The sequence below is a fragment of the Mesoplodon mirus genome (genome assembly GCF_964341445.2).
Source record: "Mesoplodon mirus genome assembly, chromosome: 3".
NCBI lineage: Eukaryota > Metazoa > Chordata > Mammalia > Artiodactyla > Ziphiidae > Mesoplodon > Mesoplodon mirus.
The window spans coordinates 18,111,088-18,181,451 of NC_138978.1; the positions used below are offsets into that span (position 1 = coordinate 18,111,088).

Genomic DNA, 70,364 nt, shown 5'->3' on the forward strand with positions numbered 1-70,364 from the left:
CTAAGGAGAAGAGTCAGAAGAGGATAATTAGGAAAGACTGGTGTCCTGGGAGTCAAATGAATAAACAGAAGGCGGAGACAAGGAGGATCAGGAAAGAGAGAGCAGTTTTGTCCAATGCTGTACAGAGATCAAAAAGCGTCCACTTTATTTGGCAATAGGTTACTTTTCTTTTTTTAAATATTTATTTACTTATTTAGGCTGCGCCGGGTCTTAGTTGCTGCACGCGGGATCTTCCTTGCTGCATGAGGGATCTTTCCTTTTTAGTTGTTGCAGGAGGACTCTTAGTTGCGGCATGCACGTGGGATCTATTTCCCCGGCCAGGGATCGAACCCCGCCCCCTGCAATGGAAGCGCGTCGTCTTACTCACTGGACCACCAGGGAAGTCCCCGCAATAGATGACGTTTGCCAGAGCAATTTCTGTGTTAGTGGTGAAGGCGGGAGTTCCACTGCAATAAATGAGTGAATGAGGGAGGAGAAAAAGCCAAGATGAGTAAATGAATGAATAAATTCAGCGCTGTGCCCTCACTTGCCCTGGGAATTTCCAAGGCCAACGTCGGGAGTTGGGTGTTGTGGAAGGACCTTCCAGACAGGGCTCTGGGTGCCGCCCAGGAAACCTGTCCGCCTCGCAACCCTTAGGTAGGCGCGGCTCCAAGGTCAGGGTCACCTCTGGCCTCCTGGCAACCCGTCACCTTGACGACCAACTGAAAAAAACCGGAAAGTACGGAAGCTGTCAGATCATCTCGCGATATCTGGCGGGCCGTCGTCGGCCTTCCGGGCCTGGGAACGGAGGCGGCTCTCGCGAGACTTGCCTGGGGTTTGAGCGCGGGGCCCGACGGTCCGGAAAGCTGGAACTGCGGGTGGGAACATGTCGGATTCAGAGCTCGGCAGGAAGTGGGACCGGTGCTTGGCAGATGCCGTCGTGAAGATAGGTAAGGGGTTCCTCGTCTCCGGCAGGCCCCACCCGGAGCCGATAAGTTGGCTCAAGGCTCCGCTGACCCGGAGGGCGGAGGAGAAGTCCCGTGAGAGGTCTGGCCGTTCGGCCTGTTCCAGCCCCTCAGGCCAGGGAGAGCTGCCCGGGCCCGGGCGGGAGGTCACTACGGCGGCTGGGGACGCGGGCTCCAGGAGCCTGGGCGGCTGCCCGAGGTGGGAGGGGTGGAGATGCAGCCCCGAGGAGGTGGGGGTCGTGTTGGCAGGTGGCAGGAGAGTTGGGGAGCTCTGCGAGTTGAAGCAGTATGCAGGGCGCAACCTTGGGCTGGAGGCTGGAAATTCTCCTCCCTCGTGTCACATCTCTCGCACGGGGCGTGCAGCTTGGCCTGGAGGCCACATTCCTCCTGTGCTGAATCAAAAGTGCCCTCTAAGAAGGTCATCGGGAGCATTTTATAGATACTGTCAGGCTTTAACGTGAGTTGTTGTCATTCGCGACTTGTAACCTGGTTTATAGGCATCAGAGTAGTCTGGGGTCTGAAATCTGAGACATAGTGATGGTGATCTGGAATAAGAATTGCCTTGGAAAGTAAGATAGTGATTGGTAACTTTTCAGCCCTTAGTGTAACTCGGTGTAGCCTTTTAACATGTGCTCAGGGACGACACAAAAATTATGAAGTCACTGCTTGGAGGGGAGAGGGAAAGAGGGAAACTCACTAAGTGCCAGACTCTGTGCTTGGTGTGCAACTTAATACATTATTTAATACAAGTCATGAAATTGAGAGTCAAGTGAAGGGATTTGCCCAGGGCCTAATCAATGGCAAAGTTAGGAATTTAACCCAGGTTTTCTGGCTTCAAGTACCATACTTTTCTTTGGTACTACTTTTTATTATCTAATTTTGATATTTTTGTATGGAAATCTTAACAAAGTATTTAAGAGGATTTAGGATTGTGCCCTTGAATGAAAATATTGGAAAAGAAATAAAATTATAAGGTCCTTGAGAGCAGGGATGTTTTCTGGTTCATTCACTGCTGTATCCTCAGCTCCCAGAAGAGTGCTTAATAAAAAACGTTGAGAATGAATCAGTAAATGAAGTAATTTATCACAGCTACCCCTTCATCCTCGAATTCACCACTTATCGGCTGTGTGATTTCGGGCAAGTTATCTAACCTCTCTGTGCCTGCTTACTCATTTGTAAATTGGCAATAATATTGCTATCTCACAGAGTTGTTTTGAGGATTAAATGAGTGAGTTTATATAGAGGCTTCCTTAACTATGAAATGGTGATAAAGAGATAGATTTACCTAAAAGGATTATGAAGACTGAAGGACAGAAAAGTACACAAGATACTTGCACAATGCCTGGCACTTACTATATATTCAGTAAATGGTGGTAGTAATAATTGTTGATATTGATACTGTGCCACTGCTGATCACCTGAGGCAGCAAGTAGTGTGTGTCATTCATGAGTGGGACATTGGTGGGGCATACACAGGTGGAATAATTAAATGAAGCATGGTGATATATGATTACAGATAAAAACCAAAATAAGTTATTCAGACTTTCTGCTGTAGAGCTATTATTATAAATCAAGTAAATGGAGTGGTGGGTTGGGGGAAATGGGCCTTTCGTAGAGCTTTGGATAATGACTTGGACTTGGATAGTCAGGGAGAGTGGAAGAACTTGAGCAGAGGCTGGTTGAACTTTTATGGTGGAGGAATTGAAGCACGGAGAGGTTAAGTGGCTAGAAGTGGAGGAGCTGGGGTTAGAACCCAGGCATTCTAATTTCAGCACGCCCCTACTCCCTAAACAAGGCTGGTTTGGGTGGAGTCAGAATTGTGAATTACCTTGGAGAGATTCTACTTTATCTTGAAGGCTTTTGAGTTGGCTTTGTCTTTTTCACATGCATTCTGCATATTCAGCACCTCTGTCTTAAAAATCTATTACTTTCTGCTCCCAGGACTCAGTACGTTGAGGCTAGTAGGGAATCATGAGTTGGTTTTAAGTAACAAATATGTACTGAGCTATGGGCCAGTCAGTGGGCAGATAGTGAAAGAGAAGGCATTTCAGTGCCCTCAACAGGGAACTTATGTGATGTAAATGGAATTTTGGTATGATTGTCCTGGTGGTGGTTTTTTTGTTGTTTTTTTGGTTTTTTTGCGGTACGCGGGCCTCTCACTGTTGTGGCCTCTCCCGCTGCGGAGCACAGGCTCTGGACGCGCATGCTCAGCGGCCATGGCTCACGGGACCAGCCGCTCCGCGGCACGTGGGATCTTCCTGGATCGGGGCACGAACCCGTGTCCCCTGCATCGGCAGGCAGACTCTCAACCACTGCGCCACCAGGGAAGCCCCTGGCAGTGTTTTATATAGAACAAATCAGGAATAGAGGAGGCTGACAGCACTGTGAATGTGAAGTGATCAAAGTCTGAACTGTTAGACCAGAAGGGAATGGGTCTACTTGAGAAACTTCAAACTTTTTCCCTCATTTATAAAAAGGAGATAATAATACCCACCTCCTGGGCCAGCACAGTGCCAAGTACGTAGTAGGAACTCAGTAAATGCTGTTTTCTTTATCTTCTTTCCAACTGGGTTAACTTTGCCTCGTTTCATTTCTTATAAAGATGACTCCAAGGTTAGAACTTGGTTAAGTGGTGATGTCATTGATCAGAATTTGGAAGTAAAGCAGGAGGGGTGCATGTACACCTCATTATACTAAGTCACATAGTAACTGATCATGTGAGATGGCAGGAGAGAGACTGTAGTGAGAAAAAAGCTCATAATTTTGATTGTTTTTCTGCTTACATGGTTGAATTTGTTTGAGAATGATAATGAGGTTGAGAAGAAGTTTTTAATTTTGAGGGAGAAGCTGAGTTCAGATTTTTTTTTTTTTTGCGGCACGCGGGCCTCTCACTGTTGTCGCCTCTCCCGCTGCGGAGCACAGGCTCCGGACGCGCAGGCTCAGCGGCCATGGCTCACGGGCCCAGCCGCTCCGCGGCATGTGGGATCCTCCTGAACCGGGGCACGAACCCTCGTCCCCTGCATCGGCAGGCGGACTCTCAACGACTGCGCCACCAGGGAAGCACTGAGTTCAGATTTTGAGGGGGTTGTCCCTGAAGTAATGGACGTAGAGAAAGGGCATATGAGAAATGAAGCATAGGAGTGTAATTTTGGGGGACTTTCGTCTAAGAGGCATTTGAGACTATGGAATGAACACTTTTTTTTTTGGCTGCCTTAGGTCTTAGTTGCGGCATGCAGGATCTTTCATTGTAGCACGCGGGCTTCTATCTAGTTGTGGCGCATGGGCTCTAGAGTCTGCAGGCTTAGTTGCCCCGTGGCATGTGGGATCTTAGTTACCCGACCAGGGATTGAACCTGCATCCCTTGCATTGGAAGGCAGATTCTAAACCACTGGATCACCAGGGAAGTCCCTGGAATGAACAGTCTTCTGTAGTGAGTGTGTTAGTTCCTATTCCTATAGGCAGTGAGGTTATAGAACTGTTTAGAAGTTATAGAACTCTTCAGAAGTTATAGAGGTTATAGAACTCTTTAGAAGCAAGCTTCTTTGGCTGCTTGCTTTTCTAGTACTTCAAAATGGAGATGGAGACTCAGGAACGGCAGCCTGCCATAATAAGATAGAGGTTTTGTAGAAGATGTAGGCAGGGAAGAAGGGCCAAGGCAAGCTTTCAGCTGCATGTTGATAATTTTTTTGTTGTTGTTGTTCTTCAACCTACTAGATAATTTCATATTCTCTGGCTTCAGAGAGACTGAAGGGAGGTCAAGGTGAATGGACAGCTCCCTTGGTGAGCACTTCTCTGTTTGGCACCTTATAACTAAGTGTTTTCATTCTTTTCCCACCGATTTGCTGAAAAATGACTATTTTAATCGTTCGTGTTTAGTCTAGATGTTGTACAGCTGAGTTAAAGAGCCCTCATAAGCATGTACTTTAGGCACAAGTTGTTTTCAAAATTGTTCTTCAAGGATTTACTCTGAAGCTTGAGTAATGTTCTCGTATGATTTTGTCCTATAGGAAGAGCTACATTTATTTATAAATACCACCCCTCCTTTCCTATCATAGGGAAAGCAGTTTTATTTCCCCCATATTCTGGTTTTAAAATATCTATTTATTTGTGTATAATAGGAGTATGTGGGATAGAAGATTTCTAGTATGGTTTGACCTGGTGCATTGAGCTCATTGACTCAAAGAAACAAAACAAAACACACGCCTCTCTGTAATAGGCACAACAGGCCATTGTTTGTTAAACATGTTTCTCTCTTCTTTCACTTCTTGTTCCTTTCTTTTCCTTTCTTCCCCTCAGATTTTTCCTTTCTCCCTAGTTCATCCATAAGGTTTGAGACTGTCTTTAAAAAATAATAACATTGTTAGCATTTAAGAAGTTCCTAGGTGTCCTATTTATTCTCCATCACGTCACTAAATTTTTTAAAAGCTTTTTTAAAAAATTAATTTATTTTATTTTATTTTTGGCTGTGTTGGGTCTTCTTTGCTGTGCGCCGTCTTTCTCTAGTTGCAGCGAGCGGGGGCTACTCTTCGTTGCTGTGCCTGGGCTTCTTGTTGCGGTGGCTTCTCTTTGCGGTGGCTTCTCTTGTTGCGGAGCACAGGCTCTAGGCGTGCGGGCTTCAGTAGTTGTGGCATGCGGGTTCAGTAGTTGTGGCTCGCGGCCTCTAGAGCTCAGGCTCAGTAGTTGTGGCGTATGGGCTTAGCTGTTCCGCGGCATGTGGAATCTTCCCGGACCAGGGCTTGAACCTGTGTCCCCTGCACTGGTAGGCGTTTTTTTGTTTTTGTTTTTTAACACCTTTATTGGAGTATAATTGCTTTACAATGGTGTGTTAGTTCCTGCTGTATCACAAAGTGAATCAGCTATACATATACATATACATACATCCCCATATCTCCTCCCTCTTGCGTCTCTCTCCCACCCTCCCTATCCCACCCCTCTAGGTGGTCACAGAGCACCAAGCTGATCTCCCTGTGCTATGTGGCTGCTTCCCACTAGCTATCTGTTTTACATTTGGTAGTGTATATATGTCCATGCCACTCTCTCACTTCGTCCCAGCTTACCCTTCCCCCTCCCTGTGTCCTCAAGTCCATTCTCTACATCTGCGTCTTTATTCCTATCCTGCCCCTAGGTTCTTCAGAACCTTTTTTTTTTTTTTTTTAGATTCCATATATATGTGTTAGCATACGGTATTTGTTTTTCTCTTTCTGACTTACTTCACTCTGTGTGACAGTCTCTAGGTCCATTCACCTCACTACAAATAACTCAATTTTGTTTCTTTTTATGGCTGAGTAATATTCCATTGTATATATGTGCCACATCTTCTTTATCATTCATCTGTCAATGGACACTTGGTTGCTTCCATGTCCTGGCTATTGTAAATAGTGCTGCAATGAACATTGTGGTACATGACTCTTTTTTTTTTTTTTTTTTTTTTTTTGCGGTACGCGGGCCTCTCACTGTTGTGGCCTCTCCCGTTGCGGAGCACAGGCTCTGGACGCACAGGCTCCGGGGCCATGGTTCACGGGCCCAGCCACTCCGCGGCATGTGGGATCTTCCCGGACCGGGGCACGAACCCGTGTTCCCTGCATCGGCAGGTGGACTCTCAACCACTGCGCCACCAGGGAAGCCCCCATGGCTCTTTGAATTATGGTTTTCTCAGGGTAGATGGCAGGCAGATTTTGAACCACCGTGCCACCAGGGAAGCCCCACTAATTTTTCTTAATAGCTCCTATATCACCATCTGGAATTTGCAGTTTGTTTCTTTACTTGATTGTCCCTCCCTAGAATGTAAACTTCGTGAGAACCAGAGACTGTTTTGTTCACTGTTGACCCCCAGCCCCTGGGATAGAGGATACATACAGTAACTCTTGTTAAATGAATGATATGTGTTGCTGAGAATTTTGTAGACTGTTCTCAGCCTGTATCTGCTACTCAGTGTCTTTGTTAACTGAATGAATTAACATTTAAATTTTAAAAGTCCAAGTAGGGTACATTTCATGTGAATTTCTGCCAGTTCACACTTTGATCATGTGTCCTTGTACTCTTGGAACTTTTACCAACTTTTAATTTCATCTGGGCATGTAAATTATTGTCAGTAATCTTAATAATAAAGTAGTATTAGAAATATTTGGGAGTAGTCAACCAAGAAACATAAACCAGAGAGCACTTTTTTATTTAAACAAGTAGAGCATGATGTTGGTTTAAGTGGTACTGCCAAAGCCTTATTGCAGGAAATTAAAAAGGAGCGAAGAATATTATGTTTTATGAATAGCATGTTCCATTAGTTTATGTGAATGCGTCATTAATGGTTTTTGCTAATTTTATGAATTTATTTTTGTTTTATCAGATTTATTGAATGCTCTGGTTTTCTTTCCCACTCTGCTCAAGGGCTGTGCCATTTATTGATATTTTTCCTTGTACACACTGAGTAGTTAGTCTTGTGTGTACCCACATGAATAAGACACACATTCTTGCTAATGAGAATAGGAGGCATAGTATTGCGCTAACACAGGGGTCTTAATAGTTCTGGGACAGAGCTGATGCGCTCACCTTTGCTTGTCACTCGGACTGGATGGGAGGTTTTATCTATTTTCTGTTTCCCAGGGGAAATAAGATCCTAAGAGATGAGAAAATCAGAGTTTATGAGACTTATGGAGGTCCTTCCCTGCAATTTGAGACTATCTAAGCCCTGCGAGTGTAGGTCATAGAAGCATTGTCATTGCCCTTAGAGTGCTGTTACAACTCACTCTCGAACGCAGAAGGCCTGTGCTGGCAGGCTGTGACCTCATGACCAAGTTGATGTCTGTGTGGCAGAGGCTATGGCCCCAGATTTGCTGGAGGAAGCTTTGAGGAGACTCTCGTTCCAGTACTTTGTGGATTCATTTGGAGGCCTTGGGAATCCTTAATGTGAAAAAACTGTGAAATTGGCTATGTCCCTTCTCCCCCACATTTCACTTCCACTTTGAGACCAGAGTAAGGAATATCTAGTCTTTTTAAAAAATTTTAATTAATTTATTTATTTTTGTCTGTGTTGGGTCTTAGTTGATGTGTGTGGGCTTTAGTTGCGGCGAGTGGGGGCTACTCTTCGTTGTGGTGCACGGTATTCTCATTGCGGTGGCTTCTCTTGTTACAGAGCATGGGCTCCAGGTACACGGGCTTCAGTAGTTGCAGCAGGTGGTCTCAGTATTTGTGGCTTGCGGGCTCTAGAGCGCAGGCTCAGTAGTTATGGCACACGGGCTTAGTTGTTCCGCGGCATGTGGGGTCTTCCTGGACCAGGGCTCGAACCCGTGTCCCCTGCGTTGGCAGGTGGATTCTTAACCACTGCGCCACCAGGGAAGTCCCAGGAATATCTAGTCTTAATAATCCATGTATTGGCCAGAAAATCTAAAAGAGGGGAAAGAGATGTCACGGTTGGGAGAGGGATTGACCAATGCCATGATACTTTCCTGAAAAAGGCTGTCCTTGCAAGCCAGGTGTATTAAGCATAAGGAAAAATGCAAGCCATGGATATTTATAAGCAGCCCCTAGAATGTATTCCATTTAATGGACTGCGGTAGCATTCACATGCCTTTCCTTTTCTTTTGCCTGATTTTTTGCGTTAGAAGTAAATGTACCAATAATTACTTCTCTGTGCCTCAGTTTCCTCAACTATAAAATGGTAGTTGTTTACAAGTGATGATAAAATGAGATAATCTCTGTACAGTGGTTAGTACATTACCTGTACTTGGTAAATACTAGCTGCAGGCATGTGAATGAAGGATAGCAATCATAAGTTAAAATAACACATTTGCTCCTATCACGGCTATTGTAGGTGGTATGGAAGTCCGACAATTGGTAGTCCCGTTTTATATACATAGTAGTAATAATTAATGTATACTTCTCTAAGCAATTTAATACCAGGCATTGTGGAAATCTCGGGGGAGGGGTGCACAGATGAATAGGCACTGGGCCTGCCCTTGAGGGGCTTACCTTTTTGAGGAATGTGAAAAGGAGGTGGAGACTTCAGAATTCCATCTTAGAGAATTCCATCTTAGGTGCTTAGTAGGTGGACCGGGTGGAGGTCTGCATTTCAGGTCTCAGAAACTGTCCAGGCATCATCCCAGAGACTTTGGCTCCTTCAGGGAGTGATGATAATGGCTACCATTTATTGAGCACTTACTATGTGCCAGACACTGTGCTAAGCATGTTACATTATCTCATTTAACCCTCATAGTCTTGAGGGGTATTTTCCCTCAGTATATATATTTTTAATTGTGATAAAATACAAATAACAAAATTTACCATTTTATGGGGGGGATAAGTTAGGAGTTTGAGATTAACATATACACACTACTATATATAAAATAGATGAACAACAAGGACCTACTGTTCAGCACTGGGAACTATATTCAATATCTTGTAATAACCTATAATGGAGAAGAACCTGAAAAAGTTATATATATATATATATATACACACACACACATATACATATATACATAAAACTGAATCACTTTGCTGTATACCCAAAACTCACAGAACACTGTAAATCAACTATATTTCAATAAAACTTTTAAAATTTTAATTTAAATTAAAACGTTTTTAACTTGACCGTCTTACCCGTCTTCAGTTGTACCACTAAGTGGTATTAAATATGTTCAGAGTGCTGTACACTCAGTACCATCGTCTGTCTCCATAACTCTTCACCTTGTAAAACTGAAACTCTGTACCCACTTAACAATAACTCTCTACTCCTGCCCATACCTCCCAGCCCCTGACAACCACCACTCTACTTTCTGTCTCTGTGATTTTGACTACTCTTAAGTACCTCATGTAAGGAGAATCATACAGTATTTGTCTTTTTGAGATTGGCTTATTTCACTTTGTATAATGTCTTCAAGGTTTACTCTATTTATTTATTTAGGCTGTGTTGGGTCTTCCTTGCTGAGCGCGGGCTTTCTCTTGTTGCGGCTGGTGGAGGCTACTCTTTGTTGCGGTGCGCGGGCTTCTCATTGCAGTGGCTTCTCTTGTTGTGGAGCACGGGCCCTAGGCCTGCGGGCTTCAGTAGTTGTGGCTCGCGGGCTCAGTAGTTGTGGCTCGCAGCCTCTAGAGCGCAGGCTCAGTAGTTGTGGCACATGGGCTTAGTTGCTCTGCGGCATGTGGGACCTTCCCGGACCAGGGCTTGAACCCGTGTCCCCTGCACTGGCACGCGGACTCGTAACCACTGTGCCACAAGGGAAGTCCCATCTCTATATATTCTTGATATTAATCCTTTATCAGATCTGTGATCTGCAAATATTTTCTCCCATGTATGTGGGATACCTTTTTGCTCTGCTGGTATTATCTTTTTTTTTTTTTTTTTTTTTTTTTTGCGGTATGTGGGCCTCTCACTGTTGTGGCCTCTACCATTGCGGAGCACAGGCTCCAGACGCACAGGCTCATCAGCCATGGCTCACGGACCCAGCCGGTCTGCGGCACATGGGATCCTCCCGGACCGGGGCACGAACCCGTGTCCCCTGCATCGGCAGGCGGACTCTCAACCACTGCGCCACCACAGAAGCCCCTACTGGTATTATCTTTTGGTGCACAAAATTAAAAAATTTTTCTGAAGTCTAGTTTGTCAATTTCTTCTTTTGTTGACTGTGCTTTTGGTGTCTGAGCAGCAAAAATCTCGTTTCTCATCTACTCTCATACTGACAGTACTTCTGATGGCAGGTGTGTGGGTTTTCCACACCAAGATATTCTCTGACACCAGCTGGGTGCTCCATTACACAATTCAATTCTGACAGTAACAGGATAGCACAGACCCTATGAGTTAAGGGCTTAGTCCCCTAAGACTCTCACTTCAGATGCCAATCAGAAATCCAGATTGTTACCTGCGCTTCTGACTGACTGGCTATGAATCAGGTTCCCATGATTCCCTCTTAGGGTTCAGTAATTTGTTAGAATGGCTCACAGAGCTCAGGAAAACAGTTTATTTAGTAGATTACCAGTTTATTACCAAGGATACTAAAGAATATGAATGAACAGCCAGATGAAGAGATACATTTGGTGAGGTCCTGAAGGGTCCCAAGCGCAGGAGCTTCTGTTTCTGTGGAGGTGGGGTGCACCTCCCTCCTGGCATGTAGCCCTCTTGGCATGTAGAAGTGTTCACCATCCTGGAAGCTCTCAGAACCCCATACTTTAGGGATTTTTCGAAAGCTTCATCATGAAGGCATGATGAATCATTAACTCAGTCTCCAGCCCCTCTCCCCTTTTTGGAGGATGGCGGATGAGGCTAAAAATTCCAAGCGTGACTTGGTCTTTCTGGTGATCAGCCCTCATCCTGAAGCTATGCAGGAGCCCATCAAGAGTCACCTCATTAGAGTAAAAGTCACGCCTATCACCTAGGAAGTTCTAAGGGATTTAGGAGCTCTCTGCCAGGAACTGGAGGCAGAGACCAATATATGTATTTGTATGATTTCGTATCCAAGAAATCATTGCCAAATCCAATGTGGTGATGTTTTTGCCCTGTGTTTCCTCTTAGAGTCTTATAGTCTTACAGGTTTTTGAGCTGTATTCAGTTAATTTTTTTTTTTTCGGTACGCAGGCCTCTCACTGTTGTGGCCTTTCCTGTTGCAGAGCACAGGCTCCGGACGCGCAGGCTCAGCGGCCATGGCTCATGGGCCCAGCCGCTCCGCGGCATGCGGGACCCTCCCGGCCCGGGGCACGAACCTGCGTCCCCTGCATCGGCAGGCAGACTCTCAACCACTGGGCCACCAGGGAAGCCTTACTCAGTTAATTTTTGTATATGGTGCCAGATAAGGAGAGTCTGATTTCATTTTTTTTGCATGTGGATATCCAGTTTTCCCAGAACCATTTGTTGAAAAGACAGGCCTTTCCCCACTGAATGGTCTTGGCACCCTTGTCAAAAACCATTTGACCATATATGCAAGGGTTTTTTTCTGGGCTGTCTATTCCATTGGTCTATCTGTCTGTCTTTATGCCAGTACTACACTGTTTTTTTTTTGACCGTGCTGTGCGGTTTGAGAGATCTTAGTTCCCTGACCAGGGGTTGAACCCGGACCCACGGCAGTGCAAGCTCTGAGTTCTAACCACTGGACCACCAGGGAATTCCCAGTACTACATTGTTTTGATAACTGTAGCTTTGTAGTAAGTTTTGAAATCAGGAAATGTGTCTCTTGGTTTGTTCTTTTTCAAGATTATTTTGGCTATTCAGGGTCCCTTGAGATTCCATATGAACTTTAGGATGGGTTTTCTATTTCTGCAGAAAATATCATAGGATTTTGATAGGGATTGCATCGAATCTGTGGATCACTTTGGATAGTATTGACATCTGGTAGCAAATAATATTCTGTGGTATGGATATACCACATTTGGTTTATCCATTTATCAGTTGATGGACATTTAGGTTGTTTACACTTTTTCGCTATTATGAATAATGCTGCTGTGACCAAGTATACCAGTTTTTATACGGACATATGTTTTCATTTCTCTTGGGTATGTTCCTAGGAGTGGGATTACTAGATTGTATGGCTCTTTGTGTAGCATTGAGAAAAACCATTAAATGTTAAGCTGAAGAGTGACGTGGTTGAATGTCTGATTTCAGAAAGGTCCCTGAAGTATTATGAGAATGAATTGGAAAGGGCCAGAATGAGGGCAAGGGGTGTATTAGTATATTATTGCAAAGTCATGTCATAAGTGAAATGATCAGGTTAGAGGAACCCAGAACTAAGATGGGGGCAGAAGGAGTGGAATGGAGATGGATGTAATGGTGACAGTACAGCAGTTATGTTTACAGAACTTGAAATGTAGGCTCATGAGCAGGAGTTGTCAGGGTGATGTCAAACCTACATAAATGGAGAGCGGAATTACGGTTGACAAGTAGGAGAGGCAGGAGGGGAGCCCAAGTAACATTTTGCAGTTTATTAATTTCTGATATGTCTTGAGATTTGTCACTGGTTATATGCAGCTCTATCAATAGAGATGAAAGTTAATGCTTTGCCATACATTCATCTTCATGAAAAGAAAGGGTTTGGCCTTGTTCCTTCCTTGATAAGAAAGTAGGACAGTAAATGATTTAGCAGCTGACCTACCTTAGAATTAACCAGCAGGTTTTGTGTATTCATCTGCTGATCAATTGCGTATAGCTAAATTGATTGTTTAAGACCATTTTAATGTTAAAAAAATACTATACTGGTCAACTAATCTATAACAAAGGAGGCAAGGATATACAATGGAGAAAAGACAGTCTCTTCAATAAGTGGTCCTGGGAAAACTGGACAGCTACATGTTAAAGAATGAAATTAGAACACTCTAACACCATACACAAAAATAAACTCAAAATGGATTAGAGACCTAAATGTAAAACAGGACACTATAAAACCCTTAGAGAAAAACATAGGAGGAACACTCTTTGACATAAATCACAGCAAGATCTTTTTTGATCCACCTCCTATAGTAATGGAAATAAAAATAAACACAAATGGGACCTAATGAAACTTAAAAGCTTTTGCAAAGCAAAGGAAACTACAAGCAAGGCGAAAAGGCAACCCTCAGAATGGGAGAAAATATTTGCAAACAAATCAACAGACAAAGGGTTAATCTCCAAAATATATAAACAGCTCAAGCAGCTCAATATTAAAAAACAAACAACCCAATCAAAAAATGGGCAGAAGACCTAAATAGACATTTCTCAAAGAAGACATACAGATGGCCAAGAAGCACATGAAAAGCTGCTCAACTGCTCAACATCACTAATTATTAGAGAAATGCAAATAAAAACTACAGTGAGGTATCACCTCACACCAGTTAGAATGGTCATCATCAGAAAATCTACAAACAGCAAATGATGGAGAGGGTGTGGAGAAAAGGGAATCCTCTTGTACTGTTGGTGGGAATGTAAATTGATACAGCCACTATGGAGAACAGTATGGAGGTTCCTTAAAAAACTAAAAATAGAATTACCATATGACCCGGCAATCCCACTACTGGACATATACCCAGAGAAAACCATAATTCAAAAGGACACATGCGGGACTTCCATGGTGGCGCAGTGGTTAAGAATCCGCCTGCCAATGCAGGGGACATAGGTTCGATCCCTGGTCTGGGAAGATCCCACATGCCACGGAACAACTAAGCCCGTGCACCACAACTACTGAGCCCACGTGCCACAACTACTGAAGCCCGTGCACCTAGAGCCCGTGCTCCGCAACAAGAGAAACCACTGCAATGAGAAGCCTGCGCACCGCAACCAAGAGTAGCCCCTGCTCACTGCAACTAGAGAAAGCCCACGTGCAGCAACGAACACCCAATGCAGCCAAAAATAAAAAAACAAAACAAACAAAAAGACACATGTACCCCAATGTTCATTGCAGCACTATTTACAATAGCCAGGTCATGGAAGCAACCTAAATGCCCATCGACAGATGAATGGATAAAGATGTGGTACATATATACAATGGAATGTTACTCAACCCTAAAGAGGAATGAAATTGGGTCATTTGTAGAGGTGTGGATGGATCTAGAGACTGTCATACAGAGTGAAGTAAGTCAGAAAGAGAAAAACAGATATCGTATATTAACGCATATATGTGGAACCTAGAAAAATGGTACAGATGAACCGATTTGCAGGACAGAAATAGAGACACAGATGTAGAGAACAAACGTATGGACACCATGTGGGGAAAGTGGTGGAGGTATGGTGGTGGTGGTGGTATGAATTGGGAGATTGGGATTGACATGTATACACTAATATGTATAAAATAGATAACTAGTAAGAACCTGCTGTATAAAAAATAAAGTAAAATACAAAAATTCAAAAAAATAAACTATACTGAAAGAGGCCATTGAATAGTCATGGAAAAAGAAAGCAAATTACTGTTTTTCTTTAAGTATCAGTTCATCTCATAAATGTGGGTTACCGCAAAGTATTGGTGGCTTACCAAAAAGTGCCTTTTGGTAGCCTGTGTTTGCAAACTGATACCTCTCCATTTCATGGAGTGATATCAATTAGGCTAAACTAAAATACTTCAAAGGTTTTTGGTTGTTTATAGGTTTGGGTTTCAAATTAGTACATGTTAATTGTTGAATTAGTAGCCGTATTTTGTTTGTTATATGTATTTATAAACAATGTTTGGGAGCAGAAATCCTTTTTCCATTTGTGGCAGCAATATGACTAATGGAACATTGTGATCTTCCTAGAGGAGAATTTTCTGTTAGTATTGTAGAATAATGTAATTAGGTACTATGTGGAACTTGAAAACATAGTTAAATTTCTGTTTTGGCTGTGGTTTTATGCTTTCCTAAAATGTGGCCTGAAACAGTTTATTAGTAAATATGCTGAATTACTTTTTCTGGCAAGTGCATTTCAGTGTTGAATCCAAGGGAAAATACAAATATTTACTTATAAAAGTCGTTTGGTGTGGTAATATTTTTACCACGGCCATTGACCCACTAGTGAAATGTTAGGGCATTGCTAGATTGGATCCTGTTTATTTAAAGGCCAAGAGAGGGAAAGAGAGAGGAAGTTAACATTAATTGAATACCTGTTATGTGCCACCGTATTTGGCACACTAATATATTATCCCTTTTCTACTCTCCGAGCAATTCAGTGAGGAAGTTTATATTATCTCCTTTTCAGCAAGAAAAACAATGCTCAAAGATACTTGTAGAAACTGAGAAGTTCACTTAAAAATCCACATGAAAATGTAAACAATCCAGAACAAAGTGATTTTTTTTTTTTTTGGCTGTGCCCTGAGGCATGCAGGATCTTAGTTCCCCAACCAGGGATCAAACCCTTGCCCCCTGCAGTGGAAGCGCAGAGTCTTAACCACTGAACTGCCAGGGAAGTCCCCAAAGCGATTTTTTAAAAGAAAAACAAAGATGGAAGACTAACATTACCTGATTTCAAGACTTACTGTAAAGCTTCAGTAAACAAGACAGTGTGGTGTTGGAGAAGGGTACCACGTATAAATCGGTGAGATTGGCTAGTGTCTAGAAATAAACCCATAAATATATTGTCAATTCATTTTTGACAAAGATGCCAAAGCAATTTAATGGGGAAAGGAAAATCTTTTCAAGAAATTGTGCTAGAATAACTGGGTATCCATAGAAAAAAAATGAACCTCATTATCATACATAAAAATTAACTTGAAGAATCACAGACATGTAAAAGCTAAAACTAAATATTTCTAAAAGAAAGCATAGGATAAATCTTTGTGACCTTGAGTTCAAAAAGATTCCTTAAAAAAAAAAGATTTCTTAGGTCACAGAAAACAAAATCACAAAGAAAAAAATTGATATGCTGGATTTGATCAAAATTTAAAACTTGCTCTTTGAAAGACACCATTAAGAGAACAAAAAAAGGCAAGCCACAGAATGGGAGAGAGTATTTGCAATACATATATCTGATAAAGGACTTGTTTCCAGAATAAAGAATTTTAAAATTTCATCATAAGAAGACAGTCCATCTAAGAAAATTGGTAAAGTGTTTGAAAAGATTCTTTGCAAAAGAAGTTATACTAATGGCAAATAAGAACATGAAAAGATGTTAACATCAATGGGCGTTGGGGAAATGCAAATTAAAATCATAATGAGATCCCCCTATACACCCATTAAAATAGCTTAAAAGACTGACAACATTAAAGGTTTTCTAGGATGTGGAGCAACTGGAATTCTTGTACACTGTTGTTGGGAAAATATAATGGCACAATCATTTTGTAAAACTGGTACTTTCTTATAAAGTTAAACATACCATCTATTCATTCTACTCCTGGGTATTTATTTACTCAGGAGAAATGAAAACATGTTCACAGAAAGTCTTATATATATGTCCTTGAAAGGTGTCCTTGATAATCATAAAGTGAGAAAAGCAAATTTTAGAACATCATGTGTGATAAACGATCCTACTTATATAAATGGAATGATAAACAATAAACTTTATCCAAATTACTTCTTGGAATGATCATGATGATTGGTGGGGAGGATCATTCACTTTGCTCTTTTTATGATGTGAGGAAATAAATGTGAGAACAATTTCTGTTCAAAAGATTATTTACTGAGTTCATTTGTTTCCTACAGTTGAGGACTATGAATAATCTTTAAATAAATATGTTAAGTCTAGTTTTGTTATTTAATAGGTTAGTTTAAATAAGCTTTTCACTAACTTTGAAATTACACTGGTACCTATAAATGAAGTTTCTCATTGATTGACAGGTTAATGGGATTTGCTCTTGGTGTGGACGTGATGTCCCATTGTTGCTTTCCTTGTTTGGCCCCAGTTGAATAACTTCCATGAATACATAGACTTACAGAATGATAGATTATTAGAGCTGGAAGGAACCTTAGGGATTCATTTGGTCTAGTGGTTTTTAAATGTCTTCCAAAGTACCCTAGTGGTTGCCACTGGCGGAGGGGGGCTAGGTACAGAGCAGAAAGGGAAGGCTGAGCAAGTGGATTTCTAGTCAGGCTTTCAGCCCAGTCCCCTCCCCCTGCCCGAACAGAGCAACTCTACTTTGATCTGTTGTATTTATATATTTTCTGCATAAGATTTTATTTGGAAAAATAATTTGAATGCTTTTGGGGGAAAAAAGGCTGATAACAGTGATTTCAACCCTTTCATTTAACAGATTGGAAAAATGATGTCTGGAGAATTTGAGATGTGTTTCCCAGAGTCTGTTCATATAGAGTGATTTGTTTGGAACCTGTTTCTTTCTGTTCTGGATATTGGACAGATTTGTCCACGAGACTGCTGCTTTACAACTCCTCCTGGATTTACCCGGTCACTGGGGTCCCACACACTTGGGGCGCGCACACACACACACACACTCTCTCTCTCTCTCTCTCTCTCTCTCTCTCTCTCTCTCTCTCTCTCTCTCTCCATTCTCCTACCACTGACCAGTCAGTAACGTAGTTTGGATCTCGGTTTAAGATAACATTTCTATTGCATGTGTTTGCTTCCTATTTCAGCTAGAGACCATTTCTAACTGAGAAATGGCTATCTAGAATAATATAACTTATATGTTACAACAGACAGGGGAGTTTATTTATCATGTTTTCAAAATGTGGTCTATAGAGCCCTAGAGTTTGTGGGGCCCGTCTGGGGACAAGTACAGGGTTCAGGAGGGTAGGACCTGGATGCTACTTGGACTCCTCAAATAGCAGCTTAGTTTTATCTTTTGAATGTACTGGGCTTTCACAGAAGATTTCTCTGGAAGAAAGGCTTTCTGCTTTGAAAGAAAGAAGAGGAAGAAGGAAGGGAATTGTGTCCAGCCTCTCACTGTAAGGGTGAGGAAACTGAGGGCCTGCAGTGTTAATCTCCTTCAGCTGGAAAAGCAGTGTGTGGGACATGGAAAGAAGAGTCGGCTGTGGGAATTCCCTGGTGGTCTAGTGGTTGGGACTCGGCGCTTTCACTCCTGTGGCCCGGGTTCATTCCCTGGTCGTGTACCATTTGGCACGGTGCAGCCAAAAAAGAAAGAGTGGGCCTTGAGCCGAGTGAGCTTGGGACAGTCTTTGGCTTCTTTGAGCCTCAGTTTCCTCTTCTGTAAATTTGGGATGCTAATCCCTACATGGTTTTTTTTTTTTTTTTTTTTTCTTCTTCGGTATGCGGGCCTCTCACTGTTGTGGCCTCTTCCGTTGCAGAGCACAGGCTCCGGAAGTGCAGGCTCAGCGGCCACGGCTCACGGGCCCAGCCACTCTGCGGCATGTGGGATCTTCCCGGACTGGGGCACGAACCCCTGTCCCCTGCATCGGCAGGCAGACTTTCAACCACTGTGCCACCGGGGAAGCCCCCTATGTGGTTTTGATGAAGCCCAGGATTAGATAATAACCTAATGGTTGTGAAAGTATTTTATAAACTGTAAACCCCTAGACTGGGGGGGTGAAGTACCCCCTCACCCCCAGGGACATTTGGCAATGTTTGGTGCCATGTATGGTTGCCATACTGGGGGATGGGGGAGTGGGGGTACTGACATCTGGTGGGTCGTGGACAGGGATGCCGCTAAAACGACAGCACCCACGACAAAGGAGTACCAGCCCCAAATGTCAGCAGTCAAGGTTGAGAAATCCTGCCCATGACAAATGTAACTTCTCTAGACTTCTCATTCTTTACGACTCCCCTGCCACAGCCCTGCCAGACTACACTCACCCAACACAGGGTCGAATATTCATACATATAGTACATCTGTACACACAGACTCTTTCAGCAACAAACATAATGGGAAATGAAGTGGAGAAAAAAAGAAAAAGGAACAAACAGGATAATTAGAATGACTTTAAAAAAAAAAAAATTTGGCCACACCACATGGCTTCTGGGATCCTAGTCCCTGACCAGAGATTGAACCTGCACCCTCAGCAGTGAAATCGCAGAGTCCTAACCACTGGACCTCCAGGGAAGTCCCTAGAATGACTTTAAAGAAAGCATAGCTTATAATTTTTAGGTCTTTTTTTTTTTTTGACTAAATACATACTTGTAAAAAAAAAAAAGAACTGTATTACTTAAAGTGAAAGTCCATTGGAATCTAGATAATGATTATTAACAACTTAACTTGTCATTTTAAAAAGAAGTGGAGAAAGTGAATTTGAAATGCTTTTTATTTATTTATTTTTAATTAATTAATTAATTTATTTATGGCTGCATTGGGTCTTAGTTGGGGCACTTGGGATCTTTCATTGTGGCGTGAGGGCTTCTCTCTAGTTTTGTGGCACGGGCTCCAGAGCATGTGGGCTCTGTAGTTGCGGCACGTGGGCTCTCTAGTTGTGGCACATAGGCTCTCTAGTTGTGGCGTGTGAGCTTAGTTGCCCTGCGGCATGTGGGATCTTAGTTTCCTGAGCAGGGATTGAACCCGCGTCCCCTGCATTGGAAGGCGGATTCTTAACCACTGGACCACCAGGGAAGTCCCTGAAATGCTTTTTAGAAAGCATGATAGGAACAAGAAATAAAGGATAAAGAGGTGTGCTCACTTCTGCAGCACATATGCTAAAAAAAAATTGGAAAGTTACAGAGAAGGTTAGCATGGCCCCCGAGCAAGGATGACACAAATTCGTGAAGCATTCCATATTTAAAAAAAGGGGGGGGGTTTAGAATAACATTTTGGAAGAATATGGGATATGAAAATATGGTCAATATTAATGGAGGATGGGGAGCCGTTTACAAAAATGGTACAAGTGAGATGTGTCTGGGAGAGAGGGCAGATGGGGGGGCAGATCGCAGTGTGGCCCAGGTGCTTGTTTAAACTAATGGAGACCCACGACCAAGTTGCTTCAGTTGTGTATATCTTCAGGTAGAATTTGATTAATAGTTAACAGTGTATATGGGAGGAATTGAAATCCATTGCTTTTACTTCCGTTTTCTTTATCCAACCTAAACCTGCATTAGAATGCTTAGGATAATTTGTAATTATTATAACACTCTGACATAATTGTTGACGGATTTGTAGACCTACTTTATTTTGACAAATGTTAGAAACAAATGTTTCTGATTGTTTGTCAGAACCTGTACATATAAACTACTCAGAATTCCTTTTTCATAGATTTTAAATGATTAACTGAAGCAAATGATTTGAGCAACATAATTCACTTTTTACTAGGAAGGTAGTCCTAAGAAAGCTGCTAGTGTCTTGGCATCATTTCAGATGACTACATTGAAGTCCATGAGTTGTAGGAATTATTTTTTTAACCATTTCAGCATAAGCCTGTATGTGAGCTTATAATATCCCCCTCTGATTAGAAGCAAAAATACAGTATATTACTGCTCTAATCTTATGTTGTCTTGACATTAGTATAAATGCTACTAATCTTGTGTTTTCCCAGAAGAGATTGGCTGTGACCATTGAAAAAATCACTTATTTCCCCTTGTTCCAACTGCAACTTGAAGTTCATTTTATTTCAGCGCATAGCTTATCTTTTGGAAGACTTTTTTTTTCTTAACTCAGTGTATGAAAACTAAATTTTTGGTTTCTCAATGTATGCAAGTCCAGTGATTTGGAGAGGTTTATTTATGGGGCTTTGTAGAGCACTTATGCCTTTAAGAAAGACTGTAGGCTTCCCTGGTGGCACAGTGATTAAGAATCCGCCTGCCAGTGCAGGGGACATGGGTTTGAGTCCTGGTCCAGGAAGATCCCACATGCCACGGAGCAACTAAGCCCGTGAGCCACAACTACTGAGCCTGCGCTCTAGAGCCCGTGCTCTAGAGCCCGCGAGCCACAGCTACTGAAGCCCACACGCTTAGAGCCTGTGCTCCACAACAAGAGAAGCCACTGCAATGAGAAGCCTGCTCACTGCAACGAAGAGTAGCCCCTGCTCGCTGCAACTAGAGAAAGCCCGCGCACAGCAATAAATAAGTGAATGAATGAATGAATGAATGAATGAATAAATAAATAAATAATTTTAAACAAAAGAAGAAAGAATGACTGTAGAATACTACTGTAGTAGAAAGTCAGCTGGGTGCTGTTTCCTAAACCTCATAGTCTTGGGCACCTTATGAGAGCCAGATTTTTAAGAAGACATTTAAATTAAATTAATTAATTAAAAATTTTTATTTATTTTATTTAATTTTGGCTGTGCTGGGTCTTTGTTGCTGCGTGCAGGCTTTCTCTAGTTGTAGCGAGCGGGGGCTACTCTTCGTTGCGGTGCATGGGCTTCTCATTGCGGTGGCTTCTCTGGTTGCGGAGCACGGGCTCCCGGTGCGTGGGCTTCAATAGTTGTGGCTCTCAGGCTCAGTAGTTGTAGCTCACGGGCTCTAGAGTGCAGGCTCTTTAGTTGTGGTGCACAGGCTTAGTTGTTGTGCGGCATGTGGGATCTTCCTGGACCGTGGCTTGAACCCGTTTCCCCTCCATTGGCAGGTGGATTCTTAACCACGGCACCACCAAGGAAGCCTGAGAGCCAGATTTGAACAGCAAAGAAAAAGTTGCTTGCTCACGGAGGTCCCCGAAATTCAGGCAAGCCATTCCCACACTTTTGTGAATGCTGGTCTGGGATAGTCACCATTTGCACCAACACTACCTTAATTGCAAAACCATTGGTATATTTTTAAAATATTGGACCCCCTTTTCCATCTCTGCATCTCTGTCCATGACTATATCTTTACCTAAGCATCCCTTATCTAAGAATCATCATAAAGTGTGGTCACTCCCACTCCTCAGAAATTCCTAATCCCTGGTCAGAGTTGTGCTTTAACCTGTCCTGCTTACCTTTAGTACCGTCTCTCATTTCTGCTAGGCATGGAGTACACAAAGGCGGGGGGTGGGGGGAGTGTGGTGTTGAGGAGAGACCAAAGTATTTAGGGTCACATTTTTCAGTCAGATAGCAGAGAAGGGAGAATCAGAAGTCTGGACCTAGCTCCCACCTGGCCTACTGCAATGGCTTTCTCCTAACTGGTGTCTCCATCTTGGATGGAGCCTTCTTCAAATCTGTCCGCACTGCTGTGAGTCGGCTGTTGTAAAGTACACATCTGATATGTTGTTTCCCTGCTTAATTTCTGCCACTGCTTCCCTACTGCTTGTAATAGAGGCCAAGATCCTTAGTTTGCCATAGGAGACTGTCTGGCTTTATCTCCCACCGCACACTCAGTAATTTAGTGACCGGGAGCTCCTCGAAGTGCGGTTCTTTCGTCCCCTTCTCTCCTGCCGCCTTCTCTAACCCTCCAAGATGGTTGGCGTGCCCTTCTCAGTGCCTCTAGCACATCCTGTTTCTGTCATTGTTCCTTGTACTTCGAGTTTCTAATTATCAGTAGGCTCTCACACTAAATAATGAACTCACTGAGTGCAGGACCTTATTTCCTGGGGCCTAGCATAGTGCTGGGCACACAGTGGGTGCTCAGTTTGTGTAATGAAGGAAATGCCCACACATAGTGTTGGCTAGGATGAATTTTGGAAGGTATTTAGTTTCCTTTGGTAAGTCAGGTTGATTATAATAACTTTGTATATCTGTGAGGAGGCCACACTGGTGGCAGGGTTAACATGGTGACCAAAGACGAGGCCTCTGGAGTCAGACTGCCTGGGTTCAAATCCCAGACATGTGACCTGAGGCAAGCTACTTAACCGTTCTGTGTCTCAGTTTCTTGGTCTATAAAATGGGGCTAATAAGAGAAGTTTATTGTGAAGATGTAATGAGGTAATTTAATCCTGAAGCAATTAGTGCTTAGCAAATGCTCTTCACTTTATGTGATGTTATTTGGTGTTCATGAAAACATTGTAGATGTTGCATTTTTATAAATCAAGTTATAGTTTAGATTTGTTAAGGGAATTTGGTATTAAAAGGTTATTTGATGACTTTTAAATAGCACCAATGTTTGTTTGTTTATTTATTTATTTATTTATGGCTGCGTTGGGTCTTTGTTGCTGCGTGAGGGCTTTCTCTAGTTGTGGCAAGCGGGGGCTGCTCTTCGTTGTGGTGCGCAGGCTTCTCATTGCAGTGGCCTCTCTTGTTGCGGAGCACGGGCCCTAGGTGTGTGGGCTCAGTAGTTGTGGCTCGCAGGCTCTAGAGCGCAGGCTCAGTAGTTGTTGCACACGGGCTTAGTTGCTCTGCGGCATTGGGGTCTTCCCAGACCAGGGCTCGAACCTGTGTCCCCTGCATTGGGAGGCGGATTCTTAACCACTGTGCCACCAGGGAAGCCCCAGCACCAATGTTTTTATAATTATCCAGGTAGAAGTTCTCAGCATTTTCTTCCCCACTGCACGCCCCCCAAAACCCCAGATACACATACACACACTTAATCAGTTCTTAAGTCCTGTAAATTCTGCCAGCAAAATGTCTCTTCTTTTCCAAGTAATCCTACACACCTTAGTCAGATGAATCTTCCTAAAGCACAGCTTCAGTCATGTTATGCCTTTGTAAAAACTCTTCAGGGAAGCCTCTGCCTCCTGAATTAAGTGCTATGCAGACTGCTTGGTCCAGCTACTGGTACCTTCAGAGGCCCCCCGTCCCTTTCTAGCCTTGTCTCCTGCTCTCAGAGACACGCCTAGACTGCCCCCGCTCCCATTTCCCTGCACAAGCCCTGCTTCACTGTGGCCGCTGGGTGGGGCACGCCACCCCCCTCCCCAACTCTGGCTGTTAAAAGTCTACCATTTAAGACAACTCAAATGCCACTTCTTTCTTGAAGATTAAAAACAAAAACAAAAACAAAAACTCTGCTAAATATGTGTTCCTACCTTCCTGTCGACCAGCAGAACACTGTCCCTCTTCCGGCACCAAGGATCTGCTTTTGTTCAGTTTTCTGGATACCTGACTTGTTATTCCTTCTTGATCCCAAGCTCCCCAGGGAAGAGACTGTCTTATTTATTTCTGACCCTTGTTGAACCCAGTACTCTTGTCCTTCAGTGCTCAGTAAATATTTGTTCTTGAAATGCTTTTTGTGGCAAAAGAAGGCAATTACAATTACTGTGTGCAATGCACTGTTTTTCCAAGCTTTTTACACATTTTATATTGTTTCATCCTTGCTTTTCCCCAGTCAGGGATAGACAATATTAGTATTCCTATTTTTCTATACGAAGAAACTGACGCCTAGGGGAGGTATATAATTTGTCCAGGGACTGAGACATACCACTAGTAAGTACCTAATCAGTATTCTCAATCACGTTTAACCTATGTTACCCCCAAGTCCACATAACCCTATAACTGAAGTGTAACCACTGGGTAACATTTCCCACTTTTTGAAGAATAAACACTACATACTCAAGTGATGTGCTCCAAGAGGAAAGATATTTATCCCCAGTGCCTTCTACTTAATAACTGCTAATAAATATAGATCAAGTAAATGTATAAGGAAAAGAAACCGTTGGTTCTTGTTTCTCCATTGGTTTTTCATTTGAATCAGGAATAGGCAACAACGTAATAGCTATAATGATGTATACATAGGGTATAATGAATCCCTGATTCTTATATTTACTTTCACAAAGATGAAAATCCAGTTACTGATATTGATGAGGAGGGGCTGGAGGTATTGAGGGGGAAGGGACTTGCTGGAAAATACCAGTTGAATACTGTTCAACTGTCCCTTTTGAACAGTTTGAATTCATTTTATCTCCAGCCAGTGCACAGAGGGAAGTACATCTCAGCTTGACTTGTTGACTGTTTCTCATTGATTCTAAGTCATTTCAGGGTTTTGTTATCACTCTTGATAAGTCAAACATCTGTGGTTTCTGTTTTTTTCTTGAGGGATTGAAGAGTCACATAGTCATAAATTACCCATGCAGAGCGCTACAGTCCAGAAAATCCAGAAGAACACTTTGTGTCATGTAACAATAGACTAGTCTCCCTGCTGCTCTCCTGACCTCTCCCTGAGGGTTTATCTCTGCGGATAGGGAAGAGCCATGATTTTGGAGTCAGACAGCTTGGGTTTGAATTCCCCTTTTTAGTTGTGTGTACTTGGGTAAGTCACTTAACCCCTTTACATTGTTTCCTCTTCTGTAAGACAAGATCATAGTACACCTCATAGGTGGTTCTGTAGATCAAATGAAACAATATATAGAAATGTTAGTACAGTGCCTGCCACTTTATAAATGTTAGTACCTCCAAATCGCCCTCCCCCCCATAAATGTAACACATGGCATCTTTTATTGTGTTTATTGGAACTTAATAATTCTGCATTTTTCAATGTCCCTTTAATAATTAATCTTCAGAGCGTCTTCACATTTTCCTACATACTCTGCCCACATGTGAATTAACTAACTATATTTTAGTAAAATGTGTACAGCCATGTTTCTTTTTTGCATTCTTGGAAAGTTGTACGACTGTCAGAATTCTGAAAGCTAGATTATGTGCTATATGCACTCATTTAAAAGGACCCTTTTTGTGAGTTTGGCTTTTCTTCAAGCAGAGCACACCAGTAATGACTTCCACATTTACCTTCCCTATCTTTACTGCTTTCTGCTGACTGCTTTACTTGTTCTGATCAGAATCCTGGTATTTGATGTCCACCCTAGAAATTCCTACAGATGTTTCAGCCTCTGTCTAGTCCGATAGGCAACAGGAAGGTTAAGGTCTTGTAAAATAGCCACCTTCTTAGTCTATTTCCTACATACCCTGCAGCAATGTTGACTTGTGAGAAGCTGATTAACACAGACCACATTTACCATCTCTGGGCCTTTGGTCTGGCACACTTTCTTGGTTAATTCACATGACTTGGCATTTACACATGGACACCTGGGACAATCTGTCTTTGCCTCAGAGGATTAAGTAACACAGTTTGGAATTGAGTTAAAACTATTTTTTTTCCCCTCATAAATTGGGCCCTGAGCATCTTTCATAAATCAGGAATGTTTCTTGGAAATGTAATTCTCACCAAACTCAGTCCCCAGGGTACTTTTCTATAAAAGCACGTTCTTGTTTGTCTGTCACAACAAATGCATTTGATGATTGTAATAGTGTTGATAGAGACATGATTGAACAGGAAAGCACACCCATTCTAAATAGGCCAGTTTGATACTAATCCATGTTCAAAGCGTAATTATAGCTTTATTAAACACAAGACAACTCTAGGAAAATCTTTATTATATTTTAAAGCAAAATGTTCTAGTTCAGCAGTGAGTCTGAAGGAATCCCCTATTTTTAAAAAAACATGTAGCAAAACCTGTTGTATTTCTATAAACAGTTGCTAATGCCTATGAAATAAAGTCAACTATGCAAAGAATGGGAAGAATAGATTCTGATTTTCAGCTGTGGTTCACCCACAGTGATCCTCCACAAGCCAGGGAGTTGTGTTTTAATAGAGGATTTAACTATTACCTTACAGTTTTGAGGTCTTTTGAGTCTTTTGAGAAAGGTAGCAGAACTTACGACTATTTATTGAAGTCTGTGTCAGACACTGCAGATACCTTTACATGTTCCTAATACAGCAACCCTAGGAGATGGTTTTCACTCTACAGATGAGCACGTTGAGGGCGGGCGAGGTTAAAGCACTGACCTAAGGTCAGAGGGCTGGCTGGTGAGGACGGCCCAGTGGTCTGAACTGGGCCTGTCTCGTGACAGCATCAGTGCTCTTGCCGTCCCACTCAGTGGGAGAGTGGATCTCTCATATTTTGGAAGCTGTATCTTTTCTTTCAGACATTTAAGAATAAAGTTGTTTGGCCCATGGCTCCTAGGATCTTGAAAACTTGCTTGTAATTCCTGTAGTTTCTCATATTCATAAACTGCCAGTTGAATATGCTAGTTAAGTTCTTGCTCATACATCTTGTTACATTATAAAATTAAAATGGAGTTGCTTTGCAATTTTAATTTTTAGATGCAGATGAAAATTTAGCATTGATAGCTACACATTAGACTTATGAATTTAGGAGCTTTGTTTAAAATGTTAACTATAAGCTGGAGTGAGATCTTAATTATATAATCAATTATTGATAAATAAAGTGGGTCTATGGTCTTCTTTCCCCTGTGATCAATCTTTCATAGAAATGTTTTCTAAGTGACTTTCTAAGGATTTTTTTTATGCCTCTCCCAACAGTGCGTTATTCTTCCTCAGTTGAAAGTCCATTGGCAATTGCAACTTCTACAAAGTTGATTCCACAGGAACCTTTATTGCTCCAACTTGTTCTGCTTAGGGACTGATATCCAAAGTACACTTCTGGGACTTTGCTGGCAGTCCAATGGTTAAGACTCTGCGCTTCCACTGCAGGGGGCCCGGGTTTGATCCCCGGTCGGGGAACTAAGATCCTGCATGCCATCCAGTGCGGCGCCCCCCCAAAATTCAAAGTACATTTCTACCCCAGGACTGCAGTCAGATTATGTAGCCTGCTTCTTAATTCTTGCTGATTATGTTTGCTTTCTCAATAATTTCAGTGAAGTCAAGCTTTATGATATATGGCATGGTAAGAGCAAAGACTTTTCTAAAAGTTGCATTGATTAACTAGAAATGGTCCATATGTCACAGTGATGGCCATCAGGATAGTTCTGCCCACCCCCACACAAAGTGTGGCTTAGGGTATACACTGGTATCCTGCTGTTGGTTGTTATTCTTTTAAATTTGTTATAAAATCCACTTGGGGATGTGATGAGGCAGTATTTTTTTATGTAGTTAGTGGAGAAAGTTCTCTGTTGTTTTGTTACTAAAATAGTATCAGATGAATTGTTAAGGAATTGCTTCTTTCTAAAAATGTGTGTTTATCTACTAGCTGGTTTTATGATGTCCTTTTGGGCATGAAGCATGCCCTAAAATGCAGGGTTAGATTGATTCAGAGTAATTTCTTTTTGAAAGAATTTGTGCCAATTCTTTTTCCTCTCCAGAAGAAATGGTTTCAGAGCATGGGCTTCCTGCCTAATGTCAATTCCATAAGGCTTCTCTGTTATGGGGTGGGTTTTTTTTTTGTTGTTTTTTTGGCTTCTTTACCTTGCTCCCCACCCGCCTTGGTGGACTTTGCCATTAGGAAGATGTGTACCTACAATCAGGCATTTCTTTACTTTAGGGTTATTTGTCATTCCAGACATCATGGGCCAAAAGAACAGGCTTAAAAGGGGAGGCAGAGTTATATAAATTTTATTCATAGTTAAATATTTGCTTCCAGGGAAGGTGAAAAATGCTTTGTACTTTTTCCTTTGGCTTTTTCTTCTAAGAGAACTTGTCATGCAACAACAAAAAAAAAGTGGCCAAAGGCAGAGAAAACCCTTCTCTTTTCCATGTTGGTTTGTTTTCATTGTAAGACAAACCTTTCATGTTTTATTGTTACGAAGTTTAAACCTGGCCTAGAAGTGCCAATCTTTAGTGGAAACAGCTGCAGAGTTGGTGTCCCCTAATCAGGTGGGACTTTCTTTGAAGCAACATGTTGCCTTTTAAAAGAAAATTGAGCATGTGAGAACTTGAACCTGTAAAACTCATCAGCAGTTCCACCACTGTTTATCTCTTAAATAACCGAGGTAGCTAACTTAAAGTAACACGTTGGCATTTAAACATCATTTTCCATATTATTTTTTCTGAAGAGAACAGACTTGATATTTTATGTCCTAAAAATATAGAAATGGAGAAGAAAAGTCTCATAGGAATTGAAGATGTAGCAGCCCAATTTAACTAAGACTGTAGAGTACACTCCGTCTTTGGGCTAGTCTGAACTGTAATTTTGATCTCATATTTATACTTGCAGGTAAATGCCTTCAATCGGAGCAAAACTGGGCAGTCAGGCATATACCTGAACTTAAATGAAGTCTAGAGAGGGAAGATTTTCTGCTCTGTACTGGTTGATGTTGAAGCGTTTCTTCTCTTTGTGGTTGAGTGATACTGGTAGCAGTGGGTTTAGCATCGTTCTTGGTCTACTGTTAGGAAAAGTTGAGCATCAGAGAGCTTTCTTTCCTTGGGGGAAAATAGGAGAGACAGGCATGGAATCAGAGGGACAAGAAAAATGCTGAAATATTTTCCTTTTGGGCTTTTGATTTGTTTGCCAAAAAATTGCCTTCCAGATGGAGAAGGCCAAAAGCTCTGATTGTAAGCCATTATGTTTTTACTGGCCTAACTCCCCATCCCATTGCCTGGTTTGAAATCTGTAGGCCAGTCCAAATTCTTTACCTCATTCTCTAGTACCAATTTACTGTCTTACTCATCTTCCAGCTGCAAGGGGGTGAGGCAAGTTGCTTTGAAACCGAACCCTGTGCCATTTTATAAACCAAGCAACAGCAGATTCTTGCTGAGGACTATCGATCGTGATAGTTGCCATTTCCCCGAAGTTCTTGAATCACACCTACCAGGTAGACTTGTGTCTGTGACATGTGCTGTAGGATTAGTCTGGGAATGAATCGGAACAAGCCCATCTGGCCTTGTGCAGACTTGCTACTACCCTGGTTGCCTAGCGTTCTGGGCTGTTGCATAGGAAGCACAATTTGGTTTTTGGCTGTATCCTACTTGATTGGCAGTAGAAACCTTGACGCTCCAATTTCCCTTGGAGGTAGTGATTGTTTAGGGGTTGAAGTTGTAGGGGAATCCAGTGTCAGGACATAGTGGGCATAGTGGCTTTGGAGTCTGACAGACGTGGGCCCAGTTCATTGCTCTTCCACTAACTGAGCATGTCCTTGAGCAAGTTATTTTCTGCATCTGGAAACTGGGGGGTAATACCATATCAGGGTGTTGTTTGGTTTAAAAGATAATTTTTTTTTTTTGGTAGAGTAGGGAGGGAATGTTGGGTACTCATGGGAAATACTGATGTTTGTTCCTTTTCCTTCTCTTTGTATCAGCCTTGAATAGGTTAACTATTGTGGTCTGTAAACTGATGAGTTTTCCATCATTTTGTTAAATTACATAGAAATTGGGATGACATGAGTGATCTTCAAATGTTGCATTTTAAAGTTGGGCACCAGTACCTAATGCAGGGTCTATTGGACAGTACAAAGTAATGATTTTTAATTAAAATTCATATTTGTATAGGATATAGTCATAGGAAGAAAACACACACCATGGCCACCTATAGACAGTAAGAGAAAATTACCAGAAATCATTCTGGATAATAGCATAAACACTTACTTCAGGCCAGCATCAGCTGGATTGTTGCATAGGTGAAGCAAAAAAGGTGTGGATTAGCTTGTTTGCTCAAGACGAAGTTCTCTGTGTTTGGAGCAGAAAGGTCAGGTTTGCTGACTGAGGAGTGCTTTGAATGTTCACACTACAGTAGCCTAAATTCATGGTTAGACAGGAAAGAAACTCTTGGAATTTCAACAGTGCGTATTTGAAAACCATTAAGACAAGTGAGAATTGGACTTTTATGTGGTGCTTAATTGTAAAGAGGTTGGTCAGGGTCTCTGTTGGACCATGGAGCAGACACTTAGTAAAGAGCATCAGAATACTCTGAAAAGTCTGAAAACAATTAATCTGTCAAGTCTGGGGAAAAAAAAAATCAGATCTTAGCTGTCTTCCTTGGCATGTATAACTTACTTTTTTGATAATGGAAAAATAAGTTTATCTCAAAGTTTGTGACATGTATCTCTACAGTATGTGAGATGACTTTTTTTCCTAAAGTAGTACCACAGGTAAATGTTTTTATTTTAATGGTTCTACATTCATTTTAACACACCTTATGAAAAAAATATAGCTAGCACTCAAATCTATGACTATACCAATATTATTTAAGTTGAGGTTGAATTTATATAATTAAATACATACATTGGTGGTTTTTTAAAAAAAAATAAGTGTGCAGATGAAGTACGCATTAGCAAAAATTATGACTGTAGCAGTGACCAAGGTTTGAGAAATATTGGTCAAAATGAGAATTTAACCTTTTTTTGTTTTTTTTTTAACCCCAAGCTTACGTTCCTATGAAGTTTGATTTAAAATCAGGTATTAAAAATTTTTTTTCTACCAGATCATTAAAACAGGCTTGCATTTGTTCTTTTATTTTGAAAGATAGTGGTTAAAAATGCCCTATGAGTAAAATGAGGAGAGGGGATTAATCTTCACATTTGAGGAGGTGCTTTCCCTCTGTCTGGACACTCTGACTTGTGTTTGACTTGTGACAACCTTTGGCAACTGTTCTGGATCACTCCTTTCCATCTTCCTCAAAAAGTAACCATCATTCAAAGTGCTGAAATGACAAGGGGAGCTTCCTGCTGACATTGTTTACCTGATGTGCTGGCTGTGGCACCCCTGCGGAAGGTGGGTGGGAGAGCCCAAGGTGCTGGCCGCTATTCGCAAGCAGTGCAGAGAGCCTCTACTCGGGAACTGTCTCCTGGTTTGTTCCCGCACCCCTAAGACTTGTTTAGACAGAATGGTGAAGAAAGTTCTTATCCCCTGTAGGGGCAAAGGGACCAAAGGCATAGATAAAGCCTCTGACAACAAGAAGGAAGGTTAGAAATGAGAAAATCATCTCTCTACCAAACTAAAAAATCTGTTTTTTATAGGTGTTCACATTTATGAAATGTTCGTTTTGTTTCTGTCATTACTATTAAGATATTTAACATGTTTTTCCTCCCTCTTTGTAGGTACTGGTTTTGGATTAGGACTTGTTTTCTCACTTACCTTCTTTAAAAGTAAGTGCGACTCTTCCTACCTTTACAACATAATGTCCTGGTGTATAGGTGCACATGGCAGGGACACTTCTGGAAGGCATGGCTACATGGCTGCCAGTCCATCCATTTATGGGTTTAGGTAGGCCTTTGTAAAATGAGCTAGACAAAGACTGTGGACTCAAAAGAGGTCAGAAAGGGTCGGGCATCTCCAGAATTCCCCCTGGGCATTGAGTCAGGGCGCCTGATATCTTCATTAAAAAAAGCCTGTACTTTATGCCAGTGAGTCGTTTGGCCAAATCTACACTCTCAGATAATTCTAATTAATTATAATTTTTTCTAAAGGAACTTGAAAACGAGGGTCCTGCTGGTAGTAAAACAGTAGACCAGAAATACCCATGCTTTTTGGCCAAAAATTCTCCTGAGCAAAGGGCAGGAAATGTCCCTTTCATTTTGTGGAAGAACTTCTGCAGTTTGGATATTGAATAGAAGCCAAAGGGGTCACTTTGACCTCTTTCCATGAAGAACTGGTGGGGAATACACAACTAGAGAATCATAATTAACACATAGTGCTGATGTGAAATAATCATGGCATTGGCTTAAGAAAACCTCATGACTTACTAGAATCAAAATATGTAAATATTGGTGAAATTCTGTTTTTAAAAAAATAAATTTATTTACTTTATTTATATTTATTTTTGGCTGCATTGGGTCCTCGTTGCTGTGCGTGGGCTTTCTCTAGTTGCAGCGGGGGCAGCAGTCTGCTCTTCATTGCGGTGCGTGGGCTTCTCATTGCGGTGGCTTCTCTTGTTGCGGAGCACGGGCTCTAGGTGCGCGGGCTCCAGTAGTTGCAGCACGTGGGCTCTGTAGTAGTGGCGCACGGGCTTAGTTGCTCCGAGGCATGTGGGATCTTCCCGGACCAGGGCTCGAACCCATGTCCCCTGCATTGGCAGGCAGATTCTTAACCACTGCGCCACCAGGGAAGTTCCAGAAATTCTTACATATTTTAAAAATTCAAAGACCTTACTGAAAGGTGGTTTTATTTCTAAGTTTAAGAGTTAGTTAAAATGAGCAAATGGTTAGAACTGATGTAGAAAAGTTAAGAGGTTCAACTGAGTCTACTGTTTTCATATTGTACCACTTATTAGTACCTCAAATCTAGCAGCATGGGTACTTAATAGAGCCCCCTTTCCCATTTTTTGGCTGGTGATTAAACGTTGAGAGAAGTGTATGGCATATTATAGTCAACAGTATGATGCATGTTGAGTATTTATTGAACCCTAAGCAAATGTATTTAAGCTGGAGAAAAGCTTTATTTTCTCTTAATGGTTCCCTTTTGGGATTTTCCTTTTCTGCTCACCAGGAAGAATGTGGCCATTAGCCTTTGGTTCTGGAATGGGGTTGGGAATGGCCTACTCCAACTGTCAGCATGATTTCCAGGCTCCATATCTTCTACATGGAAAATATGTCAAAGTATGTACAGAACTGATATTTCTCTTTCTTTCTCCTGAGTCCCCGAAGAATTCTTCAGAGTGCATATAATTGATAAATACACTGTCATGTCACTGTGGCACCACTGAGATCCTAAGTGCTCAGGAGTCTGCCTCAGCGTTTATCATTAGGGTAAGGTAGATCCGTATTAAATATCTGATACCTGTAGGTAGCACTTTTGTTCGAGATCTCAGAGTGCCCTGTAAACATCTCACACACATTCAAGCTACACCTAAAGACTTCTGAACTCAGCCATTATTCTGCTTTCTCCTGAAGAGGGCAGGTTCTTGACTGTGAGTCCCACATGATTCTGCCGAAGTCCTTGTCTACAGATGGGTTTTTAATGATGCAGACAGGATGAAAAAGTGTAACACATGCCTCCAGAGGAAGGAGGTAGCACGGTTCCTAAGGTTTTTGTGTGTAGCAGCCTTTGGACAGAGGTGGTATTTATTTTTGTATCCCCAGGGCCTGGAACAAAGTAGGTGCTCAAATAAATGTAAAATAAATGAATGAAATACATTGTATATCTTATTAGAAGTGCTAATGGCCTCAGGCTTATTAAGGCATAACCTTTATAGCAACACAAGCTTCATGAAGAGCTTCACATTCTCTGGAAGTGTAGAATCATCTACTTTCTTGGTTACCCTTGAGCTAGAATCACTGTGATCTGGGCAGCGGCAGGGGGCCAGTGGAAAGAGCACAGAGGCCAGGACACCCAGATGTGAGTCCTGGTCCATCACTTGCTTTCTATGTGCTCTTGAGTTTTTCACTTCTGAGATTGTTTTCTGTCTGTAAAATGAGGGTAGTAATTTCTGCCTGCAGGGTTGTTGTGAGGATTAAATGTGAAAATGTTTTTAAGCTATGAGGTGCTATATATATATATAAATAGAAATGTTGGTTATTATAATTGAGGCCAACTAAGAAAGGGTGACTGACTCGTTCATTGTTCCACCATAATAACAAGTAGGGCAGAAAAGGAGGTACAAATGAGTGTCCCAGTTCTGGTCAAAAGCTGTAGCCACAAGGGTGACCGAATCTTAAATGACAGTATGCCACCACAGCTCGGTAGCCTCTATCTGAGAACGTGCTCAGACGGTCAGCTGCCTACTGAACAGCCTGTGCGCGGCTGGGGAGAGGACTGGGAGCCGGGGGGTCGGCCAGTGGGAAAGCCGGGCAGGCATCTCGCAGGCCCTCTGTAGTCATGCCCCATCCCTGTGCCAGAGCCAGGGTGAGGTAATCAGAGGGACAGCGCAAGTGAGCAGAGGCGCAGCTGCGTGGCATCAGCGCTGACAACAGGCGGTTTCCACTGCTCCCTGGCGCCTCACTCTCTTGGCACCACGGCTGAAGTTAGAGGAGAACATAAAGGGACAGGGAGAGGAGCTTCAGCTCTTTAAATTGTTTGAAATGTTTTCATTGTTCCAAACTGAGTTGTCATGGATAAATGGCTCAGGGGTGATTATATGTGGATGTATTTAATGGCTGGGAGTTACTGTGGAAAATATTGTTACAGTATTTACAGCCTTGTGCGTCCAGCTCCAAAATGGCCTTGTAACTTTATCTGAACTTGAGTCTGTGCCTTGATGTCGTCATCCTCCATTCTCTGAAAAGAGGAACAAAATCCCAAGTTGGGGCTTTCTCAGTGTAGTCATATCATGGTAATTGCTTGCTGAATGCCTGCTATGATGACCTGTGGACCATCCTAGGTGCTTCATCGTTACATTCTTTCTCTAGACCTCTCTCCCAGTAGATTTGTGAGAGGGGTTTTACTACCCTCATTCAGCAGACGAGAAAGCCGAATTTTACCGAGGTTAAGAAACTTGCCGAAGTTCCTGTCATTCGTAGGCCACTTGATTCCAGAGCCATGCTCTTTCCCCTCACCTGGGATCCGTCCCTTTGATGGGTTCTAGGAATATAGTTATCCAGGTACCGACTGTTCAGCCCTGTTCCGTTCCTTTTCTATTTCCCCCCCTCAAAAGACTGAGGAGCCACTCTGGAGAACCTGGGCTGGAAGGATACAGTCCTCTTGTGAGACAGATTTAAAGCAAACCGAGTGGTAAGGCTTGGGGCTCGTTGGTCCTCTGGGTCTGACCTGCAGCAGCAAGTTAGAGAGGGTTGTCAGAACGCTGTGTGCACAGTTCTAACCTGAGTGTCCTTACCTTACAGGAGCAGGAGCAGTGACTTACGTCTGAGAACATCCCGGTGGGAGGGAAAGAGAAATCACGTTTATTCCTCAGGAATACTGAAGTGCCCTGGAGTAAGCTGACACTCTTCTGTAACAATGTTATCAGTAATGCTTTAAACTCCAGCACACTGTTTATGTATTTGAAACCAAGTCTGTTTCTTGTTTTGTATTTTCTCTCTGGAAATTGCAAGGAGGTGGTCTTAAAAGAAATAAATTAAACAAAAATAGGCAGCCCAGTGCATTGCCTGCGTTTCTTTGCCTTTGGTCTCTGAGCAGGAGGAAAAGTATATTTGGACTGCCAGCAGCTGTAACCGCCTGGTCCCAGCCTCTCTTTAGAGCCTTGCTGGAACCACAGCCGTTGTGCATTCCTCCCCACTCGCCCCTTAACGTGTAGTTTCAGAGCTGCTTCCACCTCATAAATCGGAGCTTGGAGAGTGCTGCTGCGTTGTCCGAAGAAGATGACAAATGCCTTGAGGATCCTCGCTTGCTCTGGCCATTCTTTAAAACCCTGTGTTCTCATTGGACCTGGCTGGGCACGTCTCAGCTGTGTCTGCTGCGCTGAGGTCGGGTAGTGGGCTGTCTTGGCAGGTACGGAACCTCACTGTGTCTGTCGGTGGCTCACTCCATTGATGTCATGATTCCCCACAGCTTCAAGGAGCTCGACACTGTCCGGGCCTCAGCACTGGGGGCTTTGTCCTGGGGGCTGGGGAGAGCTCGTGGCTCACACAGCTGGCCAGAAGGCCACGTTTGGGGTTGATTTCATCTTCACATAGCAGCTGAAGTCTGAGGACAAAAGGGCCACTACTCATGCCCCTCTGTGAATTTATCCCTTTGGTTTCACTTGAACCAGGGAGGCTAGACACAAAAGTAGTATTGTAGCAATTTCTTCTAAAAATGTGCAGAATCTCAGAGCTCAGTCTTTCAGATCTTATTTCTCTCTCTTTATAATAAAATTAAGATGGGTGGAACTGGATCCCACTTGTCCCTTTAAATGTTGATTGAACATCTGCCGCGAGCTGAGCACTGTTATAGGCAGCAGAGATAAATGGATGAGAGACAAGACATAGGCCCCTTTAAGGAGCTTAGAGTCTGAAGCAAAGACAGACGCTCAAACTCTTTCTGACACTGGACGAGGAGGAGTGTAGGCAAAGTGCCGTGAGAGCAGAGGAGAAGGAGCAGCTCAGTGTCCTCAGGACGGCCTGGCAGAGGCGGGGAGAGCGTGGGCTGGAGCTTGAAGTTCATCGGACCTTCCAGACAGACAGGAAGAGAGGGGAGGTAGCTTTTGCAAAGGCTCAGAATCATGGCAGTGCGTTTTACTGTTGGGGAACCACAAGTAGGTCAGTATAGCCCGAGTGTGCAGGGGCAGGAGAGGTGTGGAGGGATGGGGTGGGCATCAGGGTGGAGCTGGTGTCTGACCCCAATTCGGGAACGGTGATTAGACAATTCTTGCAAGTGTAGGTATACCTTCTCCCCTTTTCCTTCCTCGTCCTTCACCCCAGCCCCCTTCCCAGAAAGGTGTGCTAAACTCTGGACCAAGACGGGCAGCAGTGGCTCTCGGCCCTACAAACTGTCCAGGCTCCTGTGCTCTCTGGGCTTTTTCATTTCTTTGGATCAGTTGAAGCCCAAAGATGGGCCTGAGCCCAGGACTGGAAGTCGTGGCCCTGGCCTGCCATAGTCATTCCGCTGCTTTTCACTCTGCCCTCTTCATTCCACGATCAAGACATTCATGTAATTAAAAGAAAAATAACCGTACAACCCGTTTCATCTCTTATACTTTTCTCCATATTCGCTTTAAAAGTTACTATTTCCTCCCAATTCTTCCATCTTTATTCAGGCAGAGAGGAGAATAACAGGTCCCCTCCCAAAAAAAGACAGAAACAGAAAACACAGCATGCCCACTAATTCTCTAGATGTCTCAGTAGAATATGGAGTGGAAACGGACACTGGAATCAGACTTCTCTATGTCATTCGTTATTAGGTTTTAGGCATTTATTCGGATAGACCCCTTTGCCCGGCATCTTTGAAATACCACTTGTGTGTTTTGAGAAACTGAGCTCTGTGAGGGAATAGTTCTGGGCAAAGGCCAGCCAAGGGAAGCATTGGCTGTTTGCTTTAACTCCAGAGTACTTTGTATTCCCGCCTTGTAGCTCTTAGCAGAGACTGGCCCAAAGCACAATGCTCGATCTTGTCCCCTCTCCCTGCTCCCGTCTCAAATCACCTTTCAGAAAGTCCCAGCTTGTTGGCAAAGGCACACATTCTGTTCTACTTTAAGTTTCATCAGAAATTCAAGTCCTCTGGGGCCCTAGTCCCTTGTGGGCCTGTGAAACTTTGCTTTTTGTCTGCACTTCTGGAACCAAATACAAGGAAATTCATGGGTTTGGGGAGAGAGTGATGGGAACCCAACTGGGCACAGGATACTGGGATAAAGCTGTGGCGCCCCAAAAGTGGCCTGCCCTGCCAACATATATAAATCCATACAGTCTGAACTTGACACTGTATAATTTGGCCCAGAACAATATGTATTTTGAACTCATTTAGGTGAATGACTTTGGCATTCTGAGAACCCACTGGGGGAGCCTTTATCAGGCTACATTTGCCTTGTGCAGAAGTATGCCTTTGTTCTGAGAAATGGCCTCAGAACACACTCTGTTGAGCTGTCTCCTTGATTGTCATCCTCTCTCACCCATTTCAAAAGATCCACAGATGCAGTCTTGAAATCCTACTTGCAGGAGATGCAGAAATTGGGAATGAAGGAAATATCTATGTACTTTTGCTTTTAGTTTTCCCAAACCTCACTGTTTACTTTTTTTTTTAAATGTAACCAAGCCATAATTATATTTTACTTGTCATGGTTCAATCTGATTGTATTGTTGAAGGACTATTTTTGAACCTGTCCAAATAAATTCTGCAAAGTCTTTCCACAAGGATGTACTCCATGGGGCTGGAACAGCCTTCATCCCGAGTGGTGCTGAGACAAACCATCTCCTGTGGCATGCTTTATAATTACATAAATGCCAAGGGGTGGAAGGGGGAAAGTGGAAATTCTCAGTACCGAAAGGAATGTTAAATTTAGAATCACAAGCTCATCTGGAAGTTATCACCACTCTTTTCTCTAAGTGTGCTGCAAGGACCACTTCCCCATGGACACTAAAGTATGATGCTGGGGTAAACAGACCTGGCAGGAGCAGGGCAGACGTTCCCGTGTTTGCTGAGCAGTCTTCTGTGGAACATGGGTGAGAGTCAGGGTAACTGCTCCAGCAGTAAAGTGCCTCGAAGGGAGGGCACCGATAGGGAGCAGGGAACAAGGGAGGGCCAGGGCCTCCACGGGAAGAGCTTAGGGTTCCCAGCTGGACGACCTGGGTCTGAGTCCCTCCTCCACCACTTACTTGCCATGTGACGGTGGGAGTTCCTTAGTCTCTTCAAACTTCAGTTTCCTCATCTGTAAAGAGAGGAAAAGATGGCTTCTACCTTACAGACATTGTGGGTCAAATATATATGCTAACACAAGTATTTAAAAAGCAGATGCTGCTATTTGAATCAGAATAGAGCACATGGTATTAATGGTAGGTAGTCAGGGGACTGTTCTAGAACAGGAAGAGGGCATAATCCTTGGGTTCAAGGAGTTGGCTCTTAGAGTCTAAGTTAGCAAGATCTGAGGGAGAGAATGGGTGTCTCAAATGAGTTCCTGGTGATAAAAAGCCTAAAAATTGTTGGAAAACACTATACTATGCATCTTCATGAATAAGCATCAGTGTCATTTGTTTTCACCCTACTCCATTGAGACATGCATGAGTAAAGCCTCCTGAAACTCCACCTGAGCTTTTCAAAGACCAGTTAAGTTACTGAGCACACGGCCTCAGTGCTGTGCCAAGAGGGGAAGGAGGGAAAAGGACACTGAAGAAACAGAACGGGAACCCGAGAGCTCTAGGGGCTTCTGGCGTGGTAGGAAACAGGACGAGGACGGAGCATTTGCATTCGGGATAATTGGCTTCAATAGTGTGATTCTCACTTGAGTTCAGAGCCAGAAGATGTAAGTAGGGGACGATGATGTCAAGAATTCTGGAGGAGTTCAGGAGTGGGCAGAAGATGAGCCTTTAATAGGGAAGAAACTGGGACTAGAAAAAGGAGCTCATTATCAACTGTCATTCATCTTTATTACTGATCTAGCCAGTTTGAGCCTGGCAGAACTTAATTTGATCACTTCAAATGAATATATAATAGTGTGTATTTATTGGGCACCTACTGTGTGCTAGTTACTATTCTAAGGCTTTATGTATATTGTGATACTTAATTTTTACAATAATTCTGCGAGAGAAGTACTATTATCTTCATTTTATAGATGAAGAAACAGATTTTGAAAGGATAAATTAACTTGCTCAAGGATAAACAGTTAAGAGGTGACACAGGCAGGATTTTTACCTGATTCCAGAACCCAGACAATTAACTGCTCTGCTATGCTGGTTGAAAGCTGTTTAAACTGGGAAGGATCATTCAAAGTGGTTTAAGCCAGTGTAAACATGATTTGATATAAACCTGATGGAATTAGTTGAAATTAATCAGTTTCATTGAGTTTAAATTGATAAGAACAAGTTGATCCAATTTGAAATTAGCTATGTTTGTTAAAATAATTCCTGTGTTTATTAGTTAGAAATATAATCGTCAATCAGAGCTTCAGGTCAGTATTACTGATGAGTTTTACTAAGTCTTGCAAATGTAATAAAGCATCATGACGTTTTATTGACCTATGTATCTTAAAAACTATATACACTTTTCGGGGCTTCCCTGGTGGCACAGTGGTTAAGAATCCGCCTGCCATCGCAGGGGACACGGGTTTGAGCCCTGGTCCAGGAAGATCCCACATGCTGCGGAGCAGCTAAGCCCGTGCACCACAACTACTGAGCCTGCCCTCTAGAGCCCGTGCTCTAGGGCCCGCGAGCCACAACTACTGAAGCCCGCGCGCCTAGAGCCCGTGCTCTGGAACAAGAGAAGCCACTGCAATGAGAAGCCCGCACACTGCAAAGAAGAGTAGCCCCTGCTCGCTGCAACTAGAGAAAGCCCACGCAGCAACGAAGACCCAACACAGCCAAAAAAAAATAAAACTATATATACTTTTCAATTAATTTTTTTCATTTAAAAAAAAATTTATTTATTTTTATTTTTGGCTGTGTTGGGTCTTCGTTGCTGCGCATGGGCCCTTCCTAGTTGCGTTGAGTGGGGGCTGCTCCTCAGCCTGGTGCGGGGGCCTCTCTCTGGGGCGCCCTCTCCTGTTGCAGAGCACAGGGTGCAGGCCCAGCAGCTGTGGTGCACCGGCTTAGCTGCTCCACGGCATGTGGGATCTTCCCGGACCAGGGCTCGAACCCATGTCCCCTGCATTGGCAGGCGGATTCCCAACCACTGAGCCACCACGGAAGCTCCCAATTAGTTTTTTTGTTTGTTTGTTTTGTTTTTTTGCGGTATGCGGACTTCTCACTGTTGTGGCCTCTCCTGTTGCAGAGCACAGATTCCAGACGCGCAGGCTTAGCGGCCATGGCTCACGGGCCCAGCCACTCCACAGCATGTGGGATCTTCCCGGACCGGGGCACCAACCCATGTCCCCTGCATCGGCAGGCGGACTCTCAATCACTGTGCCACCAGGGAAGCCCTAGTTTTTTTTTTTTTTAAGACATAATTTATAGACAGTAAAATGCACCCCTATCACCAGATAGAAAATGGAAACACTTTTTATAATGTATACTGGTAATATTCACTACCCTTATGTTTTAAGGGGTTAAATTTTTTGATAACTTTTGATTTTGATACTCACAGAAAAGTTGTGAAAATAATACAAGGAATTCCTTTGTACCCTTTACCCATGTTGACCAATTGTTCACATTTTTTCTCATTTATCATTCTTGGTGTATGTATAGTATTTTTGAGCCATTTGAGAGAAGTTGGAGATACGCCCATTTACCCCTAAATACTTCAATGTATATTTTCTAAGAATAAGGATATCCTCTTGTATAACCACAGTGCAATTATCAAAATCAGGCAATGTTTTAAACTTTTATTTATTTATTTTTGGCTGCATTGGGTCTTCGTTGTGGTGCGCGGGCTTCTCATTGTGGTGGCTTCTCTTGTTGCAGAGCACAGGCTCTAGGCACGCAGGCTTCAGTAGTTGCAGCACGTGGGCTCAGTAGTTTTGGCTCACAGGCTTTTGCTCTGCAGCATGTGGGATCCTCCCGGACCGGGGCACGAACCCGTGTCCCCTGCGCTGGCAGGTGGACTCTCAACCACTGTGCCACCAGAGGAGTCCCCAAATCTGGCGATTAACGTTGATAAAAGTAGTATCTAATCCACAGTACATGTTCAAATTTTGTAAATTGTCAAAACAATATATTGTCTGTCGATTTCCCCCAGTCCAGGATCCAATCCAGGATCATGCATTGTATTTAGTTGTCGAGTCTCTTTCTTTAATCCAGAACAGTTCATCAGCTTTTTTTCTTGACCTTGACATTTTTGAAGAGTGCAAGCCAGTCATTTTGTGGAACGTTTCTCAGTTTGGGTTTGTCTGATGTTTCCTCGTGATTAGATTCAGGTTTTGCCGTTTTGGCACAGGTTATGTTGTGTCCTTTTCAGTACATCATATCAGGAGGCACATTATGTCCATTTGTCTCAACATTAGTGATGTGAACTCTGGTCACTTAGTTAAAGTGGTGTTTGCCTGGTTTCTCCAGTGTAAATTTATTATTTTTCTCTTTGTAATTTATAAATAAGTTGTGGGGAGATACTTCTGAGGCTGTAAATATCCTGTTCCTTATCAAACTATCATAGCTTTAGCATCCATTGATAATTTTCTAAATTCATTATTCCTTATTATTTGACATTCTATGAGGAAGAACTTTCCCTTTCCCCCCATTTATTTGATCATTAATTTATATCAGTGTGGACTTGTGGATTCTTGTTTTATTAAATTGTTTATAATCCATTACTGTCAATATTTATTACTCAAATTGTTCAGATTTGTCTAATAGGAGCTCTTTGAAGCTGTTGCCTGTATCCTTTGGCATATCTAGTCCATTCTTTAAGCACGAGATATTCCAGACTCTTCTTGTATTTGCTTTGCCCCAGCCTTGGAGTCAGCCATTTCTCCAAGGAGCCCTAATTCCTTTTAGTGGAGAATGGTGGTTAGAAACCAAGATCAGTAAGTGTGCTCATTGCTATTAGTGTGTCATTGCTTCTGGGCCTCTCAGCAGATGGAGCTAGGGAATAGGGGTGTGTGTGTGTGTCCTCGAGTTTGTACTGATTTTTTTAAAAAATTAATTTATTTGTTTTTATATTTGGCTGTGTTGGGTCTTCATTCCTGTGCGCAGGCTTTCTCTAGTTGCGGTGAGTGGGGGCTACCCTTCGTTGCGGTGCACGGGCTTCTCATTGTGGAGCACGGGCTCTAGGTTTGCGGGCTTCAGTAGTTGTGGCATGTGGGCTCAGTAGTTGTGGCTTGTGGGCTGTAGAGCGCAGGCTTAGTAGTTGTGGCGCACGGGCTTAGTTGCCCCGCGGCATGTGGGATCTTCCTGGACCAGGGCTCAAACCCGTGTCCCCTGCATTGGCAGGTGGATTCTTAACCACTGCACCACCAGGGAAGTCCTAATGTTTCCTATATATATATATATATATATATATATATTTTTTTTTTTTTTTTTTTTTTTTTTTTTTTTTTTTGCGGTATGCGGGCCTCTCACTGTTGTGGCCTCTCCCGTTGCGGAGCACAGGCTCCGGACGCGCAGGCCCAGCGGCCATGGCTCACGGGCCCAGCCGCTCCGCGGCATATGGGATCCTCCCAGACCGGGGCACGAACCCGTATCCCCTGCATCGGCAGGCGGACTCTCAACCACTGCGCCACCAGGGAGGCCCTGTTTCCTATATTTTTAAAACCCCTAAATTAAGTTACTTTTTAAGTGGGTGGCCCTGACTGGTCATTTCTATGGGTCAGTGACTTTCAACTGGAAGAAAGGCTTCCCAAAATTCTTACCATAGAGCATCCTCTGTTCTCATCTGCGCTGCTTCCCTAGGTCACTATGTAATCATGAGCAAGTCACTTGATCTCTCTGGGCCTCATTGTAAGACAGTTGTAATGATCCCTTCCTGTCACACAGTACAAATGTGAGGTCAAGCATTATGTTCTTGAGGAGAAAAGTGAAATAGCCAGCTAAATAAGATTCTCTTATAATCAATTATGTAACAAATTATGATCAAAAGAATCATCCCCTTTTCAGCTAGAGGTTTATCAATTGTGATACCCCATGACAGACTCTTTCACACCCCAGGAATAAAGAGAAGGCCCACCACTTTACTTCCTCTTTTCTCTATAGTGGACTTAATGGATAAAACCTAAGTTCTGCTTGTTTTACCAGGAAAAGTCCTCTTGTCAAGGAATATCAAGGTAATTATAGATCTTTCCTTAATCTATATAGATACCCTTCTTGAAGACCAGGAGATAGAGCCACAGAAGGTGAGGCATAGAACATGTCAATTAGTGACCACATCTAATGACACCTCTCCCTTGGCCCCAGAAAGCAGCCATAATACTTCTTTTTGGCCTGGACATGTGATCTGTAAAGCCTCAGTTTAGGTGAGGAAGGGGACCCTTGGGGCTTGCTCTCACTTTGCCAGAATCTCTGCAGATCTTCCAGGGGCCTCCCAGCCTTCAGCCTCTCCCCCAGCTACCAGTTTTAACTCGGTTTAACGCGTGTTGTTTTCTGTTCAGACAATTTTGATGGTTCCCCGATAATGCACAAAATATCGGTCCACATTTCTTAGCCTAGCATTGAAGGTCCTCTACCATGTAGCCCCTATCTCTACCTCCTACTGTATGCCCCCTACCCCATCCATGGAGTAAGATTGAGGCCAAGAGCAGGGGCTCTGGAGCCACACTTTTGGGGTTTGAATCCCATTCTGACACTCGATGCTCTGGGGCTTTGGAAGTTATTTGCTCTGTCCATGCCTCAGTCTCCTCATCTGTAAATGGGGAGACTATGCTGCTAATACCCACCTCAAAATGTTATTATGAGAACATATGAAAAGCCTTTTGAACAGTGCTTGGTGTATAGTAAGGTTAGACTGTATTATTTTTTATTTTTTATTTTTTTCTTTTTGCGGTATGCGGGCCTCTCACTGCTGTGGCCTCTCCCGTTGCGGAGCACAGGCTCCGGACGCGCAGGCCCAGCGGCCATGGCTCACGGGCCCAGCCGCTCCGCGGCACATGGGATCCTCCCAGACCGGGGCACGAACCCGTATCCCCTGCATCGGCAGGCGGACTCTCAACCACTGCGCCACCAGGGAGGCCCTAGACTGTATTATTACTATTGCCCCCTTTAAAGCTCTTCTCCACACGGCAGCCAGTGTTAAAACATAAACTGGATCATGTCAGTCCTCTGCTCAAAGCCTTCATCTCATTTGGCGAAAAAGCCGAAGTCAGTAGAGTGGACTCTGAGACCCTGCGTGATCTGGCCCTCCTGGTGCCAGTCTGACCTTGACTCCTACCACCGGCTCCCTCTCCCTCTGCTCCAGTGCTTCTGTCCCTGCTGTGTCTGAACACACTGGATGTTCCCTCTCTTCTCCCGGGTGTCCACACTACTCGCCTCCTCATCTCTTTCAAGTCTTTACTCAGTGTGTGTCAGGGAGACCCTCCCAGACTGCTCTGGTTTTTGTAATCCTCCCCCCCCCGCCCCATCCCCCCAACACACTTCTCTGCTTTCTCTCTTTGGCCTTTATCATGATCTCACAGTTTGTATCTTTACCTGCATATTTTGTTGGTTGTCTCCTCCCACTAAAATGTAAGCTCCCTGAGGGTAGATTTTTTTTATTATTTTGGAGTTTTCTTTTTTACTGCCGTATCCTTAATACCTGAATACAGCCTGGCACATAGTAGGCACTCGATAAACATTCACTGAGAAACTGAATGTTAGTCTATTACCTCTATTTCAATCAAACTAGGTATCTATTCCTGAAACACATTTTCCTAGTAATGACAAATTCATTCAAACAAATACATTTATTTCACAAGCCATTTTGGTGACTGCCTAGAGGAGCTGTGTTGAGAAGGATTCTGAGGCTACATCTGGGCCAATCCAGAAAGTGTGTGTTAATGGTCTCTTCTGTGGTGCTCTGAAGGTCTCAGGGCCACATCTTAGTCCAGTGCAAAACCCTTTTTCCGGGCCCTTTCTTTCTTAGTGTGGACTGCTTTCTCGACTTGTCGAAGTCTTGCTCATACCTCAGAGCCCTTGTTTAAATCCTCCTTCTTCCAGCAGGCCTTTCCTAGGCATGCCAGCTCCTTGGGACTGCTGCCTTCTCTGAACCCCTTTGGCCTCATGCCTGGGCAGCTTCCCTGCCAATCAGCTTTTCCTTTGCTTCTCTACTTCCCATTGCCAGTGTGTCTGCCCTTTTCCCTTCCAGGGCAGGCCTTATGCCTTACTCTGTTTCCAGTTCCTGATGCTGCACTGGACACTTAGTAAGTGGTCAAAAAAATAGGTTGTTTTAATCAAGACTTTTGGGGAGGTAGGCAACAAACTCCTTCCAGTCAGCTTAAAATTGTAAGATACTGGAGAAGTTCAGAGAGCCCAGGGAAAGGTGAACATCAAGGGCAGAGGGGCGAGAACCAAGCCCCTCATCAGCTCCTTCAGCAGCCAGAGTTCTCTAGAATTCTGCCCCTCATGCGATTCAGCTCCCTGGCACAGTCCCCATGCCTCTCTGTTTGGATTCCTCAGAGGGAGGACTTGATTGGCCCAGCCTGGGTCAGGTGTCACTCTGGGCCACAGGAGGACAGGTTCTTGGAGAACAAACTCAGCTGCTGAGGTACCTTGTGTTGACTGGTGGGTGTGGTTGGAAGCCGGTTCCCTGGTAGAGGCGCTGGACAGACACCGAGGTGATATTCTTTTGTGCCTTCCAATTCTCCAACACCCATGCTCCTAACAGGAAGATTTTTCAAAGACTTTATCTGATGCACAAAAACCTTAAGGAAAAAAAGCTGTTCTGTGGGATATTAAATACAGAACGACCAACTCTTCAGGAGAGAGAAAAATTCTCCTACTCTCTGTGGATATACGTGGGCTGCTGGGAGCTGAGAAATGGAAGAAACAACGGAGAAGGGACATTATAGAAGAATTGACTTGCCTAACGCTGCCCACCACCCTGGCAGCCCTGTTCACCGTGTTTACCACAGCCGCAGGGCAGAGGAATTCCAGGCACAAGGCCCTTTCCTGAGAGCCCGGCTCTAGTGCTGTCACTTGGAGGTGGGTGGGTTGTTACCGTGGGGTCAGGCAGCCCCAGCTGAAGAAGCAGAGTGATGGCGGGAGGAAGCAAACAAACCAGGAGCAAAGTGAGGGGTTGGGGATAATCCCCTGGCACCCTGTCCCTGGCATTTAGGTCACATTCCTGGTGACGTCGGTATGTTCATTCTTACAGATGAGGAAACAGCCATAACCACCACTGCCTCTCTGGAGTGGAGAAAGGACATTCCTTGGAGTCAGACCGACTTGAGTTTAAATTTCCACTCTGAAATTCCCCGAATTTAGATCTCATCTCTGACCTTCCTCTCTTCTCATCTCCCCCTTCTTAGCACTTGATCCCTCTTGATTTTTGGTCTCCCACCCTACCTACAAAGGGCGTTTGACATTTTTCCAGGGGACACGTTCCCCTTGGGGCCTCATGTCTGCTCTCCAGTCAGGGCCAACGCCATATCTCCCACACCCTCAGGAGCCTTCAGGGGCAGACCCTATAGTGCACTGTCACCTCCTCCTGCTTTCTCTGAGCCCAGGATGGGGCCCAGAGGCTTCCTGAGCCCCCAGGGACAGGAGAAGGCAAGAGCCAGCCCAGGGGGTGGGCTCAGAGTTAGAAGATCTGATTCTGCTCGTGGATCTGCTACTGACTCGCTGAGTGAACCTAGGCAAATCCTTTCCTCCATGGGAAAGGAAAAGACGACACTAGTGGCTTTCACTTCCTAAGGGCCAAGCTGGTGCCAGGCTCTGTGCTTCATGCACACGTCCCTCAGTGAATTCTCCCAGTAAGCGTGCACTTGGGCACTATTAAAATTCCTATTTCACAGATGAGGAAACTGAGGCTCAGGACGTGCATTACTTGAGTGAGGTGAGAGAAAGCTTTGTGCTAAAGCCTGGGTTTGATCCAGGGACTCTGACTCCGTGCCTTCTCTCTGCTATACACCTCCCTAAAATAGCTTTCATTTTCTGGAGCATGTGCTATTTTCCAGGAACTGTGCCGAGCGCTTTGCATCCATTTATCTCCTTGAATCCTGCCTCCCTCTCATCATAATCTTACCTTAAACGTCGCCTCCTTGAGAGGTCTTCTGAGGCTTTCCCATTCCATCACTCACTCTGGCTTGCTTAGTTCCTCCGTGACACTTAGATGATGAGAAACCCATTCTCCTGCTTTACTCGTACATGCTCCACCTCCCTGTTGCAGAACTGAAGCTTCCTGAGGGCTGGGACCTTGTTGGTCCAGCCCATTGTGTCCCTGACACCTCTGTGCCTGGCACACAGTCTGCACAAAAGTATTTGTTAAATAAATGAGAGGGACTTCCCTGGTGGCGCAGTGGTTAAGAATCCGCCTGCCAATGCAGGGGACACAGGTTCGCTCCCTGGTCTGGGAAGATCCCACATGCCGTGGAGCAACTAAGCCCGTGCGCCACAACTACTGAGCCCGCATGCCACAACTACTGAAGCCTGCGCACCTAGAGCCCATGCTCCGCAATAAGAAGCCACTGCATTGAGAAGCCTGTGCACAGCAACGAAGACAGAACACAGCCAAAAATAAATAAATAAATAAATAAATAAGTTTATGTTAATAAATAAATAAATAAATAAATGAGAGCCCTGGCAACAACTCTAGAGAGTATATGCCGTTACCAGCTGCACGTTACAAAGAAGGAAACCGAGGCCCAGACAGGAAACAACTGGCACAGAGTCAGTGGGTGATGGAGCAAGGATTCAAACCCAAGCAGGAAGACTCCAGAACCTTCTGTGATGAGTCCTCACGGCCCTTCCCACCTACACATTTGGACATGTGGACTCTCTTGGTCTTTATCTTGCAGAAGAGGGAGGGACTGTGGTTGTCCCAGGCCCCAGTACCAATCTTCTGAGTCAGTGGGCCGGACTGGGAAGGAAGGCCTTTTTTTGTTTTCCCTCTTTCTTCGGGAGAGTGCAGAGGTTTGGACCCCTGTTGAGGCCAGGCTGACGGGATTAGAGGAAACAGCTGGCCCAAGCCCGTGCCCTGCGGGAGGGAGCTCACATTCCCAGGACTCGGGGAGGGAGCAGCTCCCCGTAGCCCAGTCACATTCCAGGTCGGTCATTTTCCTGAGCCCAGATGTTTGCTAATGAGCTGGGGAGAGACATTTTCAGCCCTCTACCCCAGCTCTGGGCCCCACATTACCTCGGCCCCAAGAGGCTGGCCCAGGGCCAGCAGGCTCTGGCTTCAAGCCCGTGCCCAGGGCCAGCCAGGCCTGTTGGGGCAACTGGCGCACCGCTGCCAACCAGGTGCATCTCCGTGTGCTTGGAGACTCTGACGTGACAGGTTCTGCCTTTCCTGCTGGGGCCCCACCACCCTGGGTCCTGGTGGTGCAGCATCCTTGCTGCAGCCTGATGGAGGGGCTCTGAGGCAGTCAAGAGGGTGTGGTGGGCAAAGGAGCATGGGCTTTGGAGTTGACGGGTCTGGATTCAAGTCTGGACTCTGTACATCACTAGTGGTGTGATCTTGGGCAGGTAACTAGGCTTCTGATGCCTTGATTTTTTTCATCTGTAAAATGGGAATAATGATAGGATTATGGTCAGGTTTCCATACAATAAAGCAGGCATAGTGCTTAGTATAATTCCTGGCACAAAGTGATAGCTGTTGATAGTATTAACAAGTTACCTTCCAGACCCCTTGGTCACATGGTAGCCCTCCTGTAATTACCAGTCTTCACCAGACAGGTGTGACCCAATCCCAAACCCCATGTCCTTGATTAGGTGGCTGGGTGGCTGAACTGTCAAGGGCTTCTACTTCAGGCTGTCTGTATGATTTGACAAACTCATTAGGCTACCCAACTGGCTTCTTGCAGTGGGGTGGGTTCTTAGAAAATGTAGACATCCAGTCCCCACCCCACTTGGGGTGCACATTGAGAGTGGCAGTGGTTAGCACAATGGTCAGTGTTTCCTGAGTGCCTACTGTGTACCAGGCAGTGAGGCTACACCTGGTGGGATGTGTTCCTCCAACAGACGGTAGCTGGCATCCCCTTTACTGTGTGACTTTAGGCCAGTTACTTAACCTCTCTCTCTTGGTCTTGGTACTTTCACTTACGAAATGGGGATAACAATACTGTTTATTTCACAGATTTATTGTGTGGGTGGAAAGTGCTTAGAATGGGACCAGGCACGTAGTACAGGAAGGTGCTCAATATGCCTGAGCTATCATGAGCATTATTATAGTTATACTCATGGAAACATTTATGGGGGATATTAATTACTTAATACAGCCAAATATATTGTACCCCTTGTTTGCCAAGCCCTGGGGACACTGACACAGGTGATCCCTGCCCTCAAGGAGCCCACAGTCAAGTGGAGGAAAGAGATCTATTCAACTAGTCTAGAGGGAAATTGCCATGAACAGAGGGTATGTATCCTGTGCTTCCAGGATCACACCGGAGAAGGGAGGGGGTTTATGCTACTTGGGTCTTGGGAAGGCTTTCCAATCTGGTGCTTGAAGAATGCCTTTACCAGGAGATGAAAGGAGGGGAAGGGAACCCCAGGCAGAGGGAAGAGCACAAGCAAGAGCTAGGAGGCATAGAGAGGCAGTACTGGGTTTGGAGAGGCAGATAGGTCAGCGTACACCATGGAATTATCAACAGGCCACTAGGAGCCACCGGGATGCTCAGCAACCTGTGACATTGGATGAGCAGGGCTGCTTCCATCTGGGGGCTTCCAGCCAGGCTGGGGTGAGATTGCATGGACACCCACCACTGTGGTAGAACGCAAAATTCCGAAATCTTGTCTCAGGACCGGGCTACTACTTTCCAGGAGCAAAGCAATTTTCTCACTTCAGTGGCACACCAGAGAGGGCACGACCGAAACCTGCCCGAGTGCCCAGGTACAGGCTGATAAGCTGGGTACCCCCGTACCCAACAGCTGAGGCTGGGACGCCGCGCTGGGCGCTCTGCTCTTCCCAGGCGTCAGAGAAGTGAGTCCAGTTTCCGACGTTCCGAATAGTCCTCCTCGGAACTCTCAGACCCTTCTCTGCACACTTAAGCCAAGTGCCTGGCGCTGAGGCGAGGCCGGGCGGAGGTCGAGTGACACTAGGGAACTAAGAGCGCGGACCAGCCCCGGGTCGTACGGCCGGGAGCGGATAGGTTGGGCGCACCGCAGGACTGAGGGAGGACCGTCTCCTGGTGCCGCGGCTCCGTGGACTGGGGCGCCACACCCTCGGAGCAAGACTGCAGCACCCGGTTCCCACAAAAAGGAACACTTCCATCTTTGTCATCCGGCGGCCTGGCACGGCCCGATGGCTGGGCTGGGGGAAAGTTGCAGAGAAGTCCGAGCGCAGAGAAATCCGGCGGAGGGCGCTTTAGAACGAGCCGGGGCGCCGGGCTCTCTGCCCTGCCCCTAGGGCACCGAACAGGGCGGCCCCGGTAGCTCCGCCGCGCCGTCGGACCGCGCCGGAGCCCGGCCCGGGGCTCGAGGGCGACGGGGAGAAGGGGCCGGGGCCCCGGGCGGCTGAGGTGCCCCCTCCTGCGCGCCCGGAGGGAGCGGCCCAGCGCGCCCGCCCGCTCTTTCTTTTTCGCGTCCCTCCCTCCACTGCCCCCGCCCTCGCTCCCTATTTGGAGAGGAGACACCCCTGACGTCGGAGCCGCTCGGCTCGCCGCTCCCCCGCACCGCGCGCCCGCCCGGGGCCGCAGACAGCGCGCAGCGCAGCCCAGCCGAGCCTCGCGGGGCCGCCGCCAGCCCTGCCGGCCGCCTCCCCGAGCCTCCCGGGGGCGCCGCGTCTGCCCCCCGCGGCCCGCAGACAGCTCCGCAGGAACCGGCGGGCGCGCCGCGCTTCCCACCGCCGCCGCGCGCGCGGTAAGTCCCGCCCGGGCCGGCACGCGGGCGCCCAGCTTCCAGAGGCTTCGGCCGCGGGCGCAGCGCCGCGCCCCCGGCCCTCCCGCCAGCCCAGGGCACCGTGCGGAGGCGCCGCCGCCGAGCCCGGGAGCGCTGGGGGCTCGGGGCGCCAGGGCTGGGGACGTGGGCGCGGCACGGGGTGGCCAGGGAGCACCCCTGCGCCCTGAGCCGGTCCCCCGACTCAACAGGGGTTTCCATTTCTCGGTAGGAGTTCCGCGGCCAAGAGAGAAAGGGAGGGAGATGCGCGGCCGAGAGAAAGCCGGGCGGGTCGAGGGCGGGTCGGGCCGCGCGGCCGCCGGGGCAGCGCCCGGAGCTCGGCCGCGGGGCTCGCGCGTCCCCGCTGCTCTGTCCGGGCCTCGCCGCGCCGCGAGCCTCTCCACTCCCGTACGTTTCTGCCTCCTTTTTGTCTCTCTCTGTGTTTCTGTCTCCCCATCTGCCTGTCTCCGTCTCTCCGTTTCCGTTCCTCTTTCTCTGGTTCTGGTCCCTTTCTTTCTGTTTCTCCGCTTCTGCCTGTTTTCCATTTCCCTGGGTTTGTGCCTCTGCCTTTATGTTTTCTCTCCGTCTCTCCGCCTGCCCCGCTGTGGGAGTCTCTCTCTGAGTTCCTGCGTCTTCCTGGTCCCCCGCCCTCAAATTCGGACAGCGCCCCCAGCCCGGGTCGGAGGCACGGGGCCCCCACCGGGCTCGTGAATAGTTTCCTAGACCTGGTAAAAGAAGCGAAACCCTCCCCCTACCTTCCGCCTGCCCCGGGGGACTGGCCTGGGTCATCCCCCTGGAATTGAGTCTGGGGCAGGGGAGCCAGCCTTTCCGGGGGCTCAGTTTTCTTAAGAGTTCCACCCCCGCGAGGCGGCCTGGACAACTGGGCCGTGCCGCCGGCCACCTGCCCGCCCTGCTCCCTGGGCGGGGCGATTCTGATCTTTTACAAGCCGCAGCAAAGGGGGCAGCTGGCCGCCTTGGCGTGGCCAGGGGGTTGCCCGGCGCCCGGGGAGAAGGGCACATTTTCAGGCTTTCCGAGGTCCTCGCTCAGCTGGAGGACACCAGCCTGTAACTACGGGAACCCCAGGAAAACAGAGGTCAGGGCCGGAGGCCAAAGGCTGGGCGCTGACGGGGGATGGGGGTGGGGAAGCAATTTGTCAACAAGGAGCCCCTCACCCTTTGTTACTGTGGAAACCACCAGCCTCCTGAAACTCCTCCAGTTGCTGGGGCCGCTTGGGTGTGGTTTGCCTTTGGTTGGGGCCAAAGAAAAGGCGAGGCTGGAGCATTTCGTCGGTGACCCCCCCCATCCCCACCCTTGCGAGCTGGACCTCTTTCTCTTGGGCCTGTGTGCTAGAGGGTGGACCCAGGAGGATGTGCTGTGCATTAGCCGCATATATCTTCATCCTTTCAGAGTGAAATTTCCAAATGAGTTCGCTCCTTCTCCCCACCCCCACCCCCAAGGGTCGCAGACTGCGGGAGCGGGCAGGGATGCTGGTGGAAGTCTGCAGTGGGACTTCTGCTGAGCAGATGTGTAGGCCGGCCCTGAGCAGCTCATTAGCATCGATTTGTTTTGGAGACAGTTTTCGGTCAGGAGGGTCTGCGGGCAGGCGGGCCGTGGTCTCGGCTGGGGGGCTGTAGCCAGGGAGGTGGAGCTGCTTGGCAGAGATGGGCAGGCCTTTGGGGCATGGGCTTGGCCCTTCGTGTCCACCCCTGGACGGTTGGTTCATGCTCTGCCAGCGCTGACGGAAGGAAGGAAGCCACCCTGTGGTGACTGGGGTCATGGAATCACAGTGGCCTTAAGCAGCGTGCTGGAGCCAGGCTCCTCTTGAGGGAATCTGCTAGGATGGACTTTCCCAGGCCGTGCTTCCCATTTCACAGGGGCAAATGGGAGGCCTGGGCAGGTGAAACGAGTGGTCAGTGGCCTCTAAGCACTGTACTGTCCTGTCTCCAGGCACACAGGGAGTCAGCGGGTGAGCTTGGGCCTGAACTTGTCCTTGGACCTCAGAGTGGGCCTGCTGAGCTGATCAGGACTGGGGTCTGACCCTGGCTCGCCCCTCCCTTCAGTTGCACCATTCAAGGAAGTCCCCTGCGCTCATTCCAAGACCTGCCGCGGTTGCCTCACTCCTGCTGACCCCCAAGCCTAGGGCCGCGGCCACAGATGCCACACCCTCTGCACCCAGCAGCATGTACGGCCCGGCAGCCAGGCCCAGCCTGTTTGCTCAAAGTTGCTGGTCTTTCTGGGACCCTTTCCCTTCAGTCAGTGGCCCAAGAATTAGAGTCTGAGTGGGATCTTCCTCTCCGCTCCCAGCCTGGCAGCATAGACAGTTCATAAAACCCTCGCCCAGCCATCATCTTGTTTGAGTTTCCCCTAAATCCATTTTCTTCAAGGCAGATGCAACCCCGGGGTTTAGATATTCTCTGGACGCATTCAGGATCCAGTGGGAGGGAGGGGGAGGGGGAGGGGAGGGGAAAGGGGGAGGGGAGGGGAAAGGAGGGGAGGGTAAGGGGGTGTGTGTGGTGGGGGAGGGGGAGACAGAAGGGTGTAGGCAGAGTTCAAGGAGGGTGAGCAGCCCTGGGTGACTCAAAGCTAGCCCTCGTAGTGACCTCTGCTGAGGACATCCTGTGACAGGCGTCCTCTCCTGAAATTTCCATGCCCTCTTCAGTTTAATTCTCACAACTGCCCTAAGAGGCAGCTACCCCCACTTTGCAGGTGAGGAAACTGAGGCACAGAAAAGTTAAAGGGGCTGAGCTAGGGTTTGAACTGGGGTCTGTCACAGTCCGTTGTGAATAAAGGAGACCCAGACCTGGCCCTTTGTGTGTGTCAGGGTGGGGCGGGGGGGAGAACAGGGAGAGGAAGGGACTGGGAGCATCTGGTCTGATAAGTTTGAAAAATAACTCACCACAAACCCCACATGCTTTCTGTGCGAATCCAGATGTCACCAGAGCCCACAGGTAGAAACTTCCATCTGAAGGGGCCTTAGGTGGGAAGGATTTCCAGAGGAGGTTACGGAAAGCAGAAGTTAAAGTTGGGGAGAGGCTTGCCTTCTTCTAACCATTTGCTGGCCCTGCCCTCCAGCTGCTCCCACACCAGGCTGGTTGCTGGGAACCGAAGGCCTGGTGTGTGCATGTGTGTGTTTGGGGGTGAGTGGACCATTGTACCAAGAACATTCTGGTGTACCTGGCCTTAAGGACCCTGAATATTCAGATTTATCCCAAAGAGGAAACGGGGAGGGTGATTATTCACTTGTTTTACTAAATCGACTCCTTGCTGTGCAATGGGTACTCTACAGTGGCTGCGGATGGGCCAGAGGTCTTCCTTGAAATCTAGACCCCTCTGGTGAATTTCAGGTTTGATTCCAGGCGCTAGGCCTAGGCAGTGGGGTGGGTGACCCCTGTCTGCATTGCTGTTATGGGGGACCCTTCCCTGGGGAGTTGGGGGGCTCTTGACCTGGCTGGTCCTCAGAATCATGTGGGAGTGGATACAGATGCCTGGGTTGCACCCCACAACCCAGAGTGTGGGGTCGGGATATCTAGGGCTGGGGCCCGGGCTTCTGAGTTGTTGGCAAGCATCTCAGGGAAGATGCTAGGTTCTGGTAGGCGTGAAACGTAGAGAGGACCCCACAGGCCCGACCCCGAAGCCTGCGTTCTTGCTGTCCCACCCCCGTCCTTCCCCAGGAAGCTGCCAGGGCAGGTGTCCTGTGTCTGCTCACTGCCCTCGTCCCCTGCGTGGGAGACATGGGCCGTCACTTCCTTCTTCTGTGCCTCAGTTTCCACGGGGCTGGAGTCGGTCGGCTGTGTCCCCTCCCCTCCCCCAGGGGCCTTTTTTCTGTGTTGTTGGCAGCCTCAGATGTGTCAGGTGTCGGCACAAGGCCTCTGAGGATCCGGAGGGCTTGGACTGGGGAGTGGACGGTGGGGTGATAGGAAGGTACCCACCCTGGGCTGAGGGTGCCCTGATTGTGGCCTCCCCACAACTCGGAGGAAGGACGGCGCCGTACCTTCCCCAAGGCTCCAGGGAGCCAGGGATCGGCCACGGCCACATGCTCCTCTGCAGGGGAGTCCAGGCTGGGATTTGAACTCTGCCCCATGGGGCGCCCATGCTTCCAGCCCTGGCTGTGGCTGAGCCCCAGAGTGCTGACAGGGGTAAGAGATGCAGCTGCTGGGGCGGGAAGCCCCGGCCTCTTGCTTGCTCCAGATCATTCCCCGTCCCCCTGTCTTCCTCTTCTGTGAAACTCTTGGTGGTTACCCTGCTGCTGTCCAGTTCAAATCTCAGCTTTAGTGAATGCTAACTGTGTCAGCTTGGGCAAATCTCTTAACCTCCCTGTGCCTCGGTTTCTTCACCTATAAAATGGGGGAAATACCGTATCTGTCTCCTAGGGTTGTTATAAGGACCGAATAAGTGAATATACATAAAAGCCTTAGAACGGTACCTGGCCCACAGTTGGGAGCAGCTCTTACTACTAGGAGGCTGGGAGGGCTGTGCTGGGCTGGTACCGGTAAACCCCCTTTCCTGGCCTTGCCCGTGCAGTTCCCTCAACCACGGGTAAAACTAATTGTACTCCTGAGTTCAATCCAGAATTGAGAATCTCTCCTCCCCCGGCCCCTCCAGCTGTCTGACTGCCCCGCACTGAACAGCTGCTTCCTCTTCACCCACCTCCCTCGACCTCCCCTCCAGGCTCTGAGCTCCCCAGGCCCCCACCCTCGCCGCCCTCTCCGCCCTCCTAGAAGGTGCCTGGTAAACCGGTGTCAAACTGCAGGGAACCGCCTGGCCTGGGGAAGGGCACTGCTTGGCCTGATTTGCTGGGGGCCTCGGGACAACCCCTCTGCAAAGCAAGAGGATCGGCTTGGGGGATCCCCTTCCCGCCCTGGCGTTCTGGGACTCCTGTGACTTGTCGTGTGACCTTCAGGGCGGGAGGAAGGGATGAGAATCCGGGTGAGGCTCTCAAGTCTCAGGAAGGAAGGTCCGACTGCTGGATCGAAAAAAAAAATCAGCTGAGCTGCTGCCTGAAAAAACAAAACACAAGCCAACAAAAAATAAAACCTGCTAGCAAAGAGCCGAGTCCAGTGTGAAGCGGGGGCAGCAGGGGTTCTTGGGGGCTGGGCGGGGGTGTGTGTGTGGGAGACTGGCCCCGCATCGCCCCCGGCTCCCTGCTCCAGCATCCAGCTTTGGCTCTGATGCCAGCCCAGGCCTCCTCACCATCCCCCCGGGGGAAGGGAACTGGCCTGAGGTGGGTCCCTGCTGGGTGCTGGGTGCTGTCATCGCATCCTCCCAGTCATTTTCAAGGAAAGGGTTCTGCTCCCCGTTTTAGGGCTGAGGTCGGTGGGTGCAGAGAGGCGGACTGTTCTTCCAGAAGTCACGCAGCTCCTAGGTGGGAGGCCTGGGACTTGAACTTAGGAGGCTCCCGCGGCCGTGCTTCGGCTGGAGCTCAGGGCTGCTGGCCTGGGGAGGCTGAGCGCGGCCTGGCCCCTCTTCTGAGGTCCCGGCCAGGGCTTGGTGAGAGGCCGGGCCTGGTGGGTCGGGTTATAACATCCCCCCCTCTGTAGGCCCAGCTGACCTTTAGCTGTGCCCTAGAGAGGGGGGTAGATAAGGGAGGTGGCCTTCTGCCGCAGTTTATCTCATTTGCCCTCAGCGTCTGCTACAACCTGACGCATGATAACCAGTCCTCACCCTCCAGGCCGGTGACTCCCCTGAAACACTCACCGGTGTCCCATCTCCCACTACCTTGTTATTAACCTCAGCCCCCATCTCACCTCCGCTCCCCCTTAGCCTGGTCCGGGCCGTAGCGTCAGTCCTAACCTCTCCTAATCCAAACCCCAGACCAGCCCCAGCGCTCATCTCCAGGCTGCTTTCATTACAACCTCAGGCTCCGTTCCCCATCCTAAGGAAACCTAACATCGCCCCCTGCCCCACCTGACCTGGCCTTCCTGGGGAATCCTGATGGAGTCAGACATAGGACAAAAGCCCCCGGACCTCTCTGAGGCCTCTAGGGGCCGGTCTCGCCCGGGGAGGCCCAGGGAGCTCTGGCCTTAGGTGGGTCTCCGCTGGTGTGCTACGATGGTCGGACCCTGGTGCAGAGGCTAATTCCCCAGGGACAGGAAAGGACCTGGTGGGGTGAGAAAGCCTCCTGGATGCTAAGGGTGTTGAAAAATTAGGTTGCCAGTTAGGAACAAGTCCATTCTATTTTCTTAGGATGTGGCTGTACTGAAAACATGGGCTTTGCTGTCCACCTTGTGAGTGAGACCGGAAATGTGTGGGTGAGAGCCTGGGTCATGACACAGACTCCCTTGGGATGGGGCAGACGGTCTGGACTCACCTCCCACTGCTCTGCCTGCTTCACCCCTCCCCACTGGGCTGGGAGCAGGGGTCACCCAGGCATTGAGATCCACTGAGGTGGGACTTGTCTCTGCTTCCGGAGACCTCCTGCAGGGAGAAGGGGCAGGACCTGAGCAGAGCCTGCTGGATGGAGAGAGTGGGGCGCTGCAGAGGCGCTTACAGCTCCGCACGCCGGCCTGGGCCCTCCCTGCAAGACCAGCTGAGTCAGCCCACGTAGTTAGCCTGCAGGAGCGGGCAAGACCCCCCAACACCTCTCACTTCCCGACTTTTTACCAAATACCTGCCACTTCAGCAGAAGGTGGGCTGAGGGTAGCGTTGTTCTGAATGGGATTTCCAGCCCTGAGCCAGCCTGACTAGTACTGGGCATCTGTGGGACCAGTGGGACCATACTTGGCCCTTGCTCCCACTTCGGCCCCACCCAGGCCCCTCTGGGGACTGTCCCAAGACACAGAATCCCAGTCTGACCGAGCTAGACCACTTCTTAAGCCTGGCCTGCGTATCAGAACCACCCTGGAAGCTTGTAAAAAAAATTCACAACCCCACCCCACCCTAGAACTTTCACTTCACTAGTCCTCAGGGAATTCTGACGCTCTATCAGGTTTGGAAACCACCAGTCCAGGGCACCCCACTCATTTCACAGGTGGGGACACAGGCCACAGTGTCCAGGGTCCCACAGCATGTGTGGATTCCAGACTCCCAGTCCAGTGCCTTTTCCCCAATGTCCTGCCCCCCAGAGGACCCCTTTGTGAGCATTGCCCTCACTTCCGAATCTCTCTGAAGCCTCCCCCCTCCACAATTCTTGCAGTGGGAGAGTGGGCGAAACCTACAGAAGATGAAGTTGGGGAACATTGGGAAAATCCCCTTTGAGTCAGTGCTTGCAACACACACTCTGCCCTGCACCGCCATCTCCTGGCAGATTCTGGTATTGCCTTATTAGTGCCTCGCTCCATCCAATTCGCAGTGGGTCAAGCCCCTGGCTTGGATTGCCTCCCCTCTTGTTTGACTCAGGGGTGAGGTTGGAGCTGGAGATAGTGATGTGTGTGTAGATTCAGGACTTGGGGCTCTGATGGGGCATCCAAACGAGAAGTACAGTCTAGTTTGGGCTTAGTTTTTTCACCTGAGGTCCACCCATCCAAGGTGGCACAAGAATTCACAGTGACATGAAGATGGTTAGCTTGCTGACAGCCGTGGCAGCATGTCCAGGAAACCTGCTGGCTGGCCAGCCGCTCAAGGACCCACAACATCACAGTGAGGAGGGAGCTAATGATTGTTCAATACTCAACAGGGTGCTTGGAAACTGAGTGTCTGGCTTAGTACTTGCAATAATCATTGCCACACACAGCATCACCATCCCCCTTTAGATGAAGCAAGTGAGGCACAGAGATAAAAAGTAACTTGCTCAAAGCTACAAAGTAAGTTATAAAGATAACTCACACATGTGGAATGTATATTATCTGCTAGTCTCTCTGCTCAGGGCTTTTCATGAAATACCTTGTTAATCTCCATGATACCCCATCTGATACTCATACTATTAGCAGCCCCAGTTTTGAGGTTCATACAGGAGAAAATAACTTGTCCAAGATTGTGCTTGGCTAGTAAGTGGCAGAGGTAGGATTTCAACCCAGACAGTCAGGTGTCAGAGCCCACGCTGTAACACCACTGCCCCCCTGCCCTCTGCCCAGCCTCCTGGACCCTGCTGGCCTCACCTGCAGTCTGTACTCAGTTCAAGGGCTCCAAAGGTCACGGGCACGATGCTTCGGGTCCTGGTGGGGGCTGTCCTCCCCGCCATGCTGCTGGCTGCTCCACCGCCCATCAACAAGCTGGCACTGTTCCCGGATAAGAGCGCCTGGTGCGAGGCCAAGAACATCACCCAGATCGTGGGCCACAGCGGCTGTGAGGCCAAGTCCATCCAGAACAGGTGGGATCCCGGGGTGGTGGGTGGAAGGGATGAGGACACAGGCCCAGGAGGGAGGAAGAGGACAGGGCTGCCCATTCTTGCCTCCGCCGTGGTGACACGGACGTGGTGGGCTCTCCTCCCGCAGGGCGTGTCTGGGACAGTGCTTCAGCTACAGCGTTCCCAATACCTTCCCGCAGTCTACAGAGTCCCTGGTGCACTGCGACTCGTGCATGCCGGCCCAGTCCATGTGGGAGATCGTGAGTACAGCTGCCCGCTCCTGCCCAGCTTCTGCCCAGAGCCGGCACCGGTCTTGGCCACAAGTGCTTAGTGAGGCCCCACTGTGGGCAGGGTTCAAGCCTCGTGCTGGAGATACAGACGTGGTCCTTGCCACATGATGGCTCACAAGTCCAACACCAGCATGCACAGGACAAGAGCTCTTTCTGAAGCTCTGTTCTGACGTCAGTCACATGGTAGAATCCTTTCGGTGGCTTCCCATTGTTACACGATGAGACCAAAATCTTCGCCAGGCCCCATAAAGCCTGCCCACAAGGCATGGTCTGGCTCACCAGTCTTTCTAGCTTCATCTTGCCTCTCTCACCTTCTTCACTAGCTTGACCCTGACACCAATCCTACCTCCTTTCAGTCTTTCTTACCTACTCCGCTTATGACCACCACGGGGCCTTTGCACATGCTCTTTTCCCTGTTTGGCATACCTTTCTCCTCCTCCCCCCTTAGTTAAATTCTAGTCATTCCTCTGCGCTTGGCTCAGGCATCATTTTCTCAGAACCCCTTTCCTGATCCCCCAGGCACTGTGTACCTCTGCTTTGAGCATCTGTCACACACAGTTTTTCATCTGCATTTGGGTGATTTTGACAAGTCTGTTTCCTCTGCTAGACTCTGAGTTCCTTGCAGGACCATGCCTGTCCTTGTGTCCCCAGAGCTGGCATGGAGAAGGTGCTCTGTGGAAGGAGGGAGGGAGAGACAAGGAGGAAGGAAAGGAAAAAGAAAGGGCGGCTAGTGATGCGACAACGGGAAGAGTGAACGCTAACGGGGCTTGAACAGGGCGAGCCTTGGCTGGGCGGGGTGGGGGGGTGTTGGGAGGGGCTCGCTGAGGAAGTGATGTCTGGGCTCGGGTCCAGAGGTTGAGTAGAAGTTAAGTGGGCAAAGTCTAGGGTGGTGGGGAGGGGACGGGTGGGGCAAGGACCTCCCAGGCAGAGGGAATGGCATGTGCAAAGTCTCAGGCAGATCAGGCAGGACCGAGTTGGCGGAAGTGGGGCAAGGTCAGGGGTGGAGAGAGAGGTCCTCCGGGGATCAACCTCAAGGTCCTGGGTGGCCTGAGTCAGGAGTCGGTTTTTCTGTAAGAGCAGTGGGAGCCCTGGGTTGGGGGGGAATTTCAGGCAGGGGCCGACCACTTGGGTCCCCTCAAGGTGCCCTCTGGCTACTGTGGGGATGGGCAGGAAAGTGGCAGTACGTGAGGAAACAGGTCAGGTGTCTCCTGCAAGGACTCACCCCCCTCCCCCTGGACGGGCCCAGGTGTCCCAGGTGGGCTCAGGCTTCTGGGGTCTCTGGGGTTCTTGGTCCCATGAGGACTGTTACCCTTGGGGCCTTCCTGCCTGCCCCAGGCCCTTGGAAACTTCTCTCCCCTTCTCTCCTGCCCTCCGCAGGTGACCTTGGAGTGCCCTGGCCATGAGGAGGTGCCCAGGGTGGACAAGCTGGTGGAAAAGATCCTGCACTGCAGCTGCCAGGCATGCGGCAAGGAGCCCAGTCACGAGGGGCTGAGCGTCTACGTGCAGGGCGAGGACGCGCAGGGCTCCCAGCCCGGCCTCCACTCCCACCCGCACCCTGGCGGGCAGACCCCCGAGCCCGAGGATCCCCCCGGGGCCCCCCATGCAGAGGAAGAGGGGGCTGAGGACTGAGGCCCCCGACTCTTCCTCCCCTCTCGTTCCCTGTGGAATGTGGGGTCTCACCCTCCCGGGGAAGAGTTGGGGGAGAGGCTGAAGCCCCCCTTTGGCACTGGATGGACTTGGATTCAGACTTGGACTTGGAATGCTTCCCGGTTGCCATGGAGATCTGAAGGGGGTGGGACTGGCGCCAAGCTGCACAATTTAATATATTCACGAGTTGGGGGGAAGAAGCAGAGGTCTTCAGGGTTCTTTTTCGGAGGGGGGTTCTCTTCTTTTCTGCCTCCTAGACATGTGCCCTGGGGAGGGGGAATAGTTGGCTAAGCTGCTGAGTTGGGGTGAGGCCGTCCAAGACGTGCCAAGGCCCGCACGGCCCCTCGGTGGGGCAGGGCCCTGGGGGTGCAGATGGCGGCGCTGGGCCCTGAGCTGAGGTTGGGCGCCTTGCCTGTGGCAGCCCTGAGGCAGGGCTAGGAAGACCAGTGGCAGAAGCAGGACGCTCCAGCCCCACCGGCTTCCCAAAGGCCTCGCACCCCCGTCCCCAGGGCAGCTTTCCCCGGTGGCCCTGCGGTGGCCCTCCCTCAGTGGCATGGTTGGGAGTCAGGCCTGGGCAGGAGCCTGCTGCTTCATGGCCCTGGAGCTGGGAGCCAGTGGGAGCCAGGCTCCCTGCCTTGGCTTTCCGGGGGGCCAGGGAGGAAGGCAGGGGAGGAGGAGCCTTGCTGGGCCAGGGGGAGGGGATGACGCCCTCGACCAGCGAGCATCCTTCCCTCCTCGCCCTCTCCCAGATCTTAGTGCCTCTCCCTGCCCCCTGGTTCTAGGCCCCTCAAAGCTGATGGAGCCAGCCTCACCCTCTTGGGAATATCGGATGCTGGGGAGGGGTCTCCCTTACCCAGAGGTTCCCAGGAGGGACCTGGGTGGGATGGATTCTGGATGAGCCTCAAGGAACGAGGAAGAGGAGGGGTGAGGACGCGTGGGGCGGCTGTGTTCACTGTGGCTCTCCAGCTGCCTAGTCCCCTCCCCCCACTCCTCCCAGCCGCACTTTAGCCCTAGAGGGGGTGCGGGGCCCCGGGGGGCGGGGCTGGGCAGGTGGGCAGGGAAGAAGGCCCCTCCGTACCCACAGCTGCCTGAGTCTGCTCGTCTGTCCCAGGGCTGCTGCCAGCCCCCCCAGCCCCCTGCCTGGGGGTGCCCCGGCCCTCACGGCTATTTCGACAAGAGCTTCTGGAGCTTGTAACCAGTAGGATGGACCCCGAGTTTTCTCATGAATAAATTCGTTCAACACCTGTGTTCTCTTCCTCACAGGGCAGCCCTGCTGACTCAGGGCTCCCCAGGGGGCGGGAGTCAGGCTGCACGCACATGGAGCCCTGAACGCCCCTCCCTGCCGCATCCTGGTGGTCCTCACCTTCCCGCCTCCCCGGCTCCTGGCTCCCCACCTCCCGCCTCTGTCCTTGGCTGTTTCTGGCCTCGCATATACGTTGGCTGGGCCTCCAGAACCCCTTTTCTGTCTTTGACCTTTGATCCCTTAGGCCCATGACACCTCTTCACTCTCACGGTGACCCTGCATCAGCCCTTCCCTGCACCCCAGCTGGCTTGGCCTCTGGAGAAGGGGAAACAGGCAAAAACTAATGGTTACAAATTGATACAGGAAGTGGGGTGCTGTACTAAGTACTTTATATCAATTAACTCGCTGAATCACCACCACCCTGCGATGCAAATACTGCCCTTGTTTTACAGAGGAGGCATTTACAGAGGGATGAAGTAATTTGCCCAGGGCTGAGGAATGTCTCCAGTAGGACTTGAACCCAGGCAGGCTGGCTGAATCAGTCTTCTCGGTATAACCTTAGTAACTGCCATTTGCTGACCACCTACTATGTGCCGGGCTGGGTGCTTGACAACTCTGGAGTCCCTTCCCCTTCACGATGACCCTATGGGTTTGAGATCATCGCCTGCATGCAGCTGAGCTCAGGGCCCCCCAGATTCTCCATTGAGACGGGGCTGGTGGGATGGGTGAGAGCTATGACTCTTCCTTGCACACATTGCTGTGACCACCAATACCAGGCAATTTATATATATTGTTTCTAATCCACGGAGCATCTTCATTTTGCAAATGTGAACTGAGGCCTTTATGCCCTGGGAGTGATTCCCCCCGGCTGGGAGGCAGCGGCGCGCGCGGATTCCAGTCTAGCGCCCTCTAATGATAACAGTTGTGTACTACACACACGATTTCCTCCGGGTACCAAGCCTTCCCTTTATGGCGGCTCTGTACTGTTGTGTAGGTTGTGTACTTCCCAACTACAGAATGGCGCTTCTTGCGGTCATGCAGGACACAACTATCCAGGGTGGTCCTGTGTCCTTTGATGTGGAATTGGGTTGGAGAAAAGTATATCTCTCCTGCACGCAGACCTCAGTGACCTCTCAGTCAGGCAGGGATAAGCCCTGGCCATATTAACAATCCTTCTATACAGCTGGAGGTGGGGACTGACTGGAGGGCACAGAGAAAGTACTCAGAGACCAGGTCCAAATAAAGGACTTCCTGGGGTGGTGTCCTTGGCACTAGGCCTCTGAGACCTGAGCATCAACTTGGCAGGATGAGTCTTGGTCAGGAACTGCCTTCATCCTGTGTATGGAACAAGGTGGGGTATAAATGGATAGATATGTAAAGAAATTAATAAGAGCTGGTTGAAAAGGAGGCAGGCAGGTGGGTTGGCACGGCTGGTGGCAGGCCTGGAGTGGTAGCCAGAGTTCAGACTTCACTCTCATCGCAGTAAGAGCCCTGGAGGTGTCTGCACAGAACTGGGTTTCAGCGAGACGAAAAGGAGTCTTGTGGGGGGAGGAGGAGGGGGAGGCTGGAGACCGGCTGGAGGCTGCAGTAGTCCAAGCAGGAGGTGATGGAGACCAGAATTGGGTGGGGGCGGGGGAGGCCTAGGGAGGCAGGGCCATGGTAAAGAGGCGGGGCCACACAGGAGAGGCGCTGCTGATTGGATGTGGGAGCAGCAAGTGGGAAGAGCCAGATCTGCGAGAACAGAGAAGCATCTCTAGTTGTGCCAGTTTGCTAATGGGAGTGAGATGTGGATTAGTGACAGCCAATTTCTCTCTTCTCCAACCTCAAACTGAACCACCAAGACAGCCCAGAAGAAAAATTGAAGGTCCCCCTCCACCATTCTCCCCAATCTCCACAAGGGTGGAGGGATTGAAAATCTTTACAAGGGATAAACACTGACGCAGCACTGTCCACGCTGGCCCCTCTCCGGATGGGCAGGTAAGTAGTACCAGCTTCCCCTCCTTGTTTGCCTGTATAGAGCCAGTAACTCCCATCTAGTTTTCCTCCCATGCTCTGAGCCTCTGGGAAAATCCTGTCTGCCTGGGTTCAAATCCTGGCAGGGCTACTTCCTAGCTGCGTGATCTTGAGTAAGTCACTTAAGATCTCTGAGGCTCAGTTTTCCCATTAGTAAATTGGGGAATAATGATCGCACCACCTCATTCCCAGAGTCGTGGGAATGAATCAATGTACATGTAGAGCTTGGAACAGTGCCTGGCATATAATAGAACCTCAATGAATGTCAGCCATAATAATAATAATTATTGAGAGTAACTGATTGGCCCACAACTGCTGGTGGTTGGGCTGATAGTTTTCTTCATTCATTCATATTCTTCATTCAAACATATATTTATGGCAACCTAATATGTCCTGAGGATACAACAGTGAACAAAGCAGACAAATCCCTGCCCTCAGTTAACCAGTTGGTTAATGCCTCCTGCGAGAGCAGCTCTGAGCAGGCCTCACAACCTCCCTGGACCTTGGTTTCTCCATCTCTGTCATGAGCAGCTCTCCTTGGTCCCCTATGTACTGACAGGCATGGAGATCTGGGACAGGACTTCCTAAGACTCAGCTGTCCCATTGTGGCACAAGCCTTCTCCTCTAGGGAGGGAGCACCCTGTGGCTAGAAGTAATAAAGAAAACACTGAGCATCCTTGAAGGTCCCTCTCTACCCTGAAATGTTAAGGACATCCAAGACCGTATTATTCCATGACTGAAATGACAAATTCAGGTGCATACACAGAACTTCTGAAACGTTCTTAAATTCAAGATAATAACTGTGGCCACAAGGTGGCACCACCACCCAGGCCCAGTCTTGAAAAATTATTTTTTTGAATTTTATTTTATTTATTATTTTATACAGCAGGCTCTTATTAGTTACCCATTTTATACATGTTAGTGTATACATGTAAATCCCAATCTCCCAATTCATTACACCACCTCCCCGCCCCTGCCACTTTCCCCCCTTGGTGTCCATACGTTTGTTCTCTACATCTGTGTCTCTATTTCTGCCCTGCAAACCAGTTCATCGGTACCATTTTTCTAGGCTCCACATATATGCGTTAATATATGATATTTGTTTTTCTCTTTCTGACTTACTTCACTCTGTATGACGGTCTCTAGATCCATCCACGTCTCTACAAATGACCCAATTTCGTTCCTTTTTATGGCTGAGTAATATTCCATTGTATATACGTACCACATCTTCTTTATCCATTCGTCTGTCGATGGGCATTTAGGTTGCTTCCATGTCCTGGCTATTGTAAATAGTGCTGCAATGAACATTGGGGTGCATGTGTCTTTTTGAATTATGTTTTTTTCTGGGTATATGCCCAGGAGTGGGATTGCTGGGTCATATGGTAATTCTATTTTTAGTGTTTTTTTTTTTTTTTTTTTTTTTTTTTTTTATGGTACGCGGGCCTCTCACTGTTGTGGCCTCTCCCATTGTGGAGCACAGGCTCTGGACACACAGGCTCTGGACGCACAGGCTCAGTGGCTATGGCTCACGGGCCCAGCCGCTCCGCGGCATGTGGGATCTTCCCGGACCGGGGCACGAACCCGTGTCCCCTGCATCAGCAGGCGGACTCTCAACCACTGCGCCACCAGGGAAGCCCGTATTTTTAGTTTTTTAAGAAACCTCCGTACTGTTCCCCATAGTGGCTATATCAATTTACATTCCCACCAACAGTGTAAGAGGGTTCCCTTTTCTCCACACCCTCTCCAGCATTTGTTGTTTGTAGATTTTCTGTTGATGCCCATTCTAACTGGTGTGAGGTGATACCTCATTGTGGTTTTGATTTGCATTTCTCTAATAATTAGTGATGTTGAGCAGCCTTTCATGTGCTTCTTGGCCATCTGTATGTCTTCTTTGGAGAAGTGTCTATTTAGGTGTTCTGCCCAATTTTGGATTGGGTTGTTTGTTTTTTTAATATTGAGCTGCATGAGCTGTTTATATATTTTGGAGATTAATCCTTTGTCCATTGATTCGTTTGCAAATATTTTCTCCCATTCTGAGGGTTGTCTTTTTTTCTTGTTTGTAGTTTCCTTTGCTATGCAAAAGCTTTTAAGTTTCATTAGGTCCCATTTGTTTATTTTTGTTTTTATTTCCATTAATCTAGGAGGTGGATCAAAAAAGATCTTGCTGTGATTTATGTCAAAGAGTGTTCTTCCTATGTTTTTCTCTAAGGGTTTTATAGTGTCCTGTTTTACATTTAGGTCTCTAATCCATTTTGAGTTTATTTTTGTGTATGGTGTTAGGGAGTGTTCTAATTTCATTCTTTTACATGTAGCTGTCCAGTTTTCCCAGCACCACTTACTGAAGAGACTGTCTTTTCTCCATTGGATATCCTTGCCTCCTTTGTCATAGATTAGGTGACCATATGTGTGGGTTTATCTCTGGGCTTTCTATCCTGTTCCATTGATCTATATTTCTGTTTTTGTGCCAACATCATATTGTCTTGATTACTGTAGCTTTGTAGTATAGTCTGAAGTCTGGGAGCCTGATTCCTCCAGCTCTGTTCTTTTCCCTCAAGACTGCTTTGGCTATTTGGGGTCTTTTGTGTCTCCATACAAATTTTAAGATTTTTTGTTCTAGTTCTGTAAAAAATGCCATTGGTAATTTGATAGGGATTGCATTGAATCTGTAGATTGCTTGGGTAGTATAGTCATTTTCACAATAATGATTCTTCAAATCCAAGAACATGGTATATCTCTCCACCTCTTTGTATCATCTTTAATTTCTTTCATCAGTGTCTTATAGTTTTCTGCATACAGGTCTTTTGTCTCCCTAGGTAGGTTTATTCCTAGGTATTTTATTCTTTTAGTTGCAATGGTAAATGGGAGTGTTTGGTGTTGATTATAGCAAAGCACACTTCATAATATAACAAGCATCTGTTAATCTATCAAAAAGAATGAACAAATGCTAACATTTTTGGTCATGTTTTCTTTAGTTTTTTTTCGGCCATGACACGAGGCTTGCTGGGATCTTGGATCCCCGACCAGGGATCGAACCCAGCCCCAGAAGTGAAAGTGCTGAGTCCTAACCACTGGACTGCCAGGGAATTCCCTAGATTTTAAAAAATTATTCTATTCTATTCTGTTTTATTTTATTATTGAAGTGCAGTTGATTTACAATCCTGTGCCAATCTCTGCTGTACAGCAAAGTGATTCAGTTATACATATATAGACGTTCTTTTTATATATTCTTTTCCATTATGGTTTATCACAGGATATTGAATACAGTTCCCTGTGCTATACATTAGGGCCTTATTCTTTATCCATTCTAAATGTAAAAGTTTGCATCTACCAACCCCAAACTCCCAGTCCATCCCTTTCCCTCCCCCTAGTTTTCTGTGTTTTAAATAAAGGAATCAAACTGAAAGAGCTAAAGCAGAGGGACTAATATTCTATTTCACTATGTACTTTTAATTTTCACAAAGCTAAAAATTATCAGCCACCTCCTCTGCGCAAAATGGTTTAAATACTCATCCCATGTATATCTCCACTACCCCAGTTTCATAGCAGCAGAGAAATGAAGAGGCTTTGCCAAGGTCACAGAGCAAGTAGCAGAATCAGGATTATGACCCCAGGTCACTGCGCTCCAAAGTGAGTTCCACATAGCACTTCTCAGTTTTGCTGTTGCTCACATCAAAAATCCCTGGGCTGAAGGAGTTACTGAAGAGCTGAATGCATTCCCGTTGTACAGATGGGAACATTGAGGCCAATAGCCAGCATTGAAACAGCACTTTACAGGTGACACCAACAACCCTGTAAGTGGGTGCTGTATTGTTCTGCTAGTTATTGCAGAGGAGAAAACAGTGGCCCAAGGAGATGGAGTCGCCAACCCTAAGTCCACAGAGCTGGTTAGCAGTGGAGCTGGGATCCCATGTCTGGTCTTTCTGGTTCTCTGCGCAGTGCTTGGTATCCTGTTCCTTGAGGCACAATAGAAATTGTCACAGTGGTGCAGGTGGCGCTGGGAGGGAGAACAGTCCTCTTCCTGCTGCATAGACCCATCTGCAGGCAGGGCTGGGATTCTGGGTGCCAAATAGTGGTTTGGGGGGAGCATGGGGGTGTGCAGGGTCTTGAAGATTCTCTGCCTTGGGCATCATTGGGCAGACCCGAGTTTCAGTTCCACTTGATCACTAGCTGCTGGTGACCTTCAGTGAGGCCCTTGGCCTCTCTGAGCCCCAGTTTAACACCTACCTCTTAGCATTATTGTATTGATAGGAATAGTATAATAAAGTTCCTGGAACACAGCAGGAACCTTAAACATGGGAGGTATTATTTTCCTGCTTCTGTGGAGGGGAAAAGACCCCGTTCTACCCTAGATTCCCTTTACATTCCTCTCCATTTCCTTTTTTTTTTCTACAGCAATTATCACTCTACGACTACTTTAAATGTTTATTATGCTTATTATTGTATGTCTCCTTCCAATAGACTGTAAATTCAATGAAGTTGGATCTTTGTTTTGGTTACTGTAGTGTCCAGATTGGGCAAAACAGTGCCTGACACCTCGTAGGTGCTCAGTATAAATGTTTGTTGAATCCACGATATCAAACTGTGACATGTCAGGTAGAGACCCTTCTTAGTTCCGGTTGCGGGTGGGTGGAATACACAGCAGCGTTGCACAGGGTGTGTCCCGCCCCACCCCTCTACCTGCAGTGACTCCACCCGACCTGGCCAGGGGATTCCCCAATCTGTTCCCACTCTTGGGTAGACTGGGAGTGCCAACACCTCGGGGTCTTCATCCTTAGCACCTGGAGCTGTCGGGGGGCAGGATGGTTTCTGCTCGGAAGGATTGTGAGGGGGAGGTAGCCATCTGTTTAAAGGTTTGAAGGAAGTATTATATAGGCTATGGCATATTATATACAATAGATATGTGCGTGTGTGTAGTATTATATATGTGTACCTATATGTCAAGCGATCTGCCCGATACCTCCCAGCGGGCTCCCCCTGGTAGCGGGTAGGCAGCCCCGCAATGGGGAGCAGTCCTGGGTGAAGGCGGGCCACAGCCCCCTCCTCTGAGATCCTCCTGCGCCCCGTGTGGGTGGGGAGGGGCATGCGGGGGGTGGAGGCTGCTAGAGCTGAGAGGCGACCTGGCGCAGCCAGAGCGCTCGGATCATCCCTCTGCAGGCCTGGGGGTACCAGGAACCCCGCCCGCCTGGGAGTCCCAGGCTCGGCTCTCCCCGCCCACCGCGGGGCTGGGCGCAGGCTCCGCGGCGCGGGGACCGCGCGCTCCTGGAAGCAGCCACCGCTCTTCCGTGCGCGCCGGCCCCTCGCGGAGTCTCCTGGTTCCTGGGCGCCTGCCCGGCCCGCGGCCGCTTCTTCCTCTCCTG

At 47.2% G+C, this 70,364-nt stretch overlaps 2 protein-coding genes across 3 annotated transcripts; both read left to right on the forward strand.

Moving 5' to 3' along the window:
- The first annotated feature begins 796 nt into the window (after positions 1-796).
- MICOS10 (mitochondrial contact site and cristae organizing system subunit 10) lies at positions 797-35,740 on the forward strand. Its single transcript, XM_082613548.1, has 4 exons — positions 797-929; positions 31,805-31,852; positions 33,192-33,301; positions 35,483-35,740. Exons 1-4 carry the CDS (start codon positions 866-868, stop codon positions 35,495-35,497), a joined length of 237 nt encoding a protein of 78 aa, XP_082469674.1. The 5' UTR covers positions 797-865; the 3' UTR covers positions 35,498-35,740.
- Positions 35,741-51,419: 15,679 nt separating this feature from the next.
- NBL1 (NBL1, DAN family BMP antagonist) lies at positions 51,420-62,993 on the forward strand. 2 transcript variants are annotated; one of them, XM_082614509.1, is made up of 4 exons: positions 51,420-51,577; positions 59,603-59,838; positions 59,963-60,074; positions 61,482-62,993. In XM_082614509.1, exons 2-4 carry the CDS (start codon positions 59,672-59,674, stop codon positions 61,731-61,733), a joined length of 531 nt encoding a protein of 176 aa, XP_082470635.1. In that variant the 5' UTR covers positions 51,420-51,577; positions 59,603-59,671; the 3' UTR covers positions 61,734-62,993. The 2 variants fall into 2 exon arrangements, with proteins under 2 accessions (XP_082470635.1, XP_082470636.1); XM_082614510.1 differs by having other exon boundaries at positions 59,644-59,838.
- The last annotated feature ends 7,371 nt before the right edge of the window (positions 62,994-70,364 follow it).

Excerpts from the sequence above, each read along its gene's own strand:
- NBL1 (XM_082614509.1), top strand. The coding sequence starts at position 59,672 with ATGCTTCGGGTCCTGGTGGGGGCTGTCCTCCCCGCCATGCTGCTGGCT. Across the intron at positions 59,839-59,962 it reads GCCAAGTCCATCCAGAACAG|GGCGTGTCTGGGACAGTGCT; the intron begins GTGGGATCCCGG and ends CTCCTCCCGCAG. Across the intron at positions 60,075-61,481 it reads CCCAGTCCATGTGGGAGATC|GTGACCTTGGAGTGCCCTGG; the intron begins GTGAGTACAGCT and ends TGCCCTCCGCAG.
- MICOS10 (XM_082613548.1), top strand. The coding sequence starts at position 866 with ATGTCGGATTCAGAGCTCGGCAGGAAGTGGGACCGGTGCTTGGCAGAT. Across the intron at positions 930-31,804 it reads AGATGCCGTCGTGAAGATAG|GTACTGGTTTTGGATTAGGA; the intron begins GTAAGGGGTTCC and ends CCCTCTTTGTAG. Across the intron at positions 31,853-33,191 it reads CTCACTTACCTTCTTTAAAA|GAAGAATGTGGCCATTAGCC; the intron begins GTAAGTGCGACT and ends TCTGCTCACCAG.